This window comes from Cryptomeria japonica, chromosome 11 (assembly GCF_030272615.1).
Source record: "Cryptomeria japonica chromosome 11, Sugi_1.0, whole genome shotgun sequence".
NCBI lineage: Eukaryota > Viridiplantae > Streptophyta > Pinopsida > Cupressales > Cupressaceae > Cryptomeria > Cryptomeria japonica.
The window spans coordinates 203,613,011-203,685,099 of record NC_081415.1 but is presented as its reverse complement, the minus strand read 5'-3'; the positions used below and the strand labels follow the sequence as shown (position 1 = coordinate 203,685,099).

Below are 72,089 nucleotides of genomic sequence, written 5' to 3'. Positions count from 1 at the left end.
TGTCCACCACAACAAGGCAGACCCCTTAAGTCTAGACTTTGCCAAACTCACTCTTTTCTACTCAGGAACTTCTTTGTAATCAAAGTGGTTGTTGAGTGATTCTATCCATTCAAGCTACCGTCATAGATAGGTAAACTTTCCACATTGTCTTTGTTTATTGATTTCAAAGCATCCAAGAACATCTTTTGATCATGTGTCATCTTCTGAGCCTCTTTAGCAATGGCCTCCTGCTCTTCATTCTCCAGGAAGCAAGAAAGAAAATCTAATAACTTTGCAACCACTAAGTTTAAATTCTTCAAACCAACATCAAATGAAAGATGATTCAAAGTTACAACCTATTCAAGACATTGGCCCTTCTAGATGTCTGTATAGATCCGTACCGAAGTCAAGAACACAAGAAAATGCAGTAAAAATGACAGTGGCAGAGTTGTTTTGAAGCATAAATTTAATTCAAAGTCTCTATCCAACCTTTGGGAATCGTTCCTCAAGATTAAATAATTCCAAGGAACTCCTCTAACCACCTCCCAATGTACAAGTTCAACCAATTAGCCGTTAGGTAACCACAACTCAAATTTTGACAAAGTTGCTTATGACAACATGGCAACTTTAGACAAATTATTACATTACAAACTTGCCTTCACACCAAAGGCTAAAAAGTGGACACACAACACATATAGTAACCCTAAACACCAAAAACATAAATAAAATTCCCATACAAGGCTTTTGACCAACTGCACACACCTTCGAGCCTTAGGGCTTATTATATAGCATTGGACCTACCACATCCATTTAGGACCTAATCAAGAAACCTTCAAATGGTGAAATATGTCATGCATGGGTGTTTGAACATGTTTTAAATTGTCTTTGCATTGATTTGGACCTCTTTGATTTGTTCTTACAAGCCCCTTATGTCTTTTGTTCTTAGTGACCTAGGAAACAAGGCTACAAGCAATTAGGCCTCTTTTTGGGTTTTTCCCTCTTTAACTACCAACCTCTCTGAACAACCTCGAGAAAAATATTTATATTTAGATACCCATTTGGGTTCTCTAAATTATTTCAAACTTTTTGCGTCTAGGTTTTGAATGGAAGTATTCAAACCCTATTGTGCCTATTTTGGCCTTGTTAGTTGGTGTAGAAGTTTTGGGCTTCAAAATCTTTGCCAGTCACATGGGAATGAAGTTTGGACTTTTTTAAAATGTCTTAACATTTCTAAGGGTCCCCTTCATGCAAGGTTTTCCAACTGTTTGGTCCACTATACCAAGGATTCAATCAATCCTTCACTGCACAGACTTGCCACGTAGGAGATGTCAAGTATAGGGCATCACTCCAAAAATGAAAGGTGAGGTCTCATGCTTCCAAAACCAAGAAAAACATTTAATATACATAGTGAATCAACATTCCCCAGGGTTTCAGACCATTCCCATGGTGGAATGTTGAGTGCTGGCACCTTTTGCATCCAAAGCCTGATTTTTTGGGGTTTTCTCCAAGTAGCGAGAAAGAAAAGCCAATAACTTTGCAACCATTGAGTTTCAATTTCCTCAAACCAACATCAAATGAAAGATGATTCGTTGTTACACCTATTCAAGATATTATCCCTTCTAGATGTCCATACAAATCCGTACCAAAGTCAAGAACACAGGAAAATGCAGTAAAAATGACAGTTGTGGAGTTGTTTTGAAGCATAAATTTCATTCAAAGTCTCTATCCAGCCTTTGGGAATCGTTCCTCAGGCTTAAATAATGCCAAGGAAATCCTCTAACTACTTGCCAACGTACAATTTCAACCAATTAGTCATTGGGTAACCACAACTCAAATTTTGACAAAGTTGCTTATGACAACATGGCAACTTTGGACAAATTGTTACATTACAAACTTTCCTTCACATCAAAGGATAAAAAGTGGACACACAATACCTCTAGGACCCCTAAACACCAAAAACATAAATAAAATGCCCATGCAAGGCTTTTGACCAAGTGCACACACCTTGGAGCCTTAGGGCTTATTACATAGCATTTTACCTACCACATTCATTTAGGACCTAATCAAGAAACCTTCAAGGAAACACATTATGTTGAATTTAAACACATGTTGAAAAGATGCTACCACACCTTTCAGTGCCCCTGCACCAAAGGGGACGAGGAGGAGACCTCAAAGTCACAAATTTGTATTTCTAATCTTTTATTGGACTATAAATGTGCAAGTATGTTATAAAAGGAGATTAAAATAATTGAGAAGAAGGCTCTTGAAAGAGATCATGTTCAAAGAAGGATGCCAAAGAAAGACTACCTTACAAGGATGAAAGAAGTGGGGGAGATGAGAAGACAACCTAGAGCCAACAAGTTGCAAACAGAAAGGAAAAGACAAGAAGACATCAAGTAAATAGTAGAAAAGAATTGGAAGAGTAGAAAGAGAAAGATGACCTACACTCAAGTGGACTTGAGTTCATTTTTGTTTGGGATTATGGTGCAGGAGCACCTAGTTAATTTCATGCCTCCATGAGGCAATTTTGTCAATTCTGCTTTAATATTGTGGTTTGATCACGTAATAAGGTCTTCTAGACCATTTTGAACTTTTTTGTATCGATTTTGAGTCTTAGGAGGTCATTTTTGGGTCATATGGAAAATATTATAAAAAGTTCTCACGTTTGTCAAAATATTGTCATGCAACTTTGCATTTTTGGTTGCATATGGAAGTTGAACGGTCAATTCATTCAAAATTCAGTTGTAACTGATTATTATTGGTTTTAAAAGGCTTAAATATGCCTTGTAAGGTCCATGGATGAGGTGGTTGATGTTTTGGTGATGAAATATTATCAAACATACTCTGTTTTCTACATTTTTCTTTGTGTTTTTGTTGTTGCAACAACTTGTATGACCTTGTACAAATTGATATGGGCTTGAAACTTATATGAGTAGAAAGATAATTTAATTTCAAATGTTTTTCATTCTTACCAATCCTAAAGGAAAGGTCATTTGATTGGTCTAATAAGCCAATCTTCATAACAACCCTGTTTAGAAACTAGGGTTTCCAATTTTTGGAAAAAAATCCATAACTTTTGTTTCCACTGTTGGGAAATTATAAAAACCAATGGAATGGAGGTATTTTGGGTGTACTTTAAGATCTTGGAGGTTGTTGGAGAAAATCATGGTGTTTGGGGCAAGTTTGAGGCAACCCTATCCTAATATATTCATGAGTTAGACTTAAATTGATAGGTAGGAGGAGGGTTTTGTAATTTGGTGATTGGAAGATTGTTCCCATTATTTAAAGTTGCATATATATACCCTATGTGGCATGTCTAATACTCATAAATAAGGTTTAGTGGTTTGGGGAAAATATTTCTTGTTGTTGCTTTGTAAAAGTAGCCTAATTAGGCTTATTCTCTAGCATAGAAGCCAAAATTTGAGGTCTTTTTTCCAAAGTAACCCTATCTACAAATTGGATATGGCAAATAAGGACGAAATGGGTACTCAAAACTACTTTTACATTCTAGGTGTGAGGTCTATACCTAAATTTATGATGGAAAAACCAGTTAGGTTGTACTACTAGGAGATGGAGGCCTAATGAATGAAAACCCACGATTTGAATGTTTATAGATTCAAATTTTGCTTGTTTGAGGATTTATTGGAGTTTTCCACCCCTTCTCTGCATCATGAAGAGCGATAGTTCTAGAATTGCATAAGAAATTCAAAGAACATTCCTATAGCCAACCCCTTAAAATTTGGAAAGAAAATATAGCTATTTCAAATACCTCAAAGATGGCCAAAATTAGAAAATGCTAGGAGGAATCAGTTGTTGCATATGTCATTGAAACACTCGCCAAATATGAAGACATGACCTATTCCCCTAGACATTCATAGAAATGAAAGGCATTAAGAAAGAGGCAAGAATAGTGAAGATACGTTTTAAAGAAGGCATACAGTCACATTGGAAGAGACCATACTGCCTCAATCCCAATACGAAGAAAAGAGTTAAAACAAAATTATATAAAATGTTGGCAACTAGGATCATCAAACCAGTTGAAGTTTGGAACGAATTAGCCCAATGGTAATGCGAAACAAAAAGATGAGGTAGATCTAGATATGTGTGAACTTCTAGGAACTAAACAAATCTTGTGTCCATGATCCATTCCCCAGTCCATTAACAAAATAAATTTTGAAATTTGTTTTTGGGAGAAAGATATATTCCTTCACTAATGGATTTTGTAGGAACTATCAAGTACAAATCAAAGAAGAAGATCAACCAAAGACCACATTGGCTACCAAATGAGGATCATTTATGTATATAATTATGTCATTCGGCCTCAAGAATGCACCTTCAATATTTAGATAGATTACAATAAATACCTTTAAAGATTTCATCCATGACTTCTTGGAAGTATACTTAGAAGTTTGGATAGTATATGGCCTCATCAAGAATCACATACAAGCACTCTAGACTATGCTAGGAAAATGCAAAAGTATGTGGATATCACTAAACCTTAAGAAATGCATCTTTGCAGTACCTTTCGGGATACCATTGGGGCACATTATCTACAAAGAAGGGATAATGGTAGTTCCAATGAAAACTATGTTAATCATGAACCTTCCACCTAAAATTATACTGGAATTTAAAACAATACTAGGGTATACAAGGTACCACAACAAATTCATTAAAGGTTATGTCATTATAGAAGCCCCCTTCGAAGACCTATTGCAAAATAAAACTAACAAAAAAATTACTTGGACTAAACAATGTCAACAATCATTTCGTCACTTATTTTTCTCGATTGGTAAATATCATTTCATGTCCATGTAGATGCCTTCAAAATAGCTATAGGTGCAGTTATGGCTCAACCTAGGGGAAAAAAATCATCCAGTAGCATTTGTCATAAAGAAGCCATCCAAAGAAAAGAAAAACTACACAAGCACTGAAAGAGAAGTCCTTTCCATAATATATGCCTACACAATTTTTTCCACTACTTGTTTTCTATTCAATTCACATTCTATACTGAATATGAGCCCTTAAAGTTTCTACTAAATAAATCAGTGATACAAGGAAGAATATGTACAGATGGATATATTACTTTTTCAAAAATTTAATTTCACCATAATGATCAAACCCAAAATAAATAATCAAGGATTGGATCACCTGTCTAGAATTGATAAACCGAAGAATTAAAAGCAATTGACATAGAAGATTTACCCAAATCTCATCTCTTTTAGATAACGATAGTACCTAACAAATTACATGATGTAGCCCAATTTCTCTCCATTAGACATAAGTGCAGAAGAAAAACAATTGTTGGTATAAAAATCCCTTCCATTTATTCTAATTGAAGGAGCTCTATACAAGAAAGGGATAGATGATCTACTTCAGGGGGTAGTTTATGAACATGAGCAAGAACAAATCTTGAGAGAGGCATATCAAGACATTGCAAGAAGGAACAACTGCTAAGATGCCATGACCCAAAATATATTGTTATATGGACTACAGTGGCCTAGCATATATAAAGACACCAAGCATTATACAAAGAAATGTGATATCTATCAAAGAATACGAAGACCCACTACAAGACAAAATTCCATTACAATCATCCTTAGCACAAGCCCGCTTTGAGAAATGGGCAATTGATTTTATAGGACCTGTTGACCATCCGACAAACATCTCCAAAGCTAGATTCATTATCGTTGAAATCAACTACCTTACTAAATGGGCAAAAATTGAGCTTACAAAGGACTATACCACATACACTATTGATAAATTCTTGTACAATCTTATCATCACTAGATTTGAATGCCCCCTAAGTATTACTAGTGATCATGGCAAGCACTTTTTAAACAAAACTACAAAGGAAATATTAGCCAACTTTATGATGACTCGGAACTAGAGCATACCATATCAACCACAAGCGAATGGGACCAATGAAGCCTTAAATAAAATTCTTGGAACTACCCTAACTAAGGTGTGTGATGCAAATAGTCAGGAGGTGGAGGTGGACCTCTAGTGAGTATCACTTGTAATACTTTGGGCTTACCAAACAACATGTAAAAGAGCTACCTAACACACACCCTTTAATTTAGTATATGGATTGGAGGCTATCTTAACAGTAAAGTAAATTTTATATTCAATAACCTTCGCACAGCACTATCACTAAGACTCATTGATGAAGACTCCATTGAGCACATGTTAAAAGAATTGGAGAAACTATATGATGAAGGGAAGCTAGCAAAATCACACCTCTAGGCAAAAAGGAGGAACAAAGCCTAGCACGAAAAAAATATCATAATGAAACATTGCCAAATTGGAGACATTGTCCTTTTGTATGATAGCAATTTAAAAAAGGTAAACTCAAAGTGCACTAGCTAGGAACTTACAAGATCAATATCATTCTCAACATCAGAGCAATTTGCCTAGAAATCTTAGATGACTATATTCTACAATATTTTGTCAATGAAGCAAGATTAAAACACTATCACCGAGATTCTAGACAAGGTTAAATTGAGATAAAGTTAAGGTTTTAGAGTTGGGATGATTTTGGCAAGGAAAAGGGCACAAATAGAGATTTGAAGATCTTGTCATATCTTATTGCATGAAGTCTGCAAATTATAAGCTTTAGCACATATAATATAGTCTAGGGACACCTTGTAAAGGTCACATCCCATGTAATAGATATAAGTATATTGGGAAATGCATTCGCCAATAGTAAATTAGTAAGGGTGAAGAGTAAATAGAATATAGAGAAGGTAAAAAGTATAGAGTAGAAGTAAAAGGAGATATAAGGAATGTATATATGAATATATGAAGTTATAAGGATATGTAATATGTACCAATTGAGTATAATGAATACTATAAATACTTTTGAGTTTTTATATATTATGTTTTTAATTAATATAGTAGGAAAAATAAGGGTGCTAACCATTTATACAACAGCCTAAAGGCAATAAGAGATAACAAAACAGGGGCAAACCCCAAAAAAACGCAGACAAACAGACCATAGAAAACCTTGTCAAACCAATAAACAACTAGGCCCCCAATCAAAGAAGGGGAGAGACCCCTAAACCCAGACAAGGAGGGGTTTAGGGGAGGTGAGAAGACTTCCCCTTCCTCCTACAACAAACTACAGTCCATGCAATACTATCATTAGGACCATCAAGGGGTAGATCAGGTGGGGGGGACCCTATCAGAACATAATGAGAGGTGCCAGTAGTATGTTGTTGTAGAACAACAACAAGTTGCTACCAAACAGGAGCAGGTTGTTGCAGAGGAACAACATTAGGAGAAGGTTTGGTAGGAGTGGAACAAGTAGTAGCATCGACAGTGAGTGACACAACTTCATCCCGGGGGGAGGAAACATCCTCCAGAGGGGAGTCAGCAAAGTCAAAAGCATAGACAGTCAAGTGATCAATAGTGGCATCCTTCCACCAAGTCACGACACCCTTGTGACGTGATAGGGAGCAATTTGACACCAAATGACCCATAGCGAAGCATTTTAGTAGTGAAAGGGGAGGTCCTCAAAATCTAGCAGTTGAGTCCAAGGCCTATCACTAACCATAAGAATCACATCCCCAAGAAGAGGGGAGGAGTTGTCAATATCCACTAAAATGCAAGCAAAGATGGAGTGGCTCATGGAAGATGTGGCATCATCAACCTTCAAGAATTGGCCAATAGAGTTATCGATGGCCTCGTAGCAAGAATGCTCCCAGAAATGAAGAGGAAGATTCGGAAGGTGAACCCAAACTGGATGTACATTAAGTGGTTCAGTAAGGGGGTTAAAATAAGTTGTTCACGACTTAACAAAGAGGGAGTGAACTCCTCAAGCCCACAACTTGCCCAAAATCAAGTCACGATCAGAATCTAAGAAGTAAAAGAAGCAATGAAGAAGCCTTTGGCACAAGGAAAGAGATCAATACTATGAGAAACCAAAGGCTTCCATGAGTCACTCACCCAACAATGAAGGTCTAGTAATGAAGACCAAAGCCCAGAGAATCTGCACACCAAAGCACAACATTGGTAGAAACTAATGTTGTCCATAATGTCCTATCCATAAACCACCACAGGGGAGGACTTGGCACAGGGAAGAGGATGAACACCCTTGGAAGGTTGGGCAGCAGATCTAGACACACGAGAAAAGCTACGCTTCCCAACAAAAGAAGGTTTGGGCAGAGCATTAGCACCCACAGTAGGATCACCATCAGTAGCAACATCACCAGACGCATCATTATCTCAAGCATCCACAACAACCCTGGGAAGGGCATCCAAACCTGAATCTAGGGCAGAAGCATCAACCACAGGGGAATCAATAGAGGTACCAATGGAAGCCACAGAGGCACCAAAACGGGGGGACTTTCACCTAGTGCAGAGAGTGTGGGCATACAAGGGACGAAAACAGGTCAGAAACCACTGACAAAGGATCCAACCATGGCACACACAAGAGGGTGGGGGGGCGAGGCAGAAACCTCCCACAAAGGGAGCTAGCACATTCAAACCGGCAAGGGCGGGAGTACCGTTGGAGCGAGTGGAGCAATCCATAGCTCCTGAATTAAAAGATCAAGACAAATTGCATAGTTCTAATATATTATGTTGTGTATGCTCTTCTTAATCTAATTAACAACTAATCCTTTGCCTGGATCTAATTCCTTGTTCCCTCATTATGATTGAATCCGAGGTATTAAGACTAAAACACTAGAAAATCACTAGGGCTTAGAAATCCAGTATGTGTCCCTTAGATTTCTTGCTAACAAGTGTTAAACACAAGGTACAAGACCCTATTGAATACAACACCATCAAAATTGAAGGGCTTAATGATAATGGAATGACATTAATTTTTCATAATAAGAGTCAATTACAAATATAAATCAATCTATTTTTATATGATTTAAACAATGTTGAGGCCTACGATGATAATGACGATAATATGGAACATGAGGAAATACCATGTGATTGTTATTTTGTTGGAAATATTGAATGTAATGTTTTGTCTTCCTCTCTTTTTACTTTATATTGATTAATTTTCTTTTATGATGATATCTCACAAAATAATCACTATGGTTCATTATGCATGCCATGCAACTTTAAATACTCATCATCTACCAAGTTCCTTATTAACAAAGTATGTCGATATAACATTTTAATAAAAAAGAATTGCTTCATATTATGCATCAAGAATGTACATATTATGAAAATTGATTTTTCAAATGAAAATTCAAAACCTAATAAACACATTAGGATGTATTATCATACAATAAAGAGTTAGATCTTTAGAGCTACCAATTTTATGGCATATGATACCCCAAGGGCATCCCTAGATAGGTATAGGTAATATTATATGAAAGTTATTATATGTGTGTGTGTCCGGCCATCCGTCCTAGGGCACTTAAAACCTCTCTTTAATGTACATGCCATGTTTGACATTTTGCCAAACATTTGGCATGCAACCAATATTCATGCATATTCTACACTGATTTGTCACGTTCTGTAATAATGCCTTCACTGTAATCCTTTAACTTGCCTCTGCTTGGCTGCAAAAACTCTTAAGTTTATTTTCATGATGTATATATATATATGGATTCTCAGCAAGTTTTAGTTTGTAGCTACTGATAAACTCCATCCCATAGAGATGGACATTTTGAATAGATTTATTTCAACCAGATCCGGTCATGCCTTAATATAAATCACATCTTGAGCATACGGTACTGAAAATTATGTAGGCCTGATGGTTCGTTCAAGCAGCTCAATTGTATCAAATCATCCACATTTTGAAGAATTTCTGAACCCATTTGTGGTCATCTGTAGATACAGTCGACAAGTCACCAGCATCTGAATCATTACTCTTACCAGAACACTCAGATGCATCATCACTATTATTGTATGGTAATTCTATAGAACTCTCCTCACTGGCCTTAAAAAAACATCAAGGATAGGAATGATCTTTACTGGATACCCAAGAAACACCTTTTGCAAAATACGGCTAATGCACCTCCACGCTTCGTTCTACATCATCTACTAACACATATTGAAATCACCAGTTGCTTCAGAAACATGAAAAAACGCATTTATACGGTGCCAAAAATGCACAGAAAATTGTTCACTTTTTAAAACCTTCATGAAACCTTCCTAGCGTAAGGTTCATCACTGGAGTTAATTGGAGATGGAGCTTACGAACCTTTACAATGGAGCACAAGAGTTGCACCGAAACTCGTTTAAAGTTGGTCAGCTTTGATAAATCAAAACTTATGACTTCAATTGCATATCTTTGGGTTTGGCTTAAAAAAATTTCGTTTTCATATCATTTGAGTTTTGATTAGCAGGAAAGTAAAACCACATGCTATTAGGGTTAAAAAATCAATTAGGTCGTCTTCAAATCTGAAAAATTTGAATCTTTTTAGAGACGCTTTTTAGATCTATTGATGACCACAAATGCATTAAAACATGTGTCAGACCTCACCACGATACTGAATGACCTTACTACCATTTTTACCAAAAATATTTCTTCCAAACAGTTTTGGATGATGACTTCTGAGTTATAAAATTTTAATCGTCAAAGTCAAGTACTTAGTTAGATGCGACATGACACGAACACTAGCCGACACTATGAACTTCGGGAACTTTGGGCACTAAAAAATGTGTCAAATTTGCAAGTGCCAACAAGAGGGGCTACATGTTTGATCCAAAAGTTGGGATTTGATCTAGGTACCCCTTGTAGGATAAGTATGTAAGGTGAATGGAGATATAGTATTCTTGTGGGCATTCATCAAGAGGGTCTCATACATCAAATTAATGTTTTACTTTGTAATGATACATGAAAAAAAAAAAATTACTTCAAAAAAAATTAGAAATGTTAATAGATTCCTTAAATAAAAGACACAACGTGATAATGATCAAGAAGAATTTTTCATATTTATAATTTCTAGTGGTTTGCCCTATGCATAAGTATTAATATAATTTATATATCCAAAAAAATTAAGAATGTTAATAATGATTGTATATTCACATCATGTAGTCACCTTTATATTCTTTCAGATATATTTTTCATTACAAATCAATAACAATAATTGACGATGACACGCAACAGCTCTCCCGCTCTCCCTGGTTTGAATTTTCTCTCATCTAGCCTACCTCCTCCCGCCTCTGCTCGCTTGGGTGTTTCAGCTTCGGGATCGCTGGACTCCTCTGTGGTTCACCCTTCTCGGGCTCCCACGGTCATTGTTGCTGCAAGGGGCTCTGCCCTCCTGGCTAGTGAGTTTGTTGCGGCGACATCTCTTGCTCAACCCCATCCTCCCATGGGCTCTATGGCTTCCGCTTTGGCCTGTGGAACGACGACTTCTTCTAGCAAGGATACTTCGGATGTTGCATCATCCATGCCTCTGTCTGCTGATAGGTAGAGCTTTGCTCAAGTGGCAAGATCTACGGCCTCCAAGAGTGTTCATCCTCTCCCCTATGCCAAGTCATCCCTTGTGGTTGTCGATGGGCAGGATGTTGTGGACAACATAGGGTTCCATCAACACTATGCCCTGGTGTGTAGATTCTCTGGGCTTTAGCCCTCCCTATCGGATCTTCATCGCTGGGTAGGTGACTCTTGGAAACCCTTGGTTGCTTACAATATTGAGTTATTTATGTGTGCTAAAGTTTTTTTCATTGCCTCTTTTATCTCTTCGATTGATCGAGATTTGATTCTAGGAAAGTTTTGGGCTTGGGGCGCCTACCCTCTCTCCGTCAAACCCTGGACCACTGCTTTCAACCCACTCACTGAGTCAGTTAACGTGCACCCTAATGGGGTCCATCTCCCGAATCCTCCCCTGCACTTCTGGGAATAATCCTACTATGAGGCCATTGGCAACTCCATTGGTCAATTCTTGATGGTGGATGATGATACTTCCTCGATGGGTCACTTCACCTTCGCCTGCATTTTGGTCAACATTGATGTCGCTTCTCCTCTCCCTACTAACGTGGTGCTCATGGTTGGGGATAGGCCTTGGACACAACTGTTGGACTTTGAGGGTCTCCCCTTTCGCTACTAGAGGTGCTTCTCTACAAGACACTTGGCTTCGGACCGCTCTACTTCACGATGCAAGGGAGTTGCGACCTAGTGGAAGGATGCTACACTTGATCATTTAACTATTTATGCTTTGGAGGAGCTTCCAAACAAATTAGGTGAGGAGTCACCTACTAACCCTTCTGGCATAACTTCAGACTCTAAGACCACACAGCCTGGCTCTACGACCCCTCAGAGAACTGCTAAAGCTCCATTGCAACCTTCGGAAGCTACATGCACTTCAGCTACTATGGCACTAGTTCATTCTTTTGCAACTCCCGTACCGCCTGATGATGATGATCTTACTGGTCCTATTCATAGGGACCCCTTACTAAATGACTCCCACCTTGTTGATCCTGAGAACAACATTTCTTGGACATTTGTTCATTGTCGGCGGAAGGGGAGGCTCCTCCCTCTTTCCCCAAACCCTCCCCAATCAAGGTGTAGATGTTTCTACTCCTTGATTCAGGCCATTTTGTTTAAATTTTTGCAGGCCCCTTTGTTTGCCTACCTAACTAGGCCTATGTTTTTGAGATGTGGATAATCTCTAACTATGTTAAAGGGTCGGTGCCCTAGTCAACTAGTGTAGCCATGACCGGTGGATCCTCAAAGAGAACTGGTCAGCTCATGCAGCAAGAGTAACACAACGGAAGCAACAATAAAACATTGAAAGATCATAGAATCATATCATATTATTGTCTTAGAACCTCCGGTAACCAACCGATTATCATCATACAGTCATCATAGAACATCCAATAATCAATCGGTTACATGCAGGCTAACATGCCAGATACAATCCATCTGAAACTCCCAGAGTCATCCGGATCTCTAATCATGAATCTAGAATCTCATATTGATCTACTACCCTACAAATGATTACATAATACCATATATATACCCTCCAGAACATATCCAGGTCAGCCACAAAATATTACATTTATCGATGCAGGAAAATGAAACGTGTAAATAGGTCGGCCCAAAAAATGAAAGAAATTCCTTTGGAAAAGAACAACCGAGAAGTGCGGATCAATAGGAAGGTCGACCAAGGACTTAGGAACATTAAGAAAGACCCAAAATAGATCCACATGCCAAGAAACCGCTCCGGAAAAGAAGAAAACCAACTAGTAAGCCCAAAACTGTTCTGGAAAAGAAGAAAACCAATAGATAAGCCCAAAACTGCTCCGGAACCCAAAAACAGTCAAACCAGAAGCAATTTCTTGTCGGAAAAGAATCCCAATGGACTAAGAATCTGGAATTAAGCACAAGAACCAGCCTAGAAATCGAAAATACGATCTGCAATGAAAAGAAAGCCACCACCGAAACATACCAGTAGGAACACAAAAACTGCACACAGAACTGAACAAGAACTAAACTGAAAGGAAATATTTTTGGTTGATGCAAGATTGCTCATAGACCGTGGATGCTCTTGCATCATCAACACTGCTTTGTAATAAAAAATAATTAGTATACTCTTGGAAACCCTTGGTTGCTTTCAATATTGAGTTATTTTCATGTGCTAAAGGCTTTTTCATTGCCTCATTTGCCTCTTCAGTTGATCGAGATTTGATTCTGGGAAATTTGTGGGCTTCGGGTGCCTATCCTCTCTTCGTCAAACCCTGGACCACTACCTTCAACCCCCTCACTGAGCTAGTTAACATGCGCCATGTGTGGATCCGTCTCCCAAATCTTCCCTTGCACTTTTGGGAATAGTCCTGCTATGAGGCCATTGGAAACTCCATTGGTCGCTTCCTAATAGTGGATGATGATACTTCCTTGATGGGCCACTCCACCTTCGCTTGCATTTTGGTCGGCATTGATGTCACTTCTCCTCTCCCTGTTGATGTGGTGCTCATGGTTGGGGATAGGCCCTGGACTTTGAGTGTCTCCCCTTTCGTTGCTGGAGGTGCTTCTCTACATGACACTTGGCTTCAGACTGCTCTACTTCACAACGCAAGGGATTTGCAACCTGGTGGAAGGATGCTACACTTGATCATTTAACTATTTATGCTTTGAAGGAGCTTTCGAACGGATTAGGTTAGGAGTCACCTAATGACCCTTCTGGTGTTCCTTCAGATTCTGAGACCACACAACCTAGTTATGTGGCCCCTTAGCAAATTGCTATAGCTCCACTGCAGCCTCTAAAAGCTATGTGCGCTCCACCTGCTATGGCATCGGTTCATTCTTCTGTGACTCTCCTACTACCTGTTGATGATAATCTTACTTGTCCTTTTCATAGGGACCCCTCATTAAATGACTCCCCCTTGTTGATCCTGAGGACAACATTGCTTGGGTAGTGGTTCGTCGTAGGTGGAAGGGAAGGCCCCTACCTCTTCCCCAAACCCTCCCCATAAAAGGTGTGGATGTGTCTACCCCTTGATTCAAGTCAGTTTTGTTTAAAGTTTTGCAAGCCCCTTTGTTTGCCTACCTAACTTGGCCCATGTTTTTGGGATGTGGATAGTCTCTTACTATGTTAAAGGGTCGATGCCCTAGTCAACATTGCTTTGTAATCAAAAACAATTATTATAGCATCAAAATGTTTAATATTTTTATTTTCATAATCTTTTGTTCTTTTAAAATTTTCATTTGTATTTAGATCTAATAATAATAGAAATAAATGTTTCAATCAAACATAAAAATATATATATCAATTAAAAAACAAACTAAAAACTATTGAAAATTTAGAAAATATTTTAATAAAAATTGTATACTGAAAAAGGTAATAAAAATGTATAATAAGAAAGATATTAAACTATAAATATGAATGGGAGCACTCCAAGACATACTTTTAGCCCAAATATAATATCATAAGCTTGTAGTACAATATGCAAATGATTCTAATTTCATCTTCCAATCTAGTACACATCATAGTTTAGCCCATTTTAAACCACCATTCTTTATTGCTCTTTCACACACTTTATAGTTTGTTTTCCACAGATTTACTTAACTTCTTTAATCTAAAATTTGTATTATTTATGGATGAATAAGATAACTCTATTTTGTATAGGATTGGTTTTGCGAATATATGCTTAAGGGATATGATTATATAGTTCACATAAGCTTTCATTGAAAATGTCATTAAATATAATTACTTAAACTAAACTTAGTATAAGTATTTTTTAATATTTTTAAATTTAAATTAAATATAATATACTTGAAATTAATTATATAACTATCGGGAAAGATATTCATCTTTAAGGAAAAGGAACAATCTAATACACAACATAATTTTGTCCAATTTAAAACACCAATCTTCATTGCTCTTTGACATCCACAAAGAAAATTGTTTAACTTTTTTAATTTAAAAATTGTGTTATTTCCTTTTTTTTTAAATATTGATGAATTAGGTATTCTATTTTATATAGGATTAGTTAACCAATATGTGCTTAAGGGATATGATATATAGATGTATGCTTTCACTAAAAATTGTCATTAAATATAATTTTACTTAAACGAAACTTACTATAAATGTTCTTTTAAATATTTTTTAATTAAAATTAAATATAATATACTTGAAAATAACTATTAGAAATGTTCTTAATGTAACAGTGTTACATCATCCTATATCTTAGAAAATTTTCATGAGGGTCTTATATAGCTATATCTTACATGAGCTTATTATTATATCTTGCTTTCTATCAGGCATGCATGTCTTGAGCCTACATTGTCCTATCTCATGTTTCGAATCTTATTGCTATATTATATACATATCGAACCAATCAAATAATACTTTGTTCTTTCTAAGACATGCCTACAATCTTGTTATATATTGTCTTTTCTAAGACATGTCTACATTGTGGGTCATAAGGATCTCTACTCCTTATCATATCAAACAATATTGTCATAATTGATTACTTAGATCTATATCAAGTATCACATGATCATACTTTTCAAATTTCGGATTTGCCCCACTACCAGTGTCCATGCTAGTTATTATATTTATCACATTGATCTCATTGATCCTATGACGCCAATGCACTCGTATCTCAACTTTGTGCCTATCTAATCCAATCCAATGCAGCCCTATTTGTGTTTGTGTTCATGGACTCCACATAGGGCTATAAAGTGTACTTTCACTTATGTTTTTGGTCATTGCATGCCACAACACCATTGTTGTACCCATGAGGGGGCGATGATTGTATCTTTAGTCCATAGTTATGCCTCTCACAATGTATTCTTCTAAATATGGTTGTACATTTTCACAATTGAATCGTTATATGTACTTTGTATTTATCAATTTGTAATTGACATATAACACAAATGGTTATGATTATCTCACTACATTCTATCATCAATCTCTTACCATATGCTCATATTTATCATTTATATATCTAACAAGATATTCCTTCTTGCACCCTATACAAGCAATCAATTGAAGGGGGGATGTACATGGCCACTAACATTCTATTTTTTTATATTTGGTCTATTTTGCATCTTAGGAGCTACTCGTGAAATATTTATCCCTTGCCTTGTGGGAATTCATAAGAGAACATATGCAAAAGCAAATAACATGTAAAGAAAATATTTGTGCTTACGAACCACATGTTCATCTTTCTATTCAATTTACTTTATGCATGTTTGAGAATGCTACATACTAAAAGATGCATAAATCATGCTTAGACATTCACATGCATTTCAAAGGAGGAGCAAAATGTAATACTGAAAAATACATCATCAATATAGTTCCCCATTTAGTTTTGTGCCTAATTTGGAGAAATATCTTAATGCATTTGTTTGTCTATAAATGATATACATTTGTGCATGGTTGGACCTACATACTTGCCTCATATTTATCGCTTTCCCGTATGCTTATGTGAACGCAATCCAAGTCCAATTGATTTATCTATTTTTTACTAAAATTATTAATCTAATCCCACCAAACACTTAACACAACCCACCTACCAAAACCAAGTCATGCTCCAAATTGCAATGACAACCTAGTAACCATGACCTCGATTCACACTATAAAATCAAAATCAAACTAGCAACCATGATCTCGATTCACTATAAAATCAAAATCAAACTTTTGCCAACTAGCCCCATCTTTACACTTTAGTCGTAGGCCAATTTTGTGCAAATCTTTACAACTTGGGTTGTCTACATAAAAACATTTATGCCATTCATTATTAATCGTCAAAGATCCTTTCATGCACATTAAGATCCTAAAATCCATTACAATCAAAGTACTAATCATTTGCAATTTGCACTCAAATTATAACAACCACCAAAGAATTAGACATCCCTAATCAAAATCATCATGACACGTGAAACACCTCGCAACCAGTCTAAAATTCATGAGCGTGGATGCAACATGCTATCTGTTTAAGATATTTTTAAATATTGCCTGCTTGACACGAGTTGTGAGAATGTGAAAGAAGATATCATTATAATCAAACAATCCGTTTATTTAAAAATCTAGTAGGCAAAATTTGAAGATCATTGGAGATCAAGCTTGTAGATACAAAACAAGATTGTAGCTACCATCCAAACCCAACACAACAAACTAGAACAATGATCTCAACCCTTCATGAAGCAAGAACTTCTCAATTGTAATCCACATACACGACTATCAAAAACTTTTCCAAATTCCATGTTTACACTTCTCATTATCTTCATCAATTGAAATGCATTCTTCAATCGCAAAGCTAGACACTATTTATTGATTAACATTTAAGATCTGATTGTGGATGCTAATATTTACTTGTGGCTAAGGGTACCTTTCATTATTTCATGGGGTCTTCATTTGACCATTTTGAGAAGAATCCGAGTGAACCAAACCTAAAACAGTTTTCTGAAAATAACAAAATAATCTTTGCCAAAATGAACCTATTGAATATTTGTAGAATTTTTGTAATTAAGGAGCTAAAATATATACAATTCCAAATGTTATTTTCTGGTGAATGCATGTTATAACACTCATTTTCTAAACCATTGTTTCTAACCCACGAAAACCTCAACATTTAGGTAATAGCAACACTTCCATTGAACTATATACGAGTGTCAAATTTTATCTTATAGATTAAACACAAAAACAATGTGCTAATCATGAAGATTTCATAGCCGAAGATAATTCGTAGAAAGGATATGATGTATCAATTTGCAGGGTGGATTAGTGTTAAAATATTCAAGAATTCCAAGGATTCAAATTATGTTTTCCCTCATGCTATGCTTTCAACTTAACAATTATTTCTAATTTCGATTTATTAATGATATATATCAGAAAAAAAATATATAAAACAAACCTTCAAAATTTGCATAAGGGCATGTGGAATCAGTTCCATTATTATTAATGTGTATTAGCGATGATCTTTACAAAGAATCGTCGCCAAACTTTCAATATATCAAATGTTATATATAAATGTCTTCACACAATCCCTTCTTACACTCTAAACGTCACACAGGCACAACTCAATCTTAATTCTACACTCTCAAATGATAATCCTCATTCAAATTTTGCATTTTTTTCTCTCGGAATTTCCCGACTTTTTAGTTTTGTTTGCTGAGCATTTTAGGTTCGTTCACTGAGCTTGAAACATGTCCCGTGCATGTCAATTACAATCTTCAAGCAAACCAAAATAAAATCAACATTCCACACTACTAACTTATAATATGCTAAGAACTTGTTTAACTACTAATGTGATTCAAGAATTTTAAGTATTAAACTGATACAATTATTATTTTCGTGTAATCTAACTTGGCATTTCATGCTCCAACTTTGCCTCTGCTGAATCCAATTCGCATTAATATGCAGCATGCCCCTCGCATAAAATTTGAAAACATATTTTTTCTTTATAGGAAGGAAAAATAGAAGAGATTATGAGGAAGAAGTGGCCTTTTACAAAAGATTGATATGTTGCTATCAATTGGTTCGTGAGGGTAGTAAAAGCCATGTCAATGGGTCAGGGAAGAGCAATAAGAATTATAAGAACGAAAGAAGCACCAACTTGGTCTCACAACCTGAAAACAAACCAACAGTACGCTTTTTTAAGATAGTTCCTATAAAAAGAAAGCGCCTATCAAACAATATAGACTGAAATAAGTTGGATTGAAAATACAGGACAATCCTGATCTGAAACAAAAATATAAGTTTACCGTCTAGGATCCAAACCGCACAAAATAAAGCTATCACCTACACCCTTTCTATAGCAGAGCAATGGGGATATATAACACAAATTTTGTTGTCCTGCTATGAAAATTGGGTACAATCTGGACAAAGCCATTGGGGAACGCATGTAAGTTGTTTATGCGCACAAAGCTATTTCAATTAACGAACACACTAGCATCCCCTTCAGGACATTTAGAAAAGGACTTTATAATACAGTAATCAATACCCATACTCTAGAAATCCAGAGCATGCAATAACATAATATGTGCTTATGTTGTAATAGTCCTTGCCTAAAGGCACAAAATGAAATCCTGTATTATATTACAGAAAGATTTCATCGTACTCAGTAATCCAGAGATCCAGTTGACGTGATCGCAGAACCCAGATTGCGAGAGTCCTGTCTGGTTACATACTCCTCAGAACCACTGCTTGTCTGGCGTTGGGTTGGAATTGAGCTCAAAAGCTCCAACCCTTCCTGACTCATCTTCTGTACTTCTGAAGGTGTGAGTATTTTAATGAACCAAACATTGTTTACGAACTCCCTGGCAAACGCAATGTCAAATTTCAATATATTAATAAACTACTAGACTTTACTGATTGAATATTATAATGGAAATTGATAATTGTGAGTTGGCAAATGAAAACTAATCAAATTTCAACATATTAATATACTATTAAGCTTGACTGATTGAGAATGATAATAGAGACTAATAAACTAATTGAACATAACAAGCGAGGACTCTAATTTAGGTGATGACAAGCACAACTCAATGAACCAACTGTATCTAGATTTTGCATTTAACAAGTCTCAAGATAACATACTCCCAAGGATCATCTCCAAGGAGAAGTGCATCATTCTCCTTATCGACAAACACAAGCTGCCAGCCTGATCTTAAAGGGTCCTCAAGCTGGCCTTCTAGGCCAAACATGCGGGCAAGTTCACTTCGCAGTTCTGGATAACTGCTGAAACGTGTGACATCCAAAGATCTCCCAACTGACCCTTGCTTGTATACCTATCAGAACACCAATAACTTTGATTATAGTTCATTACATGAAAGTAATCATTATGATAAACAAGATATGGAATGACAAGAGCAAGAAAATACCTTTATGAAGGTTCTTGTAGGTGGATTCATCTGTCCCAAATCCTCTGCAGAAGACAAAAGTCCACTTTCATCCAAACATGCCGAGACACCTATGTTTGAATTCAGTGGAAAATCTGAACCAGATGCACAAGTAGGTGGATTGAAGAAATTAGAAACATTAAATGGCACTGTCACATCAGTCCTCAAGTTTGACAATGTGCTTGGAACAATCAAAGATGGTGAGTCTATGTTAACGCCAAACAAAAGATGACTCTGAGAATCAGGATGAAGTCCATCCTGCTCTGAAGTGCAGTCTCTTGATGGGAAATGAGGTAATGACATAGAAGGTGCGGGAATATGCGACTGGCCTAAGGATTCACTTTGGGCTACAATACATTGACCTCCAGATGGAAGAGGGGCTTCAACTTGTCCACCTGAAAGGCAGGATGCCAAATTATTTGATAACCGCTTTTGAACCCATGAACCAGAAGAAAGCTGACATTCTCTAGAAATACCAGGCGTTAGGGTTCTGGCAGGTTGCTGCACTACGGGCTGGGTCTGGGTGGTTCTGGGCAAATTCAAATAATGAGAACTTTCTTCTGCAGTCAAAGAGCTCAATATATTTTGAAGTGGAGACATACTTGAAGTTGTAACAGCTGAAGAGAAATTTCCATTAGCATCTGTAAATACTGGTGGTGAACACATGGATGATGGCAAACTTAGCGGTGGCTGAGTTTGAGATGAAGGAAGCTGTGATAAAGCACCACCGACATTTGGAATTTGAAAAGACTGCTGGCACTGTTGTTGCTCAGACAAAGATTGCTGCTGATCACTAAAAGAATGCTGCATCTTGTGCTGCAAAATTTGATGTGGAGATGAACTTTGCTGTAACTGCTGCTGCAGAAGATGACTTTGAGGCAACTGATCTTGTAAATTCTGAGCCTGCTGCTGAAGGATATGCTGTTGTGGTGGCTGTTGATGTTGAAAAACCTGCCTTGGTATTTGGGGACTCGTTCTACACTGAAACTGCTGAGATGGCTGTTGCTGCTGCTGAAACTGCAACAGCTGCTTTGAGGGATCAACAGTCCTCATTTCCTGTAGAGCTGCCGCAGCCATTGCCTGGTAAACATCTGATTGCACCCCCAGTACAGAAGAATCAAATCTCTGTTGCATCCAAGGATTCATACTCATTCCTGGGAAATTTAATGCCTGAAGAGTGCGCTCTCCATTATCTCCTCGCATCCACATAAAAGGTGTATTCATACCATCATCTTCCTTGATACCTGCATTTCTTAGACACTTGTTTTATTAAAGCATGTCCAATGATGCAAAGAAATGTGCTGCACTTAATGCTCTTAATTACGAAAAAAATAAGCAGGTAAAAGAAAACATAAAACTGCACAAACAATAGTTAAGAAAAAAGTTATTGTTTAAATACGATTGATCAAATGACTCCATCTAAATCTCGGTAACATATAGTGCTTGTCATATGTTATAGCAGCAATTCACTTTCTCTACTTATTAAGTGGAAATATCCAATCTACCATTAGAACAGTCACAATAGAGGCAAAGTGCAGATTTGATTGGGGTTCAAAGCCAATTTCTTTTTCAGTGCTAAGTTGTCACTTGCTCTAAAAATGATGTCACCAGTACTTCATGATATTGCAGTCAATGTCTTAAATGTCTCAGTGACTTGAAAATCTCCCTTTTCTTTAATACAGATCCCTGTTAAGTTGCTGAAGTTTCCCTAAAAATATTGTCCTAAATAACAATTTTTTTGACATCTTGCTTCTATTTGATCAATAATCAACTGTCTCATGCATCTTTATATGCACATTTTTTGGTCATTTACATGATCTATTTTGCATTGTGTTTTCAGTATTTGATAGTCTACACTGTAATGTCCCCTAGAAGGTGATTGCCAATTTCCCAATAATTAACACATATCGTTATATATTACTAACCCTTAAATCAGTGCATTAAGCTAGAGAACCATTAGTATTCATAATACAATCTATAGTTACTATATTTAAGCCCCAATCCTTACTTCTTCCTAATCATCAACCCTACTAAGGATGGGGAGTCGCTTGTTAGGGCCCTAGGAAACTATCTCCACAAATAGGCCCAGGGGTTTCAGGAACACCCGTCCATACCTCACCTCTTAAGGCTCACCTAATATGGGATGGAATTAGTCCGCCTTTCCCTCAACAAAACCAACCTATCCCATGAGGGGCAAAAGAGAAAGTTTAAGAATTGGGCTATGAATATATCAATACCTTATGTATTATGAATATAAATACATATATAGATAGAATACATAACCGCTATATAAATCTGACTCTTCTACTGTTAACTAATATAACTGCTACAGCATATGTATTAGGCCCTATATTGGTCCTTTTATTCTTAATAGAAATCAGATATAACATTCTGTAAATCAGTATTGATTCATGAGTAGGTTACAGCATACCCAAATGGCTGCCACACGATGCTTGCCAGAAAATATCACTTGTTTCCTTGTTGAGCACAGCTGATGTATATAGCCACTTATGTTCGCTTCAATGCTCCTCTTGATATGGGGGCTCCTTTATATCCCTTGGCTCCGTTGGAAGAACATGCCTCTTCATTGTTAAGTGCCTTGTCCCACGGGATATGTTCCTTGGTTTGTGGCTCTTTACCATTGTGGGAGTTTAATTGAGCTTAATCATTCCTTAATGCAACCAATAACAATTAAAGGTTCCCTTCTCTTGTATTTGAATGCTAATCCCAGCCTCAACAAATATTACTAACAGATATAATTGATCCAATTTCATCATCAACTGCGTATGGCCTTAATATCCATTTGACACTTGAAACCGATCAGGGTGAACTAATCCATCGACTAGCAGAAGTCCATTTCTGGCATTGTTGCTTTGATAGCGATTTCTAGGTGAAATTGTGAGGTCTCACTTTGTAAGACAATTTCACTTACAGGCATATTATTAAGGAAAAATCAGGGGCATCACATGCACATGCATACACAGACTATAAATGATTGAGAATAAGTTACAAAATGCATCACAAAACCACCTTAAAAGTGCACATAAACAGAATAGCCAATTAAACCCGACTCATGCCTAAGGAGATCAAGTCATCAATACTTGGGCTCAAATTTAAAAGATCGGATGAAAATGTTGTAACATGCAAAGTCTTACCTTTAGAAAGTCTGTAATTGTTGCCTTAATAAGCTTCGACGGATGAAATAGTGTACCAAACAATGTGTGGTTATAAGAATGTAGCCATCAACAATAAATGAGCATGAAGATGATTGTGAGCACAATAGGAAAGTTAAATAAACATTTAAGATCATGATGCAGGAAACAAACTGCAGTCATCCCTCACAAAATTAAGTCAAATTTTGTTTATATGTGCATGCGTGTGTACACGTGCCATGTGCATGCACACTTAGATAGGGAAAATAGTTTGATGAGAAATGACAGCAGTTGTTTCCTGCATCATAACGTTCTTCAATATTCATTCCACATTTTTATTGCACTAACTAATTCTTTCTTCATTCTTGTATATTGTTGATGGCTACATTCTTATAAAACACCCACTCTTTGATGAAAGAAAGCAAGATATATTTGAATAATAATTGAATCAATAATCGAATGAATAACGAATAGACAAGCGTATATAAAGGAATTACAAGTCATGGTTCTAAAAAGAACAAACCGTTAATCTAAAGCTTCAACATGAAGCTAAAACACTAAAAGCGCTAAATAAAGCTAAAATCGAAAATCGAAAAAGCAAACTATGCATTCTTATAAAAGTTATAAGAATGCAATAGTTTCACTCAATGAACCAAAAAGCAAAAAGCTAAATAAGTCAACAACTAAGATGATGAACTAAAAAGCTGAATGACAAACTAAATGACCATTAATAAGACCGCTAAAAAAGTAACTGACAAAGAATTAATTATTCTAATACCCTCCCTTAATGGTCATTGTATCAACTAGTACCCGACATAAGACATTGCAGGTCTTTTGATCACAAACACGAACACTGCTGCTTCGGAGACCCTCCCAAGATCTGCAAAGTGGTAATGATCAAGAATAGCTGATTCTGGATGATTGATGTAACCCTCACACACAAATTACTAAGCCTAAAACCACAATTTTAGAGAAAAATTGGCAAACCCTCCAAACACGATTTTAGCAAAAACTTTTACAAAGGAGCACTCCAAAATAGACTGCAAGATACCACGGTTGTAGATGTTTGCCCCGACAACTCTAGGTGCAACCCAAAATTGACTGCAACAAAGCATGATTTTTGTGGAAAAAATGGTCCCTGAGAGCTTCACGAATCACAAAATCCCACGCAAACTTCACAAATCATATAGATGATTTTTGAGGAAAAATCAAAAAAAAACAACAAAAAAATTGAGGAAAAAATCGTAAAAAACTACAGACAATTTTTCAAGAAAAAATCGTGAAAACACTGAAAACTAGATTTCACAAACCATCGTTTTTTGGAAAAAAAAAAGGGTAAAAACCCAAAGATAGGAACACCCATCATAAATCTAGATAACCAAAATCTCACTTGAACTTCATGGATTACAAATGATAAAATTATAAGCCATGTGAACAATTTTTGAGGAAAAAATCATGAAAACCTAGAGATAGGAACACCTGTCATAGATCCAAATAACCAAAATCTCACGTGAACTTCACGAATTACAGATGATAAATTTTAAGGAAAAATTATAAATCCTACGAACAATTTTTGAGGAAAAAATCGTGAAAACCCTAAAATGTTGTGCGGCAAAACCCTAATTTTTGAAAAAAATCAAGCAAAACCCTCCTATGATTTTTGTGGAAAAAATCAAAGAAAACCGAGCGGACAATTCTTCAGGAAAAAATCGCGAAAAACCCTAGGACCTGTAGGATGAGAGGGTTGCCTAAATCAATATGATCGAGGCAACAATATTCAAATATCATTAACATGCGTTGTGTCCAAGTGGTGTGGCCGTTGAACATCGACTGTGTTCCAACATGATGTTGGTCAAAGATGCCATCACAGAAACCAAGGCGGAACGAAGTCAACCTAGTGAAAGCACGAGACAGAAGAATTTGATTAAAAATCAAAATAGAAACAGCTGCACAAAGAATCTGAAACCCTGGAACGGAATGCACGAATCCCAATGCACAATTTGCTGAAAAACTCAGAAATTTTCCTACAAACCCTAGATGGCAGAAAAATAATCAATAAAAAAGAGGTACATAACCCAAGGCAAAAATCTTGGCATAGAACCCAAGACGCGAAATTCTGGAACACCTCATCGACCCACTCTGATACCATGAAAAATAATCGAATCAATAATCAAATGATATTGAATTAATTAATAACGTATATACAAGCGTATATAAAGGAATTACAAGACGGTGTTCTAAAAAGAACAAACCGTTAATCTAAAGCTTCAACATGAAGCTAAAACACGTAAAGTGCTAAATAAAGCTAAAAGCTAAAATCTAAAAAGCAGACTATGCGTTCTTATAAAAGAAGCAATAGTTTCACTTTGCGAACTAAAAAACAAAACGCTAAATGAGTCAACAACTAAGATGACTGTTGAGACATGGACCAGCTAGGACTTGAACCTAGGACCTTCCATATGCTGCTGGAGTGCTCTACCACTGAGCTACTGGCCCCTCTTGGACCAATCCATCGTCAGTCCGGGTGTGGCTTATTTCCAACACCAACACCCCCCCTTAAGCCACACCTCTCGAGTGCTTGGGGCTCCTAGCCTGGACCTGGCTCTGATACCATGTTGAGACATGGACCAGCTAGGACTCGAACCTAGGACCTTCCATACGCTGCTGGAGTGCTCTACCACTGAGCTACTGGCCCCTCTTGGACCAGTCCATCGTCGTTCCGGGTGTGGCTTATTTCCAACACCAACAATGACGAACTAAAAAGCTAAATGACTAACTAAATGACCATTAATAGAACCACTAAAAAGGTAACTGACAAAGAATTAATTATTCTAATAATATTCATCATGATGCAAAAAACAAATTTGCCTATAAATTGTGCGAGACCACTGCAGTTTGTTTCCTGCATCGTGTTGATCTTCAGTGATTATTTAACATTTTTATTGCACTCATCCATTGTCTCTTCCTACTCATATATTTTTGTTGATTACATTCTTATAAACTACCCAGTGTTTGATGAACTATTTCTCTTCTAAACGACTGCAGTTTGTTTCCTGCATCATCATGAACTTCAATGTTTATTTAACATTTTTATTGCACCCACCAATTGTCTCAGACTCTCTGTGATAACCTAATATATACTGTGCAGTTTTCCACCCATAAGTGAAATAAATTGCTTATTGTTCACGCTCCAGCTACCGTATGCTCTCAACTTGCTTACACTGGGTAAGTGAAATAAATTGCTTATGATTCACACCCCAGCTACTGGGATCTCAATGATAATAATATATTAGTGTTTGCATTCTACTTCTGAAAATTTGCAAAATAACCTAACACCTACGGACATTACATTGGAGTAGCAATGCTCTAAGATATATTTATATATCCCTCCAAAGATGTTTGTATTCAATGTTTCTTTAAATTTGATGCCTATATGAATCTGAAATTTGGAAGCCCAATTTAATGAAATTATATACCATGTAAAAGCTTACCAAATCTGTACATATTGAAGAACACAAACGAAAAAGGAATTTAGATTTGAGAATTTACCATGAAGTGAAGTGATTCCCTGTGGCCAAGGGCGTTTTAATCTTAGAGGGTAAGGCGATGGATACATTGGAAAGGTGGCTAGAGGTTCAATCTCCCACAGAGATACACGTGGTTGCCTTTCACCTGCCGTTGACTCATCCCAACCAACCTACAGTTAAATATATTTTTCAGTGTTATTTCTGATGCAAAATAATTCTAAATCTATTCACAAATCCTAAAGAGAAAAATTATCAATTTTTCTATTCAAAAACCACTTTCTCCAGATCATCAATGTTGAGGCTTATAAATTACAACAGAAACAATCACAGTAAAATTTGAAATAGAATATGAAAGAAAAATATCAGATCCAAAATAAGCATACCTCCATGGCACATCAAGAAATTTAAATAAAGCAATCAGTTCCACCCAAAATCTCTTGCTATAAAATCAATATAGCATATATAATGACAGAAAAATCAGTCTTGCTTCTAAGGGTATATAGTAATATACTAATATAGCCATTGTTGAATCCTAACATACGGGTTTGTTCAGCAGAGTCCCCAGATCTGAGTCTATTTCAAACCCACTTCAGTGCATACAGAGATTTGGACAAGAGGCAGCAAACAGTTTGTGGGCTAGTCACAGACAAACCGAAACAAAACCTGGGCAAACCCTGGCAAATCCGAAGAGATAAAACAGCATTTTTTTTATCTTTTTAGACTGAAAATAATATTTATACCCAGGGAAACAAGAGGAAGGTGAACACATGCAGACGCAGGTAGCTGAGGCATTATCAAAGGAAAATGCTGCACAAGAGCAGTTTCTCTGGCACATACGTTCCAGTCTTGAATTACAGAAGTTTAAATTAGGTCCTCAAATTCTCTTGTAAAGTAGTTCAGCCTGTCTCCCATTTGGTAAGACAAACCGAAACAGAACCTGGCCAAACCCTGGCAAATCCAAAGTGATAAAACAGCATTTTTTTTTTCTTAGACTGAAAATAATATTTATACCCAGGGCAACATGAGAGAGGTAAAAACATGCAGAGGCAGGAAGCTGAGGCATTGTCAAAGGAAAATGATGCACAGGAGCAGTTTCTCAGGCACATCCGTTCACAGTCTTAAATGAAAGACGTCTGAATCAGGGCCTCAAATTCTCATGTAAAGTAGTTCAGTCTGTCTCCCACTTTGTTAAGTCAAAAGATCTTGCCAACACTAGATTGGTTATTATTTTAAAACTACAAACAATCACAAATCAAAACTTTTGTTCTTTAAATCTATTGACATTATTTTCTTATTCTTTTGCCCAAGTGGTTAATCAGGCACATCCATTCACAGTCTTGAAAGAAAGACATCTAAATCAGGGCTTCAAATTCTCATGTGAAGTAATTCAGTCTGTCTCCCACTTTGGTAAGTCAAAAGAACTTGCCAACACTAGATTGGTTGTCATTTTAAAACTACAAACAATCACAAATCGAAACTTTTGTTCTTTAAATCTATTGACATTATTTTCTTATTCTTTTGTCGAAGTGGTTAAAACTAACACTTACACCTGTCATTTTACTTATTTTAATATTTTTAACTTCATATATTATATTACGTTTTAATACTTCTAATTTAATATAATATATAATAAAAAATTGAAGTTTGAAATTTACAACAAATACATTTAAATTTCAATATTTTAAATTTAATATAATATTATTTAATATATTATATAATGTATTTAAATTTTGAACTTAATTTCTATTTGTGGGCTGTGAATATGTATATATTTATGATTTTTATAGGCTTTTTATAAGCGATGGACCCAAAAAAAAACCAACCCCATATTTTCTTATTGCAAAATCTGCACACTAAACAACCACTGATCCACCCTTCCCCAACTCCCGAACACAAACCCGCAACTTCAGTTACATCAACAAGTTATGCTATAACCATATAACCATTCCCATTGATGATATCATAGAAAAAGGAGCAATCATACCATAAAGATTATACATATATTTTATAACCCCAAAGGGTAACTTCAAAAAAAAACAATAAAGCTTGCATCGCGCATATGATAATATAGAACTGATGGAGAATTCTTCAACAAGGAAGGAAGTCTTAATACTCTTAATAAAGCCACAGTTACGAGGATACTCATATCCTGACCCTTGGTACTCGTCCCCTACACTAGAAATGCATGCCCATCCCAAAGACCCATATGGAGACATCTCCAAACATTAGGAGACTTCAGATGAAGTTTCTTTACATCTCTATACATCTACTGTAAGTATCCCTTGGAAACTGGGAAACTTCCTATGGAGGTATCTGAAACAAATTACAATGGACTTTAAAGTGATGATATGTGGTTTACAAAAGCTAAAAGAGCTAGACAAGTACATTTATTGAGGTCCCCCTATCTCCAGGACATTACTTTATCATGCCTTGCAAATCAACGCACAACAAGTACCTTAATACTGCAGAAACTCATGCTTAATAGAATATTGAGCATCTGGACGTAAGCAAACTGAGGAAATATCACTCAGCGCCTATGTGGAAACAAGTTTTCTGTCACAAGTTTGGAAATTTATCTGTTTCTAAAGAGTTGACAACTTTATTCGTCAGTGTTTATGTACACCAAGAGTTATAGGAGACAAATATTGGAGTATAAAATGTTGATTTAGTTAATCCTACCCCTTCTAAGAAGTAATACACTTCAAGCCAATCAGTTCAAGTAGATTCAGCAAACTAATTACAAGCTCATTCCCTTCCGCTATACAATTTCCCAGGAATGGGCTAAATGTTCAGAGATTGCCCATAATCACACACAAAAGAAACCATCGAAAAGGAATAAAAAGGTTTTTAAATATCAAAGAAGAGAACTATTCAAACGACCGCAACAAAACAAAAATATTAAGCTCACCACAAGCAAAGCAGCATCCTCTTAGAAGAAAAGTAAAACTGAATGAAATACAGACAGAAAGGAACAGTGCAGGATATCTGGAAAAATCTATGTTTCAGTCTTACTCCTCTACAGATGACATGCATAAATTCTAAACAAATCGAAACAGAACAACAGAGTACAAAAAGTTGGAATATCAGGAAGCTGAATGCTTAAGAAGTCAATTTAGAAGTAAACCCTGGACCATTTTATTATTCACAAAAACCAAGCTAGACTCAAATATATTATAAAGTAAAAGATTAGATGTGGTCAGAGTTGACTGTGGAAAATACATAGGTTTCGTTTGGACTAACATTTGTCGAGCTAGTAATGGAAAAATCAAGTGAAAAAAGCCTCTCAAGTCTTTCGTTTCTGATATTCACAAATGATTTTTTTGCATGTTTTCATGCAAGGGAGAAAAGAAAGTAGTGGTAATTCCTTGTAGGCCTTTTGAGATTTCATGATTTCATCTGACACAAACCCTAGTGATATTTTGTCGTTCTATTGTAGGTATACATGGAGTGATAGAGACAAAAGAGATAAGATAATACACTGTTGAGAAACTTACAGATATACAGTAAGAGAAAGATGGTTTGACCAGTATTGCAACCTAACACCCTAAGCTGTGCAAGAAGTGGGTTCAGTTTGCTACCCCAAAAGAAGCCCCTTAAAGAAGCACCTTAAGTTTGAAAAGATGTATATTACTATCAAAACTTAAAGACATCTACAGTTAAAGAATGCACAGGTAAAAAAGCACCATGATCAATTTATTACAAATGCCAATAAAAAAATGACAAATCCATATCAAGAAAGCCAAGTTTCAAAATGATGGAACATTTTCAGAACACAAAAAGATGCGCCCATCACCCTTTATATCAGTCAAACAACAACTACCAGAAAAACAGCAGTAATTAACGAAACTAAAAGGTTCCCTATGTGTACCTGACTGCAAATGAATGGATAACATATTAAAATTTGTTTATATATTCCTTATTGCACTCCATTAGTTATTCTCCTTAAACAATACCTTTACAGAACGCCACTGTGAATGTGGCCAGCGGACCGGATCCAAGTCACCCATGCCAGTTATAGTGCCCATGTATCTGCATGAAACATACAAACAATTCCAAACCAAAAAATCACATACTTCAGAAGAAGACACCAATCATATAGATATACAATTACTTAAACAAAATGGACCCATACCAATAACTTAAGGGAAACAAAGCATGTGCCTTAGAAACCATGAAGGGAAAATAATTATTAAACATTACCCGTTCATGTATATAGTATACTAGATGAACTATAAATTACAGAAAGACATTTCAGAATAACTTAAGGCAAACAAAGCGAAATCTTAGAAACCAAGAAGGAAATAAAACATTACCTGTTCATGCATATAGTATATTAGATGAACTATGTATTACCAGGATGGCTTTTTAGACAGTACTAGACAGTCTGATCAAACATTCAAATTCTTCAGTGATGCAGAAAGTAATAAGGCATTTATCGCAATTTGTTCAAAGTACCAATGGCATTCCATTAGGACTATCAACATACAAACGATGCAAAAAAACAAAATTAGGCAGTTCATGACAAGATATACAACTAAAGTACGGAAAAAACAGCAGCAAAAAGAAAATGTCTTAAAAATTAACCCAAAGGTGCATATGACAAAAAGAGTAGCATAAACTTCAAGGATGAAGCTGTCACTCAACAACATCTTAATTTGTGGGGCTATTATCTTCTTTCTTTTCAACCAAATATCATTGCAAAGAAGCTGAGGACACTCAAAACACATATATTAACATGCCAGAAAAAACGGAAAGGACTATTGATTCACAGCAATAAGTAATAAGAGACTATGATAAATCTTCTACTTTACCTCGTTAGAATTGTTAATGCACTTGACACTTAGCAAGCAGCATTAAAATATAACATGCATTTATTGATTCACAGCAATAAGTATTAAGAGACTATGATAAATCTTCTATTTTCCCTCATTAGAATTGTTAATGCACTTGACACTTAGCAAGCAGAATTAAAATCTAACATGCGTTTAGTCTGGCACAAACCTTCATGCACCTGCTGATGACTATCTTGGCTTTTTACCCTCAAAAGGCTAGATGTGTCTGAACATAGTTCAACTACTCACAGAGTACTCAGCAAGTTTTTAAAAACTCACGAGCGCGAAATTTTTTGCTCTGCGAGTTTTTCCACTAAAAACTCGACAATAAAACTAGCTGAGTTTTTGGTGAGTTTTTCCCAAAAACTTGATGATTCTGTGGCAAAAACTCAGCTGCAATATAATGGCTCAGACATATCAAAAAGGCTTGCCCTCTATCACTGGATTTTCCTCACATCTAACACCTTGTGCAGCTTTCCATCACTACCCCTCGAACCCATTGCAATCTCCACTCCCAAACCCCCAGTTTTGTCTCACATCTAACACCTTGTTCAGCTTGCCATCACTACACCTCAAACCCATTACGGTCTCCACTCCCAAATCCCCCACTAGTTATTGGGATCTTTTGTCATATAAGAAATTTGATTACAATGAGGTGGTCTAGGAGGGGAGACCAATATCGAGGGAGCTTACACAACTAATTTTATCACTATCATAATATCATTGATCAATGATGAAATAACATACTATCAATATCCAAGATTCAAATGTGATTATTAGAAATTTAGAATCTCTCCCAAAGCTTTAACTAGACCAAGGAAGAGGAAGATGTAAAATGTTGTAATATGCAATTTAAGAATTATGTTGAATCATGATGATGTTCAAAGGCAATGATCATAAATTCATACTAGTTGTCAGCTAGCTTTTATATTAGGTTTCCACAAGAGGGTGTGATTTTTTTTACTCGATTTGCATTCAAAACAGTTAAATTTAATAGATGCAAATTGGGTACAAAATGGCATCTTCATGTGGAACGCTGATGGCTGCTAATCTGAAACAAAATGAAAATAGAAAATTCTTTTTGTAAAACAAAAAGTAAATATTACATCAAAACATTTTACATCTTCCTCTTCCCAGCTCTAGTGAAAATTAGGGGAGAGGGAAAACTAGAGGGTCCAGTCCTTGGAGTCCGTTGTGGCTCCCCACCTCGCTCAACATGACAGGCTATGGCTCGACCTCCACCCTGGATGTAGATGCTGGTGGCACTAGCAATGATGACAAGCTGCACAACGTGTTAGATGTGAGAAAAAAACAAAGATAGAGGAGGTGTAGGGGAACAAACTTTCGTTCCCCCGCAGGCGGAAGTGGGAGTTTGGTGGCTATGCCCCCCACTTCAAAAAAAAGTGTCTGGGCCTCTGTTTTTTATGTAGCCAAGTTTTTGTGAAAAAGTCACCAAACACTCAGCGAGTTTTCTCTACAAGTATTTTTATTTTTTGGTACAGGTGCACCGAAGGCCCAAAAAGGTCGTCCAAGACATACATGTACACCCAATTCCAATTCGACGACTTAGTGCACAATTGTATGTTATATAGTCTGCATGCAAGCCAGGGAATGAACCTGTTTGGACGGATCATAGTCACCAAATTTGAAGCAATGAGATGTCATTATAATGATTCATGAGTGTTGTGTCCATTTATAACGATTCCATGCTAAGTATTTAGTTCAATTTAGGAGGAAGAAAACTTTGTGAGAAATATTTTGAGCTACATAATTTGAAACTTTAAAACATCAATAGCTTTCATAAACTCCATATGTTTACTTCCATTACAATCTATATCCATACCTGGATTTGGTGAAGCCTAGTCATAGACCCTAATAGACCACGAACCATAGTTGCTATGAAGCATGTCCTGCTAGATGGTCAAAAGTAGACACTTTTGCCTCAGCTTCACCCTCAACTCGCCTGATTCAAATCTAATTTTCGTATACTAGAAATTCCTTTTGAGTTCCCCTAACTCTCAAGAATAAGAGCTTTCTACATTCCTATATTCAGCATAAAAGATGCTTTCATCCTAAGTTGCCGGATCTGGTTTGTATCCTCACTCAGGTTCACGTATTCAGTTCATGGATCCCCATTTTTGGGGGGGGCGGTTAGGTTCGTTGATACCAAAAAAAACCTAAAAACAAGGATAACCACACAGCATGCATTTAATAAACAAAACAACCATAATCTTTTTATAAATCATATGTTGCTAATTTAAAAAGCTTAGCCGTATTTGTGTGTTCCCCAGAATAAGCATAAAAATTATAAATCAAACCCACTAATAATGCAACAGAGACTCAAAAAGTAAAGCATTTGTTGTTTTTAACAGCATGACGTCAACAATTGTTGGTTTTTAAAATATATACAACAGGTGGTACTCCAAAAATTCCTTAAAGACACCTGGGCAAATTTAAAACAGCAACAGCACCAAACAATAAAATCTCCAAAACTCTCTCATTTTCATGCACATATTCATTGGTCATCATTGGACAAAGTAAGTAGAAGGAGAAACTTCAAGGAATGACGGCAATGTTAACAAAGAATTTTCTTGGATTCTTTACTGCAACGGCACAGTTGTACAAGTCCCCCACCATTACGAAAAAGAACACATTTTTTAATGTGGGTGAAGGCATTATTCCATTTTCATGTCTGTAAACGTGATTCTCGATTCACATGGCTTCAGACCTCCTCAAGGATACCATACTGCCCACCCTTTATCGCCCTAAAAATGAGAAGCGGAAAAGAATTTTAAAAAACCAAAGATTTATCATGGTTCTTATGGGTTTGCTTAAGATTAATTCAGGATGATCCCACAATAAATATCACGCCCCCTGTCCAAAACTGAGCACGGATAGACAAACCAGGTTCAAACCAGACCCAAATCCTGTGCTACATATCAGCAAGCCAACCGCATGTATTTATCATTCCCCCTCCCCCCGCACGCCCTCATCATCTTATCGGCATTCCAGCATACATAATGGTTCTCCCTCCACCCCCACCCCAGGCTATAGTAGTGGTAGTCCCCACATCTATGGCTATAGCTGCGACTTTCGCTGAAGGCATGATCGAAAGAGTTTATACACTGCTAACGACCACCGTCAACGCAGTCCTGGGCTGCAGTGAATATATCGGATCGACAGGTCATTTCTATCTTACGTATTTTACCTTTTACTTTAATTTATTCTTCCTGCAAAAGCTTCCCTACCGAAATTTGTATATTTTACTTTCACTATTACACCTATCGTGTTGATAAGATCACTTAATTCCTGTATATGATATCCACATTTTATAATACCAAACTATATTATTCCTCCCATTGAGCCTATAGGAATCTTGCAAAGAAAATTCTGAAGATTAGCCTTAAAGGCCGTCTCTGTCACAAAGCTTTGCCAGATTTTATCTTATAAATTCAAAATCTGGTGAAATTTTAAAAAACCAAATTTGTTTAAAATTACATTAGATTCATCCATATGCGTCCATGCGATTTGCTATAGGTAGCATTAGTTCTAGACTTCTAGTAGACATCCTGGATGGACTTTTAAAAACCAAAAAATGGTTGGCCACCGCTGATGCCAGATGCCCTATTGTTTAATAATATTGTATTAGTTGATAAAATTTAGCTTTTAGGTTTTTTTATTAAGATATTAATAAATTATTCTTATATTTAATATAGTAGGTTTTAATTTTAAATTTTGATATTTTTTATTTATCTAATTTTAATATTTTAAATTAATTAAAACATTTAGATTTTCATATTTTCAATTTTTGGATTAAGATAATATAATTAAATAAAAATTAAAAATTGCAGATTTTGTCCAAGGGTTGAGCTTAATTGGTTAAAACATTGAATTCTTATTGTTGAGACACAAGTTCAAATCCCAAAGAGACATCTAATATGGAATTCTAAGTTGTGACTCTTGGTCTTCCACTGTTGGCTTCTAGTATGGAGATGGCTTCTAAATAAACAGATTTCTAAGTTGTGACTCTTGGTCTTCCATAGGTGGTTTCTAGTGTTATTGTTCAATAGTAGTTGACATTAGTCTCATGGTTGTGCTCACAGCAGCTTGTATTGGTCTCATGTTTATACTCATATAAACAGAATTTTGTAAATGATTATCAATATATAAAATAAAAAATAAAAAATAAAAACTTATATTATTCAAATTTATCAGTTGACAAACTTATTCTGAATTTTGTCTTCCCCAAATTCAAATACGAACACGAACCTTGTGACATAGTCAATGGCTACGATACAGAGCACCACCATGAACAATATTTATAAAATACAATACACGCACGCAAAACCACAAAAAGTATACCTTTCTGTATAAACTAAAAGTTCCCTACCCCAAAATATTAGCCACAGAGATACACCATAAAAATGGAAGGTCTATCTATGGCTTTGAATACAAATCGTCACACCATCAGCCTTAAAATTCCTCATACATTAGGTAGCCAGTATCAAACTTTTTACACCCACTAACATTATAAAGCCCAAATTTGAGACAAACTTGGCAAATTGGCAAAATCTTGCCAACTTAAATATACTTATATTCTAGTGGACTGAAAACCTGGAAGTTTCGTTTCCCAAAAATTTCCAAAATATGTGGCGGGTGAGTTGTAAGAATTTAACAGACATGCAGTGGGGCGACGTCATCAAAAAGATGCCCAATTTTAAGCGTTGTTTCAAAAAATTGGGCTATTTGTCGATTCCTAACAAAGAAAACACAATGGTGGAAGTTGACTAGATAATGTAGTCAGCCATCAAAATGTATCAGCAAAGCATCAGGCTGACCATGACAGGAAACTTATACCAAAAGTTTGGTAGTTGATGGCACTTTGCTGCAGCTACAAGGACATTGTCAATGAACATCCATCATGTTGGAAAACAGTGGAAACAAAACAAATGATTTTTTCGGTTTCCACAACACCAAGCATTATGCAAAAAAAAAAATACAAACAGTTCTGCTCATTTTCTACCAAGTCACAAATTCAACCACAATTTACTCATTTTACTCAAATCCTCGCAAGCCCTCACTAAGACTATGACTACAGTGAGTTTTAAAACTATGCATATGACCACGCCCATCACTATAATTCACCACAACCCCCCTTGTGACCAAACCCATCACTACCTTTCACCACAATTCCATCGCCAACTAAAACATCCGATATATGATGAAAAATAAACATAACAAAGAAATAATCAAGCGTTTTAGTAATAAGCTTAATAAGAATAACCTCAATGCTCTTTTTAAAACATGGTATGCCAATGAGCAACTATATTAACAAACACTTTAACTAAGGATGGTATCTAAAATCCTAGGAGCAAAAAGCATTAAAAATGCATTGAGGAATTGAGAAAGACAGTGATGATCTTTGCCTTGGCAATTTCACCACGCATGCTGCCCTCCACAATTGCTTCATCATCCTTCAAAACACATCTTAAATTGTCAAATCAACAAAATCATGCCTCAATGGTCCTCCCAGTTCTCATCCAAAATAAGGCCCCAAAACTTCTAAAATCGACCTCAACGACTAGTTTCATGAAGCTGTCTTGAAACTACTTATATTGCCACACTCTAACCCCCACCACTTTTTGAAATTACTGAGTGTGTTGTGGTCAACATCATATAGAAGCCACCATCCTTGCTTGTCAATGTGTCTCTCTCTGCCTCATAGATTCATTTGGTTCCATACTGAAGCCACCTTGAAAGTGTGCTCAACATCATATTGAAGCCACCATCCTTGTTGGTCGATGTGTCTCACTATCTCATCAACTATTTTTGGTTCCATATAGGCAGAGTCTGGAACCTAAAAAATCTCTAGCCTTCCATTCATCTTCTATGAGACAAATGCAACTTTGCAAATGGCATGCCTAATCCATGGCTGGGAATGCTCAACTTTTTTGACAGAATTTCCTCAGGCACTCGATTATTACGTTGAGGTGACTATGTAGCACAGTTTCACAATGGTGTATGCATGTTTCCTTGCCACATAATGCATAAGGTCAATATAAGTTCGTTGACTCACATGCAAGTCCACAGAAAACCCCACACCTCCTCTCATGTTTCTAGTATTTAGTATCAACAAGCAAAGGTATTTCCAATCTCTCAATGGATAGTCTTGCTCTTCCTCCATATGGAGGCTGCCTTAAACAACTTGCCCCCTCAAAAAAGGCCTTTAACAACGTAGAACAGTTGCTGCTGTCATTGTCTGTGGGCAACCCTCACCCGTGTCTATCATCTCTAAACCAATGCCAAAATCTGAAAACCACCCACACATCCAAGAACCATTCAACAAGCCAACAGCCATAGACAAAATAGGGGCATTAAAGACTTATTAGATTCAAGTGGGTGAATATTGATATCATGATTTTCCATAATTAGCAATTAAAGTCAACAAGGATGCAACTCAACATAATAGTACTATGACACTTTAAAGCAATGATATGACATCACTAAAGCATTAGTATATTTACTTACTTGAATTAACATGGAGAATCTATTTTTAAGTCTAAGTACTGATCAAATGCATTTCCCTTGTACTTTTATTTTTCTCAATTGCTCATGCATTCAATACGTATTTTCAATTACATATTTTAGAATCGGGTATGGACTTGATCAAATAATTGTTTGAATTTGATTAGCATATCAACTAGCATTATCTAGACAATATGATTTACAATTTAGCAACAGTGCATCATGGATTATTATTCTCTAAATAAAAAATCGTTTCCTTGAAAGCTCAAAACTTAGAAATAGAACTACACTATTGACAAAGAAGCCCACCTCCAAACCTCAACATTCATTGAGCTCTAAAAGGGAGTGGAGATATCAACAATTGGAATCCTCCTGGAGCAGAATTGTTCAGAAACAAGTAGTTTGCATACATCTTTGATTGCCTAGAGAATTGGCTACATTTTCCAAATAGAAGGTTACAAATCAGTTTGAAGACCTTGGATTTCCTCAATTTATTTTGATTACGATTGTTTTTTCAAATCTTCCAAGCAGTGTCGTTCTTTGGCTATGTTGTTGATAATAATCAAGCGATTTAAATTCAGATCCAACTACCAGTTTTCTCTTGTATCTGGACAAAGCTATCCCACTCTTATTCAACATTGTGTTCTCTTAGTTGCCCCCTAAAAAAAAAGAGCAAAACCAAATGATTCCTTGGAAAAGAATTGCATTTGCTTTCTTTCTTTTGTCTAGTTCTTATTTAATTGGGGAAGTAGGTATAAATATTTTACTACCTCAATTTCTCCCTTATGATAATTGCATCATAATTTACTTCTGTTGCTGGGTCATCAGGTTATGGTAAAGTGGTTCACCAATATTTTTTATCCAGATTTGGTTCAGTGACTCAATTATAGATGTGCATAGCCATAATCTGCATAAACTATACAATTTTAGATACCAAACATAAACGATAATTTGATAATCCAATGCCATATTAGAGAGATGAGAAGGCATATGAAAGCAAAAACTCTAGCATTTGCTTTTTACCATGAGTTTTTCCTGTGTTAACTTTCCAATAAAATTGGCTATCAGGCTTGCAAATGGCACTGAATCAATATATTGCATAGAAGCGAACAATGCTGAGTGAAACTTCTTTATTGCATTTTTAAGAACCTTCTTTCTACTGAACATCATTTGTCCAGGGCAGTGCAACTTAAGCACACAACCTCTGCATCTCCCCACACATAAAGTAGTCATCATTCCCCAACATATTCTTTCATGTCCTTACATTGTACATCACTTTTCCTTTTAGCTCTCCTAAAAGAAGCAATTGCAAGTATATTAACCAGGCCATTACAGGAAAAGTTTTTAAGAGACTAATCATAGAAGTGATTAGTGCAATATATGATGAACACCAAAGTTACCTGATAAAGAAATAAGCCAAAGAATGAAGAAAGGAATTGAAGGACCAGGTTATAATTAACAGGAAAATGAAATGTTTGAAAAACTTAAAATTTTACTGTGGGAACATTTTGAAGGTAATATGTCAATGGTGAATCTGTGCTTACGATTTATCATTTCATGAAAGAAATTATTTGGCCAGTCAAAAGGGTATTTGGCTAGTCAAAAGGGCCCAAATCAACCAAAATTTAAAAAGCTGAGACACACTATAACTTGTAATCTATCACATATGACAGCCAACAGCAATAACAAGAAAATACGGTACAAACAGAGGGACATTGGCTGGAAATCAAAGCGTTACTTGTCAATATTCTTCACTCAAGAAAGCATAGGAAAGGGCAGACATCTCTACTACACCATTTTGAGAGAGAGAATCATTATAAGAATTATATTTAATTTGGCTTTTACCCAAAGCTGTCCACACAAAATGTGTTTGCATCTAACTAGGGTCCGCCAATTTATTTTCAGTTAAACAGGATTTTTTTTTTTAATTCTTTGAGATCAAAGAGTGTATCATTACTGAAGTCTAAAGCCATATAAAGAAATATTCTGCAACTGATTTTTGAAAAAAAAAATTATGTTAATAAATCCGCTTGCAAACCTGGATACCAAGTTTGAAGATAATAAGCCAATTAAAAATACTAACAAAAGGGAGGGGCATCTGTGAGCATATCCCACATTTTAGGGGACATTCATCAGTTCAAGATGTCTGAGGTATCTCTATTCTAGCACAAACAAGGAAGCACAGGCAACTTTCTTCATCTAGCCCAAGGTTGTAAAGTTGAAGAAAAAATTTTGAACCAGAAAATGGTGACCAACCATTATTCAATGAAGAGAGAAAGTTCCACATAGATGGGAGGATCTTCCTCATGCAAATTTTCGTAAGTGGAAATTTTATGGCTGAGAAGGTACTTGTGCATCTTCCCTGCTGATTTTTAGTTTCAACTTTCAAATGGCCCAGTTCCCTTAACAGTAAAATTTCAGAATGAAACTTCAAAATTTCCAACTGGATGGAAAAGGCTTGGCCATATCATCTCCCTTCCCAGCCAAAATTGGTTAAAGCAAATTGGTACCAAGAAGGTGTGGACACTTCTCCATCCATATACAAAGTGGCTAAAGATTCCCTGATTATAATCTTTTTTTGATTTTGTCCTGCATAGATTAGCTCACTAAAAAAAATTACTTTTGCTATTGAACTTGAATAGTAAAAATGGCTACCATGCCGCAAAATTAATACACATAAAACTCATCACATGCATTTTGCATCATTAAACTCAACTTCAATTAGAGCTGAACATGTAACATTTGAACACATCAACTTATTTTTTTTATACACAGAAATCAAAATCTTACCGACGAACACTCGACTCTTCTGTCTCGAATAACATCCTAAAACGCATCCCAATAGAAACACGGGTATGATAAACTGCTTTAGCATACTTGGCCAGTGGAATAACAAATTCAGATGGGCTTGCCCTACATCCACAATGTAGAGAGATCAATTCAACTGAAGCATTAAATAAAAGAATACACACAATGCAGGTTTGATGCCAACTCTGGGAAAATATGCTACCTTGGATTATAGAAAATAGTAAATCGACTATTTGTAGCAGCAGCATGAGCAGCTGCAGCAAGAAGTCCTATATGCATGCTATCACTTGAAAGCACCGATGAGGGCATAACAGTCTGTGGTCTGTTTGCCCGTCTGATTCCCAACAATAATTGTCCTTTCTCATTCCTGGTAAGTCATTTGACATTTGAGAAGGCAACAAATTTAAAAGCAATCATAAGTTTCACTTGAAAAGCGGTAAAAGATAGCATAAAATAAAAGAAATGACAAAAATAAATCATTCATTCGGCTACATTGCACAATCAAGTCAAAAAGAGGGAAGACAAAGATAAGCTAAATCATGCATCATACAGTAGAATTGAACACTTACCAAATAAAGAGGACAGAATCTCCAGCGACAAGTCTCTTTGCACTGACAAAAACACTCCAGCCTGTCGTTAGCAGATGCCTTTTAGGTTGTCCTGTAGTTTGAATATAATGTCAAACTTATTTATCATAAAAGTAATCCACTTGAGAAATACATATTTTAAGGCATTCTTAATTTACACCTGAAAGGAATTTGATCCCAATGAGATTAAGAATGGCATTAGAGTCACGTGGACACTAGCCTAATCAGAAAGTTATGCATGTATGTCCGTGCCTGTGCATATATGTGTGTGTGTGTGTGTGTGTTTATTCTTATTCTTTAAAAAAAACATTAAAACCAAAACCAAAATAATAACTTCAAAAGAATAATCCTTGTTACAATTCATGTGTTAGACTTAATGAAATAGCATAGAAATAGCAACTAGACTTGGAGCCAAAAAGAAATGATTAAAAACAAAAACTGTCCACCAATGACCAATGTAGGTCAATGGGACTCAAAAGTGGATCAAGTTATAACAAAAGAGTGCAAGGCTAGAAAAGAACCCCCAAAACGGAAAAGGAGTTTTTACTATATACATGTCTTACTACCAAAGAGGCACAACATGTTTTAACATAAATTAGCGCCATTTATCGAAGCCATGTATGTGGTCTGTGTCAACCCAGGTGTTGCCTGAATGGCAACCCACAAACTCATTTTGATATATTTGCAAAATTAACTTGCAAATTATCTTGAATATGCAATGGCAATGCATTAACAAACACAAAAACAAAATAAGCCATTTAAAATGGAACAAGAATAGCAATGACTAAGAGACCAAACTGTGCCATTCCCATGAATCAAATCCAGTAATAGATTGCATGGCATTTACAAAGGTGTTACAAAAAGATGGCATCTATGTTAGACCGACCATAATTACAATTGGGATAAAAGATGCTGGAAATTATGGAATGAAGAATATGTGATTTGTTAGAAGATGAGACAGTTAATCATATGTCAGCTTCCTTATCCCATGGAAGATGATGTGTCATTGGGTAAGAAAATGTGTTCTCCATGGATGATTAAGTTTTCTTGTAGTACATGTTGAGCCTAACAAGGTGGCATGTCATTCACTATGTTATTTGCAAAACGTGCAAAATCTGCAAGCTACAGAGTCACATCAGTAAAACCCTGTGGTGCTGATTTATTAGAATATATGGCCGGATCTGGAACCAATACACAAGGGGATTCAGCCAAAAGTGTAGACAAACCACTGCAGGTTCATCCCAGGCAAACCCAAGATGAATCTGCAAGAAACCATGGTGAAAGTACCCAGAAAACCATTATTAAACATCTTTTTTTTTTGCTACTACTAGCTCACTCTCTTCATCTTACTTATGTCCACCAATACCTACACCATGCTAGTGAGAACAACAGTTCCCAGCTACATCATGGGCTACATGATTGTTGTCACAACAACAGCCATTTTCTTCTTCAACTACAGACTCTTGCTCAAGCAATTGGCCATCCCAAAATGCTAACTATGGATACACTTCACCTCCACTAAAAAAATAACTGTTTGGGGCTCTGCTTCTGAACCAATTCAAGGAAGAGCAGCCCTACAACTAGGTCCTGCCTCTTCCTCAACTCAAGACCTCTTGGCCAAATTAAATATAACTGCATACTTCCAACTATGAATGCGACAACGTGTGGGTTGATCAGTAACAATATGCTTTACACCTGGACCTCATTGAAAAGAACATTTTGGTGGACATTATCATTCCTCTTGGAGGGGGTGTTCTATATCACTTTATGTTCTATTTAGTGCCCTATTATTCAAGATCTTACACCATTTCTTTGAATAAGGGATGTTTTACGATTTAAAATAAATTTTAAAAATGGAAACTTATCAAAATTATTTTTTTTCAATACTCTTCCTTATTGTAATACACAGGTCCCTATTACATAGCCAATTGTGGAAACTGAACTTGAAATTGCAAAATGATATGTCACTTGGCTTAATTTGCATACCGCTCCTTGAAACTCAAAATGAATGTTGAGAAACAAGACCAGTGCAAGCTGGAGTAGTGTCAATTAGAACATCCTTTTATGCTGAATTCAAGTGTGTAGGATCCAAATCCAATAGATACCAAACTATGGAGGCTCAAATGGATATAGGGTACATACTTCAAGGGGGTCAACACTGAACACCAGATGAATGCCCAGTTGTGCAAAGTACAGGAAAAGGAACATAGACACTTGATTTTATAGTGAGTATGTTGGAATTGATCTTCCTACAAGTGCAAAAAAACTTTTAACACAGATCTAAGAAATGTTGATGAACAATGCAAATCATGTCATTTCTTGTACTTCTATTGTTGGGAACTAAAAAATTGTTAAGTGTATTGACACGCTTGTTGAATTTGCTGGAGGAATCTTTCCACTTTAATTGCACGATAGTTTCTCCAACCACAGGAGCATGAAAGACAGCATCCCAATGTGCCACAAGTTGGAAGCAATTACATTTCTACAATGAAAAATTACCAATAGATCTGTGATTAGACTTGCTGTAGATTTATTGAATGTCAAAAACTTTATCGTCCCAAGTACAACAATATGACAACTGTTGTGCATTCATAGTAAATGGACAAGTGTATGGTTAACAACATCAGTTTGTCCATCTGTATAGCACAGGTATAATGTTGACAATCCCAGCTCAGTGTCTAGCATTTTGCACAGAGCTTTACTAAAAAAGCTAATAAATATCGATCGGATACAATGAAAAGAGGAACCTCGGTGTATTCACCAAGGCTGGAAGAAGAGTTTTGTTGCCTAAGGTTTGCTGACTGTGTTCATCCATGACTGACATCTTTGAAAAACAATCAGCTACAACAAACACAAACTCATGTCGATATTTGGTCATCAACGTGCCACATAAGAATCCATGCTAATAAATTCCCATGGTGTAAATAGAACTGGCAAAGTTTAAGCTTTATGCATGCCCAATTTGCAACTAACAACTTAGTAAGCTAAAAGGTACCCAAGGCTTGATACGAAACTCAAAGTCTTTGTCATCTGCAGCCAATATAAGTGTTGCTAAAACGCTGCCAATGGAAGTACTGAAGTGGGCTGATGTTTCTGTCACCAAAAAATAACTAGCTGATTTGCCTATTGTGAGGTATGTCAAAAGGAACAAATATGTAGCTAAGCTTGTTGAAAACTTATCCTATATATAGGAGTTGTCAGCTTGTTTTCCTTGAGCAAAAACATTGTAGCTAGGTACATATTCTAAATCTGCAAAATACTACAAAACCTAATCCACAATGTTGTGTTCGCAAGTATCAAGCATGGGAACCAGCAAGGTGACTAGAGGTCAACTCAAATAATCAGTTGCTTTATTATATTTTCAATTAGGTTTGCATTATCAAGATAATTTTATTAAATATAACGAGGAATTATATACAAGTACATAGATTTTCATGATCCTAACAAATAGGAAGCACAATCCATCTAATAGACTATGGAATGAACCTCCTACTAACACCATTCCAATTAGGATAACAATTCCACAATTTCACCTAGTTGCTACAACACATTCCACCATCACCAATTATTGCACCCCAATAGTCATGCCACTATTAGTGAAGCCAAATGAATTGTATTCTGGCCTCCAATAAACATGCTCACAGGTTATAGGTCTCTTTGATCCTACATAGATCCACCAAGAAATAGTATTAGACTACTATCTACGCAAAACCAAAGTACAATTGCAACATCACTTAATAAGTGACCCCACCCATTCCTCACCTTCAAAAATCAAATTTAAACAAGTCATTTGAGTGCCTAAATAACAAAATCAAAAAAGAGAAAAGCAATTCAGAACTCTCAACGGAATCCAATTATGCAATCAAATATTGAAACTATTTCTAATGAAAGAGGTTGTAATATAATTCTATAAATCTTATCCAAATAAAAAATGTGCAAGAACCTGAAATTTGCTCAAGGGATGTCGTTTGCTCCACTAGTCAAACATATAGCATTCTCTAAAAGATCAACTCCTACAAAATGCAAATTATGACCAACAACCTCGTTTGCTATTTGCCAGCAATAAGTGCTAGCAAATGACCAGCCTAGAAAGTTTTGAGCCTAGTCTATAATACCACGTAAGAATTAAGTGCAAAATCTCAGCAATGCAACATACACAAAACTCCAAAAGAAAAAAGTGCACAAGGGAGCATAAAGATAAAGAGAGTGCCTTTTAGGTATCCAAAATACAAGAATATTCACTGAAAAGAATCAAATTACAATTTCATGTAGGTTAATGTGTATAAAAAATGCACAGCCCATTTATTTTTTAATAAAAGCCAAAATGAAACAAGAACTATAAACATTCCATGGACCATAGTCCAATACAAATTTTGTAAAGGCATGCCCCACAAGAATGACAACTCAAATGGCCTAATAAGAGAAGATTTATTCCTCCAACGTAAGGATGATTTAGTGCATTGGTCAAGCAGTTTTTTTCATTGAGTATACTTTAACTTGAAGATCATAACAAATGATGCAATGATTTATCAAGTTTCACCTACGTATTTTCAAGTCCAAACCTATACTTTATGAGTAGTAGTTCAAAAGAACCCATTTGTTGTGATCATAAATGGTTCACTCACCACTCACTGCATCTAGGTGATGCTCACAAGGATTAAGCACCAAAAATTGCCCAGGTGTGACCAACCCAATACTACTCTAGCTCAAGTGCACTTAACTGAAGAGTTTCCCCACAATCAAGCCCACTTAGCTTGTTATTTTATTTGCAACATCTTCAACAGGTGTTGTGCCTTGTGAACCATTCTTTATAAATCTCCACAGTGCATTCAATTACCACATACATGAAATCATAACACATTTTTAAATCTAAATCAAATGCCCACGTCACATGCATTCCAATAGTATCACCACAGTTTTACTCTATGATTCCTATTTTCTGAGTTTGTTTTATTATAGTGAAATATTTCAACGAAAGATCATGGAGATGTTTATAACTTTATCCATAACAATCAGCTAATACCTTTCCAAAATTTGACTCTAGGGCTTAGATAATCACCTAGGAAGATGACCTTTCTTAAAAAGGCCCATTTAGTTCCATGTTATTATACATGTCTCTCTATCCAAATAGCAAAGTATGCAGCTTTCTCCTCCTTTCCTAGCCATCTTTTCTTTATCCAAATCTTATCTACCCATATATACAATAACCAAATGCACTTAAAAATATTTCATGGACTGTCATACAAAGGCAGGAGAGAGGTTATCTCCCAATCTCATACTTGGAGTTGAAGGGTGTGAGATTGAACAGGGTTGGGTCTGGCATTGTTTAATTTGGGCCTTAGGGTACCATACTGTTTCTTATTTTATTCTTATTGTGAGTGGCAGCTAGGCTGCAGTTGTATATCACTCTGATTCATTTAGTTGAGCTGTTTGATTTGTCTCATATCCCATGGTACTTGTTCTGTCTACAATCTGGCTAATCTGTTGTACAAGATTTCGGGCTCTTTCAATCCTGCCTTTATCAATATCAAAAACAAACAAAACCCAGATTACTCTGATGTTTAAAATTTTAAATAACTCATACAAAATTTTGGCAACAACTTGTTGAAATCAACATTCCTTCTCACAGATCCTCATTTAGGCATTTTGTGCCCTGTCAAAGAACTACCTTTGCATGGATGTCTGAAATTCCCAACACAAGCTTGAATAATAGGTAGCCTCAAATTGCAACTCTATTACCAGATATTTAAAAAGACGATAGTTGAAGGCTTACTATAGAAGAGAAGACCACAACCATGGTGCAATGAGAAACAAGAATAACCAGAGAATAACAAACCTACAGATTTCACACTCACAGAGGAATCTACAGTAGGAAAACCACAGAATAACATTAGAGAATAACATTAAAAAAAATTCAAATAGATCCACCCACATAGACCCAATTATATATTGGCATTCATACAAATACTGAATTTACTTTAAATAATTCTCTACAGCAAAGTGTCTCAAAATCTACTCACTTGATTCCAGTGAAAGAGAACATAAGCATTCATATGATATTTCTTAAATTGATCAAAAAACAATTTAATATGTTTTACTGTTTTCAATTAAAAGATTGCTCTGGTACTTAACCCCGAAAGATATGCCGAAACTTCCACTCATTATCATGAAGATCTCTGGCAATAAGTTCCTGAGCAGGTGGCTGCTGATTAAAATCCTGAGGACAAAATGTAACATAAGGCATGTATTCAACAACAAAATCAATACGAGATGGTTGTAGAAAAAAAATCCTTGTGCTCCTTAAGAACAACTATCATGTCAATTTGAAAGCCCTCTCAAAACCTGAACACAAGTAGATCAAATCTAAATGAAAGCAAGATTTAAGGGAGTAGAGGAGACGTACCAGGGGAGGAAAAACCTTTTCTGCTGCTCGGCGTGGGACAGAGAAACCACCATGGGTACTAGTGTCACTTGCAGTTAAAGTTTTGCAGAAGTAATTAGTTGGTTGTTTGCTTGGTGTACCCAGGTCAGATGAGAGATAAGTGTCTTTTTGCTCTTGCTGCACAGCATTGTTAGCTTTTAGCTTATCATATAACAGCACAATATGTGTATGTCATGCCAAAGATGGCATTTAGAACAAATGCAGAGTTACAAAATTCATGATGTCTTACAGCACTCAATGGTTGCAATGTCATTTGAGCATATACTTCGTCTGTCTCCACATCTGCCTGGCATCCATGGAAGCATTATTTTATCAAACCTTTGGAGCTTGTAAACTTACAGAATGACAAGGAATAAAGTTTTAATGAGTCCAACATGAGATGAAATGCAGAAAAAACTCACATGCATAGTGACATTGTGAAGCTGACAGATTAACTGAGGTGGAAGATTTGGATAATTCGGTATGTGAGCATCAACCTCCTTGTTTGTTGAGGCAGCCACCTGAAATCATTTTCAAAAAATATTAAGTCTATCAGTAGAGAGTGTGCATTTTCTGAAGATTGGGTACAAGCAAATAATAGTCAGAAAATAAGTATCTGTTGACTTGCTTTCTTCGATACTCTGTTGAACATGTTTCACAGACCATACATAAAACAAGATCTTGAGTTTACAAAGCCAAAATTTTACCTGCTCACTGTGGCCCTGTGGAAAATAGACGACCCTGCTCCCAACAGCAGGTAAGGACACCAGTGGTCCAGCACAGGCATGCCAAAGCTCTGAGTTAAGACAACGCCTTTCTCCTGTTGGTGGAAGGTGAATAAGCAAATTGGATATATCATGCAGATTTTCTAGCTGAAATTTTACCACATAGCAAAGAAAAACATGCAATTCAATAGGCTTTCAGGAAAGAGAATATTCTATATCTTCTAGCAGCAAATTTTCTCTGGTAATGGCATTTGTCAGAAATGATATTTACACAGTTCTGCTTGATATCTAAGCAAAATGCTATTTTCGAATGTTTGACTCTCAAAGAATCAAATGGGTACATAAGAAGGAGATGAGGTGACTCTCAGCTTGTCTTGTCTCGGAAGTAATCAGCCACGAACCATTTTCAAGTCAAGCTCCTCAAAGATTTCAAAAAGGACAACCATCAAACAGATGGCAAATCTGAACAATTTCTGTTTTAACAACAAAATAGAGAGGAATCAAACACATCTCACCAGCAAGATATTCTCTTACTAGAAAGGTTGGACTCTTAAACTGGTTTATGGGTTGTAGAGCTCGTAAACCAAGTTCTGATAATGAACAATAAGTTCTGAAAAAGGTTAAAATTGGAAGAAATCAAACAAAACTTACTAAAAATGTTGTCTCCTTGCAAAGTTGGCCTCTTAAAACTTGATTACATGCTGGTAGAGCTCATGGAAATCCCTTCAGGCCCACCCCAGAAAAATAGTACACATGAACTATAAGAAATGCGGAATACATTAAATCAGTGTTCCACGGAAACGCGTTAAGAAATGCAGAATACATTAAATCAGTGTTCCACTGAAACGCGTTCCCCCCTCCCAGGCCCAAGTCCCCCCTCCCCGAAACTTTTTCCCTTTATCCCCCGTCCCCGAAGCCCGTCCCCGCATCCCCCGTCCCCAACATCCATGGAACACTGCATTAAATTGTAAGCATTCCCTGAAAGCAGTTCAACCTACAATGATTGGCCAGTGTTCGTGAAAGAGAGATGGGCACGCACACAAAGTTCTAAAAAGTTGTTTCGTAGCTTTCCTTTTCACTAAGAAGTCAATAAGGGAAAGCTAAAACAGAAGGACTTAAATCCAAAGGCTTCGGCCCTCTAAAGAGGGGGCAAAATTATTTTCTGCAGCCCATTCTCACTTATGATTTCAGATTTTATGACTAAAATGACTAGCCTTAGTTTAGTTTTTAAGAGATGCATTCGTCTGGAACTTGTACCTAGCATTTGAAGATAGAACACGCATCCAATATGCCGGAGACGACAAATAATAGCAACATTGAAGTCCTGATGATAAAATTCTCCAGCAAATAGGTCCTGCTAAATTTAGTTGGACTCGGCATTATATACTACAAGAAAGCTTTAAAATGTTTTTGGCTGAAATGGTAATAGCTAGGAAAGTGATTGAATGCGAATATAAAAATATTTTTGGCTAAATTGAGTGAGAATAGGGAAACTGCTTAACTCTAAGTATAGATGATATGGCAATTTTTAGTCACATAAATTAAATAGATCCTAACCCTTTTAATAAATACGCTATTTATACAATGGGTGTACTAGAGGAACATACACTGCTAAAAGATACTGTTCAGTTATTGGTTTATTCCTGATGTCCTTATCCTGCTAAGAGAAATCAGGACACAGTTATCATCAAGTAATGTGCTGCAGAGGTAAGCGTACAACCATTTAGCAATGGTAAAGCAGCGATCTGTGGAGCCAGAGTTTGAGTCCCATTCATGGTCGGTTTACCCAGTTTGCTTCACTAAAAGCCCATATTCGAACCAACCCACAATCCAGCTCACAAGAGGGGCAAGTGGCTGCGTAGCAGAGCACCTCAGCAGCAATTAGGAGGTCCTAGGTTTGAGTCCTAGATGGTCTATGAAAACCTAACCATCACAAGTTTACACCCATCATTTGTGCCCTCATCACAGCCTATTCGAACAGAGCAAATCTATTAGGAGAAAAAATTAAATCCTTAAGACTTCTAAAGTACTTTTCTTACTGAAATGAAGGGGTCCTGTCTGTGTGTGAACCATCAGTTGAGACAGGGCATCCCCATGTACCCGACATAGCTTCTTCAGTGTTAGATTGAATAACTGGAGTTCGACAAATTAAGTAAATTTGAAAGATAATAGCTGCAAATCATGCATGGGTTTCTGTTTTGCCACACTTTCAAGTATCCTAAACAAGTTGATAGGACTTAATAAAGTGTAGCTCTGCTAATTTTAAGGGAAAGTAATGTCTAAGTCGCAGTTTTCCAAGACAGTCGGTGTTGGATGGACACCTAGAAACGATGTAGTGCTTGATTGTTTGTTAGCCTTCCTAATTTGGGCTGCTTGACTGAAAACAACGGAGCTTTTAACCGCAAGGTTTGCAGACAAGGTCAAAGCCGCAAGACAAATACCCATAGCATCTGGCATTATACTTTCTTTACTGCATACAGAACAAGATCGACCATAAATAGCTGGTAGGAAGCGCAATGAAGCGAAATACATAAGGTTCATTACCTTCCTGGGCCTGCTGACCGAAACCAGGAGACGAAAGCCTCATCTCGCCTAAATTAAATATACACAAACAGAAAAGCCTGCTTTCAGATTTTCAATAATGCCTCCCCGCAGCCCGAAATAGACTAGATTTAACAGTGTTTCATGGCCAATCCTTCAAATTCGTACATCTCTGCACCCGAAAAGGCCAAACTCCCAGCTATCACGATAACACCAGAAGCCGCAGAGCTTTCGCGTCCAGATTGACCACCGCAAAGCAAAATCCTGACAGAACGTCTGTGCTTCCACAATGCAAGGTCCCTGCTCACTCGTCCCTTTCTTTTCTTCCAAGTTTCCAACCCACGACCTCCTGGAAAAGCAGAGAGGCCTTTCTCAAGATTTCAAACAGCGCATTACGGAAAATTTCCGCTACAGCTTAACCAAATCACGCTCGTCCATCCAGATCCCTCCTTCGAGACTCCTACTCCCCAAAACAAACATACTCAACCACAGTCCCCACAGTTACAAAGCACACCTACAACAATCCACCCCCAGCGCCTCCTTTCCTGAACTTATTTCTCGTCCCTAACTTACTCCTCATAGACTCCTCACTCTTTCGCACTTCCACCCTCTCAAACCCTCAATTCTTGCACCTTTTCACATCCACAGCCAGCTCCAACAAAAGAACAACGCAAACAGCATCCACAGACTTCAGCCCAGCCTCTAACTCGAACACCTTCACGTAATCTTCACAGCTGAACAACTCCACGACACTCGATCCGAGGGCAGCTCAAGCAGCGATTTCCTCATTGAAACCTTCATAAATCCCCCCGCTTCTTCTCCTCCTCCCCCTGTATTTCCCCCTCATCGATCGCCTGCCACTCTCAACTTCCTTCTCAAACCTGCATACTCACCTCCCTCTTGCACTCACACATTGATCAATGGCGGTCTGCACAAGACCACTTCCTTTCCTTTCCTTTCCGCTTTAAAATTTTCGCCCAAAGGCTCAAAAAAAATCGAAAGCAGCTGCAGAAACAGTAGCAAAAGGCAATATTTGTGTGTGTGAAGGCTCTTTATTGTGGGCCGCAGGATCGGCCTGCGGAGCTCTCCTGCGCCGTCGATCTCCATCTGCACCCTTTGCGGAAGCTCCATCTCTTGGATTGATGTTGATGGGACATGTGCCGCTAAACTATTAATTAGTCTGTGTCAGGGTACGGACGGGGGGTTAAAATAAGAGCACGGTGCCTTTGACGGCTTCCCTCTTTCTTTTCATTTTTATGCCTCTGATTTGACCTCTTTCAGTAAAAAGATTTGTAAAGGTAACTAGGCATTCGAATGCGCGCACTAAGCGTGGTTGTTATAAGGCATTATGGTATCTCAAATCTTTTTAAATAACAAATAATTATCATCGCTCCCTCATGCTCCCTGCACTATATTAACGTTAATGGTGGTGGGAAGAAAGGGACAATTTATGCTTGGTGGGGTTCAGCCCTTTCTTCTCTTCTACCATGGGTGGGTTGATTTATTTTTCAGGATTTTGGATGACCCAGCCAAATAATGGTGTCAGGGTTGGATTTTGTGGAATATGCATCACTCTAATATTAAACCTCTTGCCATCTAAAAACTAAATCTACCATTGGTTTTATATTTTTGCTTATGATATGGCAATTGTTTTTTTCTTTTTGGGGGTTTTTTAAATGAGAGGTTCTAGCTTCTACAACGACGTCTATCGCTTTCGTGATTTGTTGGTACTACGAGTACAAGTTAAAAGTTGTTATATCGCTATCACGATTTATTGGTATTGAGAGTATGAATTGAAGTTTTATGAATAGTTGACTTCTTTGGACTAGGAGTTAAGGGTTGAGGGGTCTCTGTTATGGCAAAGTCATTAAATTTGTGATCTAAGGTACATGTTTTTAAAATGAAAGCCACATAAATAATTGTTTTCTTTTGACTAAGTGCCAAGGACTTAGGGGTATTCATTTATTAACCAAAAGTCACCAAAATTGCAACCAAGGTTATATCCCTCTTTGGAATGTCACGAGGCTTACACTCGATAAGACTAAATCTACCTTTGCTTTTATATTTCCACCTATAATATGGCAGCTCTTTTTTTTAATTCTGTTTTTTTCTAATGAGAAGCTTTATAACAACTTCTATCATTTTCATGGTTTGTTTGTATTGGGAGTACGAATTAAAGTTGTTCTATCATTTTTGTAGTTGTATCTCTTTAAAATGTCACAAGGTTTACACACACACACACATACATACATACATAAACATTTAGAACCAGGAAGAGACTCAAGGCTATAGTCCTACCTAGGGAGACTGGAAGAAGAACCTGCAGATGCTAGATGCTAGAAAAGAACTAGGGCCTTATCAATGACCCCAATAATTAGGCTTCATGGCTCTATTTCCTTTTTGCTCTTTAGTTTTTGTTGGCTATTATGCCTTGTTAGTTACTCGTATTATGTTTAAGATCTTTGTTATGAAAGACTGCGCTTTGTTAAAACTTTTTGAAGACCTATGTGCTTTCATATGATTATGGTTAATAGGTTAATTGGTAGTCTCAGTTTAAGTTTGACTATTCAGGTGATTGTGTTTTTTATTATGTCGGGGTGGTTTATGATCCTTGTTGTCTTATTGCTTCTAATTGTTTATGGGATAGTTGCTTCTTGATGGGTTGATGTGTTGATCTGTTGTTTTATTAATGGGATCAAAGCCCTCTCCCTGCTTATATAATCAAAAACAAGACTTGATCTTTAGAGGACTCATTATGATTCATTCAACTTTACAATACACCAAGGAGCACTTGATAGTATGGAAACTCTTTTACCCAAACAAAGATTTAATTTGTTTTATCATTTTTATGATTTGTTAGTATTGAAAGTCTAAATTTAAGTTGCATGAATAGTTGGCTTCTTTCTACTAGGAGTTAAGGGTTGCGGGGTATCTATTTTGCTAAAGTTGCCAAATTTGTGACTGAACTTACAAATTTCAAAAATTAAAGCCATATAGATAATTGATTTATTTTGACTAAGAGTTGAGGATCGATGGGTATTCATTCAACCAAAGTCATCAAAATTGTAACCAAAGTTATATTCCTTTAAAATGTTATGAAGCTTACACACAACAAGAATTGATCCCTAGAGGACTCTTTGTGAATCATTCAACTTTACAATAGGCCAAAAACCACTTGATAGTATGGCAACTCTCTTGTCCAAACAAAGATTATATTTGTTCTATTATTTTCATGATTTGATGTTATTGGGAGTATTTAAGTTGCATGAATATTTGATTTCTTTTGACTAATAATTGTTGGTGTAAATTGTGTCTCGTAATTACACTTTACTTAAGTTGACTTAGGATAATACATTCATTGTAGTTTGCATATGAAACGCTTAGGGAATTGTGCATCTAGGGAAGATAGTTGTAGGAGAAATTCCACCTTTTGTGGTGTTATCTTGTTATCTCATTCCACCTTCAATGGGTGATCCACCTTCAGTAGAATTATCTATGTTTTCTCCTACCTACCCTTGTATCTCATTGGTCCACATGTCATGATTGTGTGCTCTCATTTCCTTATGGCCTTGTCTTTATAAGCAAGGTCATCTTCATTGTATAGTTGATCGATTTTTACATCTCGATGAAAATACAATTTGTTCTTGTCTATCTGTGTCTCTCTTGTGTTTGTATTATTCATGAGGCCTCTAGATCTTGGTTGTTATTGGCAAATTCATACATGGTATCATAGCCATTGGATCACCATTGTGTAGCCTTTTTGGAGAGATCTTGGTGCATTTGTGGATTCACATATTTTCAAATCTAACGAGTAGTGAATTTTGAGAGCGTCCTACACCAAATTTGAGCTCACTAGTGCATCCGAGTGGCCGTTTCCATAAATTTTGACTATAAATTTACCTATATTGGGCTAAAGTCATTTTCAAGGCAAAAATATTTTACCAAGTAAGCCATACGACCATACCTGCAACGATAGGAAAAAAAATGTTATTTTCTGTGAAAAAAAAATCATATTCTTTTTAAATTATTCGTAAATTTTCTTTATTGTAAAATTTTTATTCAAAAAAAAAATCAAAAAAAATTATTTTTGTAGGGGGGTCAACTGACCCCCACCCCTATACCATCCTAGCCTATTGTTTGTTGCAGATTTTGTTCCATGCTCGGACCATCCTTTTCTTGTCGGGTACAACTTCATTGACTCCTACCATGCCAACAAAGTTTTCTCTATTGCCAACCCACATTTGTTGTCCCCGGTAGTCCCCTAACCACCACCAATCTCCGCACTCAACTTTGCGGTCACCAGTCATCGACCTGTCTTTGTCGCTTCACTCCAACGTTCTTCCCCATGTCGATGTCACTTCTTCCAACATCGTCGGTCGTTGCTTCCTTTCCAACAGGCTCTGCGTTGGCCTACATTGTCGCCACATAGCCTTTTTTACTTTTCTCCAGCAATGCCATGTGGTGCGATTTGATTTGTTGGCCTCTACACAGTCAACACTAAGTTGGTGACAAATCACCAACCTAGTCAACAGGCCACCTAAGCTCCACATCACTATACGACATCAAATCATAAATTGACACATGTCACCGATGTACAGTATAGTCAGTAGGCCACATCAGAGCACCACGTCAGATCTGTACATTGACTCAGCAATCTAGTCAACTTGTCATACACCCGGTCAATGCCACGTCACTGCACAACCAGCCCAGTCTGCAAGTCCAATCAACCTTCCACATCATCATCTATATAGTCCAGTATAGTGCCACATTAGCATCCATGTTGACGCATCTACAACCCAGTCAACATTTTTGTACAGACACATCATCAGTCAGTATTATACAAATTGCCACACATGCAAGGTTTTTTGGTGTGACGGTCATACAGTCGTCAAATTTAATCAAGTGAATTGTTGATGTCAGCACTACATCAGCACTTTTTGGAAAAAAATTGACCCCTCACCATTAAGCTTTTTTATTTTGCAATCCAACTTTGAAGTCTCGTAACTTGTTCTTTTTGAGGCATTTTTTAGTGCAATATTTTTTATTTGTGCTAATTTTTCATGCTTTTTGTAGTGATGAAGTTGGTTTCTAATTTTGGTGGACAGTTTTTTTATATATTTTAGTTTTTCACAATTATACCTATCCAATCCTCGATTCGACAACTTCTCGAGCTCTGTTCAAGCTCATACGACCTCCTTTACAGGTGTCATTTTTTTAAGTGCATAATTTTTCATCTACTTTCATGTAGTGCTTTCGATTTTTCACCATTTTGAGTAGAAATATCACTTTCAGAATTTGGTTTTTTGGGGCCTATTTGGCACATGTACTTGCTTGGGTCTTCAGTTTAGATCTTGTGCATTATTGATTTGAGTCTACTATAGCCTATTTGAGGCAGTTGTAATCTTGAAATCAAAAGCCCACTTTGCCCTTGTTTGCAAGTGGCCCATTGTACACACACTAAGTATAAAGTGCCAAATCATCATTTTTTTCATTTTTTTATTTTTTATTTTTTTTTTATTTTTTTTTGTTGGGGGGGGGGGAGGGGTTTCTTTGATTTGAGTGAATTTGGGGGGTGTCGTTCGTGATTGTGTGTCTCTCTCTCTATCTTATGCTCTTCCACTTTGTTGCTATGGGTTCTCCTAAGTTTCCTCTTTTAACTCCACATAACTATGCTTCTTGGAAAATTGATGCTTGGAGTAAGTTAATGGAAAAAAGATTCTCATTATATTGATGGAACTGTTACGACACCAATTGATCCTATATCCTATCCTAATGCTCAAATGGAATGGCTCCCTAAAACTACTATGGCTCTTGAAACTTTGAGGAAATATGTATCAAAGGATCTCATCTTTCACATTGAAAAGCGTAAAACGGTGAAAGATGCTTGGGATATCTTGGGTAAATTGTAGGACCAAATTGATGAGATTAGGGGCTAGCAAATTAATAATGATCTCACTATGTTGGATCCTAAGAATTTTGATACAATCTAAGACTATGTCACTAAGGTAAATGAGCTAAGAGCATGACTCAAGGATTGCGATATTGATAAGAAGGATGCACGATTGGTCTAGAATTTGTTGGGAAAGATTTCATCAAAATATGTTGCATTTATTTCTAGCTTTCAAACCCATCGCTTGATAGTGGGTAGTTCTTTCACTATACCATCATTTGGTGCATTCACATAAATGTTGATGTTAGAGCAATCAAATTTGATGAGCATGGGGATTCTCAAGTCTTCAAAGTCCAAATCTTTGGTGGCTAATCAAGGGAATCAAAGGAATCAAGGAAAGGATTCCAACAAGAAGCAAAAGCGATTCAAGACAAAGACACAATAGGATAAAGCACAATCATCCTCTCCACAACAAGGCAATACTTCATCCTCTTCCAAGAAGGGAAATACACCTGAGAAGGAGAGGCCAACTTGTTCATATTGTAAAAAATTTGGTCATGATGAGCATCATTTCCACTCAAAACAAATTGATGAGTTGAAAAATATCATTAAGAAGAACAACATCAATTTTCCATCTGCCTACAAGAAGAAGGATTCATCTCCTTTTACTTCCCCATAATTAAAAGGAAAAGGGCAAGCATATGTAGTAAAGTAGGTTCTTCACAGCAGTGGGTACTTGACTCAGGTGCCTCTTATCACATGGGTTCTACAAGGGAGTAATTTTCCTCATTGGAGTCATCTAAGGTACCTCACATTTTCATTGGTGATGACACACAAGTGGAAGTTGGAGGGAAGGGTTTGATTGCCATGGATGATGGAACATTTGAAAATGTTCTTTGTGTTCCTAACTTGAACACTAACCTTCTTTCAATCTACCAAATCGCCCACTATGGAATTGGAAAGAAAGTTGAGTTTACACATGATTCAGTTGTGGTAAAAGAACTTGAGAATGATGCCTTGGTACCAACGAGAAAAGCCAATCACAACTCACAGCTTTATTCATTCTCCCACTTTGTGCCTCGATCTCTTTCTATCACCTTGTTCAGTCAATCAAATTCAAAAAATAAGCTATGGAATGAGTAGTTTGGACACCTCAACTACCACTATCTTTAGCAACTAAGCTCTAAGGACATGGTCACAGGTCTACCTCAAGTCAACTTTTCCGATGGTGTATGTTCAAGGTGCTCCATGGGCAAGCATCCTGAGGAGAAGTTTGACAAAGGGAAGTCTTGGAGAGCTTTGGAAGTTCTTTGATTGTTTTGTAGCAATGTAGCAAGCCCATTTCTAGTGCCATCATTTAGTAAGGCCCGCTATGTCCTCGCCTTCTTTGACGACTACTCTCGATTCGCTTGGGTCTACTTTCTTGCTCACAATAGTGAAGTGTTTTGTTGGCAAGAGACATTGTTCCAATGAAGATCAATGCATGAGAATTTTTTAGGAGTTGTCATTGATGGCAACTCAGTTCAGAAATCATATCCGATATGGGTAGATTTGATTTACTGGAAGTTGCATTATCATTTGGCATAAGTTTGGAAGGTGGAATACAGTATCCAATAGAGTATGAATACATCGTGCAAATATTGATTTTGGTTGCATAATTCTGGTTGCAATATTAGAGGCAGATGGTTCAAGGTTTGAAGCATCTTATTCTTTAAATTCTAGTTTCCGGTGTTGATTCATGAGTGAGATTGAAGGTCCGGTAACTGGTAATCTCAGAAGAACGGAGCTATTTTGATATAACGTGTCTTGCGGAATCTTTGGGATGATTTCGGTGATTGGTTTTGAGTTCAAGGAGATTGGGTCGACATGTATGAAGCCTTTTATCATCTTATTTAGGTCTGCATATGGATTTGTGGACGAATTGAGCTGACTTGTTGGTTACACGTTTCATGTTGCATGTTATGCGGTTTTTGGAAGCCGACATGAGAAATGATCTATTTTGGCGGTGGAAATATATAAGATCAACTTGTATGATCATTTTGGTATGGTTAATCTATGGTGGATGTGTGAATGTTGGTTTATGATGAGTAGATGAGCATCAATATGTTGATTTGGTGCTCCGACATATGACTGTGCAACAGAACAGAGTGGATAAGCAAAACAGAGGAAGACAGTCAAATTGTGCTTAAATAGAATTGTTATTTGACATTAGTAGATGTTATTCTTCAGTTCAGACATTACCGTAATCATTTATATGATAGTGAGTCCTTTGGGTTGTAGCCCTCCTTTATATTTGAGCAGTGAACTCTAGGAAGTGTGCCTGAATGCAAGTGCATTCCCCTTTTTATAATATTATCATACTCCTAATCAAAGTATAATAATATTGTGGGTTCAAATCCCACAGTGGTTTTTCCCTTTCCAGGTTTCCACGTAAAAATTTGGTGTTATGGTTTTGTGGTTGATTGGTTTATGTTTCTGCACTTTACTTTCATTCTTATGCATCTGGTGGTTTAAGAATCAATTTAGTAATTTGTTGAATTGCAGAACACTGATTCACCCCTCCCCCTCTCAGTTTTCATTGATTCCAACATGTTTGATAAATTTCTAGCTTAGCAAGGCATGTTATGTCCTCGCCTTCATTGATGAGTGCTCCCGCTTCACTTGGATCTACTTTCTTGTTCACAAGAGTGAAGCATTTGATAGATTTCTAGCCTTCAAGGCTCACATTGAGAAGCAATTAGGGAAGTTAGTCAAGATTCTTCGCATAGATTATGGAAGGGAATATGTGAACAATAGACTTGAGGAATTCTTTACTCTTGAGGGGATTGATCTTCAATACTCAATTCCCTACACTCCACAACAAAATGTTGTTGCAAAAAGGAAGAATAGAACCCTTAAAGAGATAACTAGCTGCATGATTCATGCTTGTTCTCTTGGTCCAAATTTTTAAGTAGAAGCTATCAAGTGTGCTACACACATCCAAATTTGAGTTCCCCACAAGGTTTTGATGGGTATTTCTTCTTTTGAGGGTTGATGTGGTAGAAAACTGATTGTGAGATATTTCATGATCTTTAGATGTCCAACATGGGCTCGCATTCCTCTACAGAAGCACAAGACATTGGAACCTCATAGTAGGCCTTGCATATTTGTTGGCTATCCCGATGGTGTTAAGGCATATAGACTTATGGATCCAAAGACACATGAGGTATTCATTGAGAGGAGTGTTCACTTCAAGGAAAGCTCTCCTAGCTTGGCCTCTCATCCTCCTCCTCCCTCCATTGTGGATAGTGATGATAGTGACTCAAATAATGACTCCCTCAACTCCGACTCATAAGTTCACACCTTTGTAGGGTCCACTTGTAGTTGAGGAAGCTCGTCCTTCATCTCCTCCAAGAGTTCATTGGGCTCAATAGACTCTTGAGTCAACAAGTTCTCTTGTCGGGGATCCTTCCGACACTCAAAGGACTTGGTCAAAACATCATGATCTTCGACATTCTTACTTTCCTTTCGCTTTCGATCCACAATCTTTTCAGGAAGCATCATGCGTTTCCAAGTGGGACTTAGTCATGGAGGAAGAGTATAGTTCGATGTAAGTGGATCTACCAAACCAAGTTTGCAGTGGATGGTAGTGTGGATAAGTATAAGGCTTGACTTGTTGTGAAAGGTTTCTCATAAGTTCCCGGTGTTGATTACACTGAGACCTTTGCACCCGTAGCTAAGATGAATTCCATTCACTTGACACTTGCTATTGTTGCAACTCATGGTTGGGCTATACATTAGATGTATGTGAAGAGTGCATTTCTTCACGAGGATCTTGAAGAGGAGATTTACATGGAGCAACCACAAGGATTAATTTAAGATTCTTCTTTGGTTTGTCGATTGAGGAAGTCTATCTATGGCCTCAAGCAAGCCCCTAGGGCTTGGTATGCCAAGATGGATTCCTTTCTTCTCTTTGCAGGATTTACCAAGTGTCAGTCTGATCTGAATGTCTACATTTTGTGTCAAGATGACTCTCATTTGATACTTGTGCTCTATGTTGATGACTTGATCATTACAAGGAGTACCTCATCCATAATTGGTAGTGTCAAATCTGATTTGCATGACAGATTTTCTATGACTAACTTGGGCCTTTTGCACTACTTTCTCGACATTGAGATATATCAATCTTATTTCAAGATTACACTTTCTCAACCCAAGTATGCTCCTGATCTTCTAGCATGATTCCATATGGTTTATTGTAAGCTTTCACTAACTCCCTTTCTTTCAAGAGTCAAGCTTGAGGCTAAGCGTTCCAGTCTAGTTGTTGATGCCACATTGTATCGTCAACTTATTTGAAGTTTCTACTTGAATCACACATGCCCTACCATTTCCTTTGCAATTAGCATGGTTTCACGCTTTATGTAGGAACCACATGAGATTCATTGGAAAGTTGTCAAATGCATCTTGCACTACATACATGGTATACATCACTTTGGGATTCACTATGTAGCATGCACAAGACTTACTGGTGTAGGAGCACCTAATTGAGCAAAACTCTCCTTTTTGAGTATTTAATGCTTTCATGTTTTTAATGTCTTGTGTCAAGTTTATAATGTTGTTTTAAGTTGTTGCGTGTCTTGTCTAGTGGTTTTGATCTCATTTTGGGCTCAAGAGGTCAAGTTTTGCCTTTCAGGCTTTGAGTTGACAATTTTTGGCAAAAATGTACAAAATTGCCAAAAAGGTCTTCTAATGCTTTCCAAAGCATTGAAACATGTTTGATAAGTGTTTTTAAGAATGTCTAAGGTGTTTAGACAAGTTGATAAGGTTAGATTGTCAAAAATGTCTTTTGGAGCAAGAAATGTTGTCATTTGGGCTTGCAAAAGTTGTCATTTTTGGGTTTTTCTAGTAAAATACAGTTGTGGAAGCCTCATGTCCATATAGGGCTTGGTAACTAATTGGGAACACTATAAAAAGGCCTCCCTTTTCCTTAAGAAAGGTTGGTGATTGTACGAGCGAGAGATTCCTAATAAAAATTATGAAATTTTGGCTTTTATGACTGGTTTTTCCTTCCTTGGAGTAACAGTTCATACTGTAGCTTTCATAGTCCGTACTGTACATTTGGAAAGTGTGCATAATAGTTTTACAATTCTCTCTAAGTGATTGTTGTTCTGGTTTCCTTTGGCAATTTGATTGTACAAAATTATTTTCACTTTTGTGTGCTCACTACCCTGTTAAGGGTTTGGAGTGGAAAAATGCCACAACTTGACTAATCCAAGTCTAGGATCCCCAAAAATGGATTTAGTCAAGTTGGTACTCATGTATATAGTGTACATATGCTTATTTTTGTGCCAAAATTGTGTTTGGAAGAAGGATTTGAGAGAATACTAGGCAAGTATTGATTACTCGGCTAGTAGCATGATCAAAAACTCAAAATTTGCACCCAAAAGAAATTTGGAGTGAGAAAATGTATGAGGAAGAGGTCTGGACATATGGCCAAGGGTGTTGAGAATCACCTTGGTTTGTTAGAGCAACTTGTTCTTACTAAATATTCTCAGTTTGTAAGCAAAACAGTGAGTTCACTGTTTTTGTGAATTGTGTTTGCCAAAATGCTCAAGGAATGCCTCAAAAGCATAATCCAAGCCTTATAACTACGAAGGCTATGTAATGGGAAAGTTCACTAGTGTCTTGCAAACCTCATTGAGGTATATTTCTAGTTCAATCTCCCTTGTTATGCAGGTCCAAAGGTGTAGCAGCTGTTGACTGGTAAAAGGGTAGCATTTTGACAGTGACAATGGCAATTTTACTACTTTTCTCAGTTGTTTGCCAAGTGTTTGGCATGATGCTTGTCTATCAAAGGCAGGGGAAGCTTTAATTTGTTGTGGCAGAGGTCTCCTAGCAGTGTGGGAGTTTGAATCAAGTTTGGTAAAAGGAATCTATGGTTGTAGTAGCCAAACCCTCACTAAACCCTACTTTTAAGCCCAAATTGGTGGACAGACACTAAACCAGGTTGATGGAGCCTAAAACCAAAGAAATCTCTTTGCAATGACCTATTCCACAGTATCCAAAACATCTCCCATGGTCAAGAAGCCCATCGTAGAGCAGGATAAGCAAAAAAGTGTCAATTACCCCTCCACGGGCTAGTAGCCCTTTTGACTGCATAACACACACTTTACAAGAACCGGATTGCAAGGAGGACTTTGGGACTTATGAAACTTTATGAGGTCATTCCAAAATAGTGAAATAAGCAACATATAGACCCCTGGACAATGGGTAATCCCTTTTGGAGGTTTTGACCCTTAGTTGCTGAGTTAGGTAAACCAAATGCTATAGGCCTTAAACTAAGTTTGATTGTCAAACCTTGAGTAAATCTTGTTGCTCTACATGTCCATATTGGAGTCTCCTAATGCACTCTGAAATAGTGAGTTGAATGCCAAAAGAACAGGGATTGAGAAATGTGTAGATGGGTGAAGTGAGCAATTGAAGAAAGTTTGAGCAAGGGTGTGAGGTTCCACCAAAAAGGGAGGTTGTTGGTGAAGACTTGTAGAGAGACCTGACTATTGTAACTAAACTTGATATTTGCAAACATAAGGAGCAGACATAAATAATACTTTTGTTTCCTATTGTAACTTCTTGACCAAAATTGGCCTTTTGAGCACTTGCTTAGCAACCTTCCTATCATAGTGGTATCAGAGCCAACGAAAGATTCAGGAGAAAAGGATCATTAGGAAAACATGGTGACTAATGCTGAGTTAGCCAAGAAGGTCGAAGACCAAGAAGAGGAAAATAGGGCACTCAGAGAAAGATTGGATCAACTAGCAATGAAACTAGCTGAAGTAGAAGTCAAAACTGAAGAAGTCCGTGATAAGGTTGGAGATCAGGGTAAAATGGTGGTTGTAGAAGATGAGGTTCCCATACCTGACCCCGTTACTGAGCAAGAACCATTCTTGAAAGCCTTGAGAGCTATGAGTGGTAAAACCTTAGAGGGAGTGGCTCTTTTCAGTGGAAAGATGGATCCAGATGCTCTTATAGAGTGGATTGAAGGTCTAGAAAACCATTTTGAATGTGATGGAGTAACTGAAGCACAAAAGGTTAAGGTAGCAAAATCAAGGTTGAGAGGGGCAACCTTAACTTGGTGGAAGTTCATCCAAGAGGAAAGGGTGAAAGAAGGTAAGCAACCAATAGCCACCTAGAAAGCAATGGTAGCCAAAATAAAAGAAACCCACCTTCCTGAAAACTATGAAGTACAACTTCACAAGAAAAGACAAAATTTGAGACAAAAAGACCTAGATGTTAGTAGCTACACTGAGGAGTTTCAAAAACTGTGCATGAGATCCAGAGTAGTAGAGGATGAGAGCATAAAAGTGGCAAGGTACTTGAATGGGTTGAGGTGGAACATCCAGGAAGAGATGAGCTTGTTATGCCCACAAACAGTACACAAGTGTTATCAACTAGCACTCAAGGTGGAAGAGAAAAGTAGGAGAAAGCAAGAACAAAACAACAGAGGAAGAGGTAGGGGAAGAGATGGTAGAGGCCATAGAGGCAGTTTTGGGGGAAGGAGCATAGATCAACGATCCCAGGGAGAGTCTAAACTTATAGAGAAAAGTGGGGATTCTCACAGCAAACCCAACTATAGGGGTAGGGGTAGATCTAATGGACCAGGAAGAGGGTCCTACTTCTCAACCATGAAGTGCTATAACTGTCAAAAGTTGGGCCACCCTGCCTATAGATGCCCAGAGAAGCCTAGTTCATCCTAGGGTGGTGAAAAGAGGGTAAATTATGCTCAGGAAGATGGAGGGAATACCAGAACTTCAACATTGAACCTAGCTTCAGAAGACGGTGAGAGTTTAATGATCAAGAGAGTGTTAATGAAGAAGCCGCACAGTAAAGAGGTCTCACAGAGAAGAGCATTGTTCAGGATTAAGTGTAAAATCATGGGAAAGGCGTGTAAGGTTATCATAGACTTAGGGTCCACAGATAACATCATATCAGAGGAAGCAGTAAGTAAATTGAAACTACCTAGGATACAACACAAGGAGCCATACAAGGTCACATGGTTAAATAAGGGACAACATGTGTTGGTAAATGAGCAAGCCTAGGTAGATTTACACATAGGTGGGTATACGAATAGGATCTTATGTGACATCCTCCCTATGGATGCTTGCCACCTACTATTGGGTAGACCATGGCAGTTTGACCGAAAAGCACAACATGATGGGGAAAGAAACTCCTACTCATTTAAGAAATATGGAGTAACCTATCAGATTCAATCCCTCAATGAAGAAGGAGAGAGCAACAATAAAGTGCCTAACATCTTGTCAGTGAATGAGAAAGAATTCATAAAAACACCATAAGAAGGTGAGGGAGTGGGATTTGCACTCATAGTGAAACCCAAGGAAGAAAAGGTAGAAAAGAAAGTTGAGACACCATATGAGGTGCAACAAATCCTTGATAACTTCAAAGAAATAATTAGTGATGGTACACCTACAGCCTTACCACCTCCTAGAGCCATTAGCCATCAAATTGATTTCATACTTGGAGCCTCATTACCCAATAAGGCAGCCTATAAGATGACCCCTGAACAAAATGAAGAGGTAGCAAGACAAATACATGAACTCTTAGACCAAAGGCTGATTAGGAAAAACATTAGTCCTTGTGTAGTACCTACATTGTTGGCACCTAAGAAGAGTGGGATATGGAGACTTTGCAAAGATTCCATAGCCATAAACAATATCACCATTAGATACAGATTTCCCATACCCAGGATAGAGGATTTGATGGATTGTTTGGGGGGTGCACAATATTTCAGTAAGGTTGACTTGAAGAGTGGTTACCATCAGATAAGAATCAAAGAGGGGGATGAATGGAAGACAACTTTCAAAACGAATGAGGGTCTTTATGAGTGGCTTGTCATGCCATTTGGACTCTCTAATGCTCCCAACACATTCATGAGACTCGTGAATGAATTTTTACATGATTTCATTGGCAAGTTTGTTGTTGTGTATTTAGATGATATTCTTATTTTTAGTAAGACTAAGGAAGAGCATCTGAAGCATTTAGCTATTGTTTTGAGACAGTTATCTGATGAACAGCTAACCATTAATCTAGAAAAATGTGATTTCTTGAAGCAAGAATTGGTCTATCTTGGTTTTGTTGTATCAGGAGGCAATCTGAAAATGGATCAATCTAAAGTTGTAGCAATAACCAATTGGCCAACTCCAAAAATAGCCAGTGATGTCAGAAGTTTCCATGGTTTGGCACAATTTTACAGAAAATTCATCAGGGGATTCAGTGAGATTTGTGCTCCAATGTTAGACACCATCAAAGGGGGTGTAAAGGTAAAATTTTAGTGGACAAATGTAGCCATTAAGGGGTTTGAATTATTGAAAACTAAAGTAGCTACTCAACTAGTGCTCATTTTACCTAGTTTTGATAAGCTTTTTACTATTAAATGTGATGCTAGTAATATTGTCGTAGGAGCTGTTTTAAGTCAGGAAAATAGACCAGTTGCATTCTTTAGTGAGAAGTTGAATGATGCAAAGAAAAAGTACTCTTCCTCTGATTTAGAACTCTATGCATTAGTACAGGCACTTAGGAAATGGAGACACTATCTTCTTCCTAAAGAGTTTGTTGTATACACAGATAATCAGGCTCTAAGTTTCTTGAACTCACAAGATAAACTGAATCATAGGCATGTTAAATGGGTAGAGTATTTGCAAGCTTACACTTTTACTCTTAAGCATAAGAAGGGTCATTTGAATAAAGTAGCAGATGCTTTGAGTAGAAGGTTGTTAACTGTTCATGAGATTCAAGTACAGAGCATTGGTATTGATAGTTTTAAAGATATGTATCCTACTGATGATGATTTTGCTGAAGCTTATAAAGTTTGTAAAGATTTTGAGAATAATTTCCATGGTGCATATGTTGATTTCACTTTGCAGGGTGGTTTGTTATTCAGGGGAGGACAGTTATGTGTTCCATAAGGCTCTATGAGAGAGAACCTCATTCAGGAGAAGCACAATGGGTGCTTAAGTGGACATTTCGGTCTCAACAAGACCTTAGAGTTGGTTCAAAGGTTCTATCATTGGCCTAAGATGCAGAAAGACATCCGGAGGTACATTGAGCAGTGTTTGGTATGTCAGAAGGCAAAAGATAATTCCTCCAATGTTGGTTTATATCAGCCTCTTCCCATTCCACATAGGCCTTGGGATTGCATTAGTATGGATTTTGTGGTAGGATTACCTAGAACTCAAGCAGGATTTGATAGCATCTTTGTAGTAGTTGACGGATTTAGAAAAATGGCTCATTTTATTCCTTGTAAGACAACACATGATGCAAGTCATATTACTTACTTATTTTTCAAAGAAGTTGTTAGAATTCATGTTTTGCCTACTAGCATTGTTTCAGATAGGGATATTAAGTTTCTTGGTCATTTCTGGAAAACATTGTGGAAGAGATTGGGTACTAATCTCTCTTTTGGTTCAGATTATCATCCACAAACTGATGGCCAAACTGAATTTGTGAACAGGTCACTTGGAAACATGCTTAGGTGCTTGACAAAGGAATATGGGCAGAGTTGGGATCAACTCATTCATCAAGCAGAATAAGCCTACAATGATTGTGTCAAGCGGTCTACAGGTAAAAGCCCTTTTGAAGTTGTTTATTTGCTCAATCCATGAAGGAGGTTCATGAGCAAGTGAGAAAAGCTCTCCAAGATACCTCCCAAAAGGTCAAGGCAAGAGTGGATGCTACAAAGAGAGATGTTCAGTTTTCCATAGGAGATTATGTGATGGTTCATTTGAACAAGGCAAGGCTACAAAAGGGAGTTCTAAGCAAACTTCAGACGAGGAGAATAGGCCCCTGCAAAATCTTGGCTAAGTATGGGTCTAATGCTTACAAAGTTGATTTGCCTACTGATGTTTCTTTGTCTCCCATTTTTAATGTTGCAGATTTGATTGCTTTCAAAGGGTGGCCACTTGAGGAGATTCAAAGAGTTTCAGATGTTTCACAATCCCTTTTTGATCTATCTCTCCCTTCTCTTTCTATTCCCCAAGCAGAACATGTTCTAGCCTCCAGGATTCTCAAAAAGACAAGGAATCACATCTATATGGAGCATCTAATCAAATGGAAGGATCAGCCTACCTCAGAGGCCACATGGATACCTGGAACTGACTTTCAGAAAGCTAGAATACCTTCTTCTTTTCTGCCTCAAGGATTCACATGACTTCTTTGTTTTTAGGGGAGTATGGTGCAGGAGCACCTAGTTGAGCAAAACTCTCCTTTTTGAGTATTTAATGCTTTCATGTTTGTAATGTCTTGTGTCAAGTTTATAATGTTTTTTTAGGTTGTTGTGTGTCTTTTCTAGTGGTTTTGATCTCATTTTGGGCTCAAGAGGTCAAGTTTTGCCTTTCAGGCTTTGAGTTGACAATTTTTGGCAAAAATGTGCAAAATTGCCAAAAAGGTCTTCTAATGCTTTCCAAAGCATTGAAACATGTTTGATAAGTGTTTTAAAGCATGTCTAAGGTTTTTATACAAGTTGATAAGGTTATATTGTCAAAAATATCTTTTGGAGCAAGAAATGTTGTCATTTGGGCTTGCAAAAGTTGTCAAAGTTGTCATTTTTGGGCATTTCTAGTAAAATACAGTTGTGGAAGCCTCATGTCCATATAGGACTTGGTAACTAATTGGGAAAAATATAAAAATTCCTCCCTTTTCCTTAAGAAAGGTTGGTGATTGTATGAGCAAGAGATTCCTAATAAAAATTATGAAATTTTGGCTTTTATGACTGGTTTTTCCTTCCTTGGAGTAACAGTCCATACTGTAGCTTTCATAGTCCGTACTGTACCTTTGGAAAGTGTGCATAATAGTTGTACAATTCTCTCTAATTGATTGTTGTTCTGGTTTCCTTTGGCAATTTGATTGTACAAAATTATTTTCACTTTTGTGTGCTCATTGCCCTGTTAAGGGTTTGGAGTGGAAAAATGCCACAACTTGACTAATCTAGGTCTGGGATCCCACAAAATAGATTTAGTCAAGTTGGTACTCATGTATATAGTGTAAATATGCTTCTTTTTGTGCCAAAATTGTGTTTGGAAGAAGGATTTGAGAGAATACTAGGCAAATATTGATTACTTGGCTAGTAGCATGATCAAAAACTCAAAATTTGCACCCAAAAGAAATTTGGAGTGAGAAAATGTATGAGGCAGAGGTCTGGACATATGGCCAAGGGTGTTGAAAATCACCTTGGTTTGTTAGAGCAGCTCGTTCTTACTAAATATTCTCAGTTTGTAAGCAAAATAGTGAGTTCACTGTTTTTGTGAATTATGTTTGCCAAAATGCTCAAGGAATGCTTCAAAAGCATAATCCAAGCCTTATAACTATGAAGGCTATGTAATGGGAAATTTTACTAGTGTCTTGTAGACCTCATCGAGGTATATTACCAGTTCAATCTCCCTTGTTATGCAGGTCCAAAGGTGTAGCAGCTGTTGACTGGTAAAACGACAGCATTTTGACAGTGACAGTGGCAATTTTATTACTTTTCTCAGTTGTTTGCCAAGTGTTTGGCATAATTCTTGTCTATCAGAGGTAGGGGAAGCTTTAATTTGTTGTGGCAGAGGTCTCCTAGCAGTGTGGGAGTTTGAATCAAGTTTGGTAAATGGAATCTATGGTGGAAGCATCCAAACCCTCACTAAACCCTACTTTTAAGCCCAAATTTGTGGACAGTCACTAAACCAGGTTGATGGAGCCTAAAACCACAAAAATATCTTTGAAATGACCTATTCCAAACTATCCAAAACATCTCCCATGGTCAAGAAGCCCATCATAGAGTAGGATAAGCAAAAAAGTGTCAATTACCCCTCCACGGGCTAGTAGCCCTTTTGACTGCATAACACACACTTTACAAGAACCTGATTTCAAGGAGGACTTTGGGACTTATGAAAATATATGAGGCCATTCCAAAATAGTGAAATAAGCAACATATAGACCCCTGGACAATGGGTAATCCCTTTTGGAGGTTTTGACCCTTGGTTGCTGAGTTGAGTAAACCAAATGCTATAGGCCTTAAACTAAGTTTGATTGTCAAACCTTGAGTAAATCTTGTTGCTCTACATGTCCATGTTGGAGTCTCCTAATGCACTCTGAAATAGTGAGTTGAATGCCAAAAGAAAAGGGATTGAGAAATGTGTAGATGGGTGAAGTGAGCAATTGAAGAAAGTTTGAGCAAGGGTGTGAGTTTCCACCAAAAAGGGAGGTTGTTGGTGAAGACTTGTAGAGAGACTTGACTATTGTAACTAAACTTGATATTTGCAAACATAAGGAGCAGACATAAACAATACTTTTGTTTCCTATTGTAACTTCTTGACCAAAATTGGCTTTTTGAGCACTTGCCTAGCAACCTCCCTATCATTTACCTTGGTTGGTTACATGGACTCCAATTAGGCTAGCAAGTTTGATGATCATAAGTCCATGTCTGGTTACAACTTTCATCTTTGTTTGGGCCCCATTTATTAGCAAAGAAAGAAACAACATGCTATTACTCTTTCTTTGACTGAGGCTAAGTATCGAGGGGTTGTTAATGTATCTACTAAGGCTTTTTTGCTTCAGAATATTCTCATAGAGTTTGGCTTCACCACTCCACCGCCTACAATCCTTCATTGTAAAAATCGAAGTGCCATTCAGATCTCGAAAAAACCCAATTCACCATCAGCAGACCAAACACACCGAGATCCACATGCACTACATCAAGGATTTGATTCAGGAGTAGGTCATTGTTTTGTACTATTGTCCTACTGCAAATCAGGTTGCAAACATCTTCACCAAACCCTTCACTAAGAGTAAGTTTCATCAATTGTGAGCTCTCTTGGGGTGTGGGATATTTCATCAGGGGGGGTCAATTAACGTATCCTTCCTCTCTTACGGGGATGACTTTTTCCTCTCTTGTGATTTTGTCCTTCTTTAAGACTTCTTTTTTGTGTTCATCTCCCTTTAGGGGGGGAGTTTTTTTCCACTTGGCTATTTGTGAGAGATTTCATTGCATTTGTACATGGGTACCTAACATGACCCAATAGCTGAGAGCCATCTTGCATTGTTAGCTCGAGTCTACATTCCCCTAAGTTGCACTTAAGTGGGGTGTTGGTGTAAATTATGTCTCATAATTACACTTTACTTAAGTTGACTTATGATAATGCATTCATTGTAGTTTGCATATGAGATACTTAGGGAATTGCACATCTAGGGAAGATGGTTGTTGGATAAATTCCACCTTTTTGTAGTGTTATCTTGTTATCTCCCACTAATATCTCATTCCACCTTCGGTGGGTGATCCACCTTTAGTGGAATTATCTATTATTTCTCCCACCTACCCTTGTATTTCATTCGGCCACATGTCATGATTGTGTGCTCTCATTTCTCTATGGCCTTGCCTTTATATGCAACCTCATCTTTATTGTATGATTGATCAATTTTTTGCGTCTTGATGAGAATACAGTTTGTTAGATTGTCTATCTTTGTATCTCTTGTGTTTGTGTTATTCACGGGCCTCTAGATCTTGTTGTGATTGGCAAATTCTTACAATTAGTTAAGGGTTGAGGGGTATGTATTTTGTCAAAGTTGCCAAATTTGTGATCAAAGTTAGATATTTTTAAAATTAAATCCACATAAATAATTGATTTCTTTTGAGTAAGAGTTAAGGATTTAAGGGTATTCATTTAACCAAATTCACCAAAATCGCAATTTCTTTCAACTAAGAGTTAAAGGTTGAGGGGTATCTATTTTACCAAATTCACCAAAGTTGTGATTAAAGTTACACTAATTTAAAATTAATGCCACAAATACAATTGATTTCTTTTGATTAAGAGTCAAGGATTGA

The 72,089-nt window shown here is 37.0% G+C and overlaps 1 protein-coding gene across 1 annotated transcript; it reads right to left on the bottom strand.

Annotated features, from left to right (window-relative positions):
- Nucleotides 1-19,033: 19,033 nt before the first annotated feature.
- Nucleotides 19,034-52,386, bottom strand: LOC131041357 (auxin response factor 6). Its single transcript, XM_057974401.2, has 14 exons — nt 51,358-52,386; nt 48,796-48,908; nt 48,511-48,609; nt 48,339-48,395; nt 48,071-48,226; nt 47,800-47,884; nt 41,650-41,740; nt 41,283-41,447; nt 41,063-41,185; nt 30,869-30,944; nt 26,938-27,085; nt 20,219-21,480; nt 19,935-20,125; nt 19,034-19,654 (listed from the first exon to the last, which is right to left on the bottom strand). Exons 1-14 carry the CDS (start codon nt 51,398-51,400, stop codon nt 19,456-19,458), a joined length of 2,808 nt encoding a protein of 935 aa, XP_057830384.1. The 5' UTR covers nt 51,401-52,386; the 3' UTR covers nt 19,034-19,455.
- Between the last annotated feature and the right edge of the window lie 19,703 nt (nt 52,387-72,089).

Coding starts and splice junctions, on each gene's coding strand:
- LOC131041357 (XM_057974401.2), bottom strand. CDS start 51,400: ATGAGGCTTTCGTCTCCTGGTTTCGGTCAGCAGGCCCAGGAAG. Junction 41,448..41,649: donor GATTCTGTCCTCTTTATTTG/GTAAGTGTTCAA, acceptor ATGACTTACCAG/GAATGAGAAAGGACAATTAT. Junction 41,186..41,282: donor ACTATTTTCTATAATCCAAG/GTAGCATATTTT, acceptor TTGTGGATGTAG/GGCAAGCCCATCTGAATTTG.